Genomic DNA, 72,089 nt, shown 5'->3' on the forward strand with positions numbered 1-72,089 from the left:
GCTGTGCAGAAGCTTTTTATCTTGATGAAGTCCCAAAAGTTCATTTTTGCTTTTGTTTCACTAGCTTTTGGAGATGTATCTTGAAAGAAGTTGCTGTGGCTGATGTCAAAGAGGTTACTGCCTATGTTCTCCTCTGGGATTTTGATGGATTCCAGTCTCACATTGAGGTCTTTCACCCATTTTGAGTTTATCTTTGTGTATGGTGTTAGAGAATGGTCGAGTTTCATTCTTCTGCATGTGGCTGTCCAATTTTCCCAGCACCATTTATTGAAGAGACTGTCTTTTTTCCATTGCATGTTTTTTCCTGCTTTGCCAAAGATTATTTGACCATAGAGTTGAGGGTCCATATCTGGGTTCTCTATTCTGTTCCATTGGTCTCTATGTCTGTTTTTGTGCCAGTACCATGCTGTCTTGGTGATCACAGCTTTGTAATATAGCTTGAAATTGGGCAACGTGATGCCCCCAGCTTTGTTTTTCTTTTTCAACATTTCCTTGGCGATTCGGGGTCTTTTCTGATTCCATACAAATTTTAGGATTGTTTGTTCCAGCACTTTGAAAAATGTCATTGGAATTTTGATTGGGATGGCGTTGAAGGTATAGATTGCTCTGGGTAGCATAGACATTTTAACAATGTTTATTCTTCTGATCTATAGGCATGGAATATTTTTCCATCTTTTTGTGTCTTCTTCAATTTCTTTCATGCGTGTTCTGTAGTTCTTAGAGTATAGATCCTTTACCTCTTTGGTTAGGTTTATTCTGAGGTATCTTATAGTTTTTGGTGCTATTGTAAATGGAATCGTTTCTCTAATTTCTCTTTCTACAGTTGCGTTGTTAGTGTATAAGAAAGAAACTGATTTCTGTGCATTGATTTTGTATCCTGCCACATTACTGAATTGCTGGATGAGTTCTAGTAATTTGGGGGTGGAGTCTTTTGGGTTTTCCACATAAAGTATCATGTCATCTGCAAAAAGAGAGAGTTTGACTTCTTCTTTGCCAATTTGAATACCTTTTATTTCTTTTTGTTGTCTGATTGCTGTTGCTAGGACTTCTAGTACTATGTTGAACAGTAGTGGCGAGAGTGGGCATCCTTGACGTGTTCCTGATCTTAAGGGAAAGGCTCTCAGCTTTTCCCCATTGAGGATGATAGTCGCTGTGGGTTTTTCATAGATGGATTTTATGAACTTGAGGAATGTTCCCTCTATCCCCATACTCCGAAGAGTTTTAATCGGGAAAAGATGTTGTATTTTGTCAAATGCTTTTTCTGCATCAATTGAGAGGACCATATGGTTCTTCTCACTCCTCTCATTAATGTGATCTATCACATTGATTGATTTTCGAATGTTGAACCACCCTTGCATCCCGGGGATAAATCCCACTTGGTCGTGGTAGATGATCCTTCTAATGTATTGTTGGATCCTATTAGCTAGGATTTTTTTGAGGATTCTGGAATCCATATTCATCAGGGATATCAGTCTGAAATTCTCCTGTTTGATGGGGTCTTTGCCTGGTTTGGGGATTAAGGTAATGCTGGCCTCATAGAATGAGTTTGGGAGTTTTCCTTCTGTTTCTATTTTTTGAAACAGCTTCAGCAGAATAGGTATTATTTCTTCTTTGAATGTTTGGTAGAATCCATCAAGCGCTGGACTCTTGTTTTTTGGCAGGTTTTTGATCACTGCTTCAATTTCGTTACTGGTTATTGGCTTATTCAGGTTGTCAATTTCTTCCTGTTTCAGTCTTGGCAGCTTATAGGTTTCCAGGAAGGCATCCATTTCATCCTGGTTGCTCAGTTTATTGGCATATAGTTGTTGATAATAATTTCCAATAATTGTTTCTATTTCCTTGGTGTTAGTCGTGATCTCTCCCCTTTCATTCATAATTTTATTAATTTGGGTCCTTTCTCTTTTCTTTTGGATAAGTCTGGCCAGTGGTTTATCGATCTTATGAATTCTTTCAAAGAACCAACTTCTAGTTTCGTTGATCTGATCTACTGTGTTTCTGGTTTCTAATTCATTGATCTCTGCTCTAATCTTAATTATTTCTCTTCTAATGTGTGGCTTAGGCATCATTTGTTGCTTTTTCTCTAGTTCTTTAAGGTGTAGAGTTAGTTGGTGAATTCGGGATTTTTCTATTTTTTTGAGTGAGGCATGGATGGCTATGTATTTCCCCCTCAGGACCACCTTTGCAGTATCCCATAGGTTTTGGACAGATGTGCTTTCTTTCTCATTGATTTCCATGAATTGTTTAAGTTCTTCTTTGATTTCCTGGTTGACCCAAACATTCTTGAGCTGAGTGGTCTTTAGCTTCCAAGTGTTTGAATTTCTGCCAAATTTTTTCTTGTGATTGAGTTCCAGTTTTAAAGCATTGTGGTCTGAGACTAGGCAGGGAACAATCTGCTGAGACTTTTTGTTCTTTTTTCATTTGTTTCAAACATGTTTATGTTCACTAATTGAAACCTTTTTATCATGATACTTTAAAATCTTTGTCAGAGAATTCCAACATCTGTGCTATCTTGGTATTCTTGTCTGTTGATTCTCATTTCTTTTTCAAGTTGACATTTGCCTGGTACATAGAAGATGGATTTTTATTGTATTCAAGACTTTAGGACTTTATGTTATGCAATTTTGCATCTCATTTAAGTTGTATGTTTTAGCAAATCTTCTGTGATACCATTCCAATGGAGGAAGGAGGTTGTCATCTCATAACAGCCAGGTAGGGATGCAAGTTTAGGTTCCCTATGTGGTCTCTGATATCACCCCAGAGGTTGGGGAGGGGTGCCTGGTCAGTCAGGTGAGTGTGGAATCCATGCTCCCCACTCAGACTTTGCTGGCCTGGTGGGAGTGGAGCTGCGTTTTCCTCTGCGGTATTTGGCTGTAGTAGGATAGTTATGATCTAAAAGGTTTCTTTTTTTCCTTTTTTTTGAATTATGTTCAGTTATCCATCATATAGTACATCATTAGGTTTTGATGTAGTGTTCAACGATTCATCAGTTGCATATAACACCCAGTGCTCATCACAACACGTGTCCTCCTTAATACCCATCACCCGGCTAGCCCACCCCCCAACCCCTCCCTTCTGTAACCCTCAGTTTGTTTCCCAGAGTCCAGAGACTCTCATGGTTTATCTCCCTCTCTGATTTCTTCCCATTCAGTTTTCCCTCCCTTCCCCTATGGTCCTCCGTGCTACTCCTTGTGTTCCACATATGAGTAAAACCATATGATAACTTTCTTTCTCTGCTTGACCTACTTCACTTAGCATAATCCCCTGGAGTTCCATTGATGTCGATGCAAATGGTGGGTATTCATCCTTTCTGATGGCTGAGTAATATTCCATTGCATATATGGGAACCACACCTTCTTTATGCATTCATCTGTTGAAGGACATCTCAGCCCCTTCCACAGTTTGGCTATTGTGGACATTGCTGCTATGAACTTTGGGGTGCATGTGCCCCTTCTTTTCACTACATCTGTACCTTTGGGGTAAATACCCAGTAGTGCAATTGCTGGGTCATAGGGTGGCTCTATTTTTAACTTCTTGAGGAACCTGCATATGTTTTCCAGAGGGGCTGTACCAGCTTGCATTCCCACCAACAGGGTTAGAGGGTTCCCCATTCTCCACATCCTCGCCAACATTTGTTGTTTCCTGTCTTGTTAATTTTAGCCATTGTAACTGGTGTAAGGTGGTATCTCATTGTGGTTTTGATTTGTATTTCCCTGATGGCAGGTGATGTGGAGCACTTTTTCATGTGTGGTTGGCCATTTGTATGTTTTCTTTGGAGAAGTGTTTGTTCATGTCTTCTGCCCATTTCTTGACTGGATTATTTGTTTTTTTGGGTGTTGAGTTTGAGAAGTTGTTTATAGATCTTGGATACCAACCCTTTATCTGTAATGTCATTGGCAAATATCTTCTTCCATTCCGTGGGTTGCCTCTTAGTTTTGTTGACTGTTTCCTTTGCAGTGCAGAAGCTTTATATCCTGATAAAGTCCCAAAAGGTCATTTTTGGTTTTGTTTCCCTTGCCTTTAGAGACGTGTCTTGCAAGAAGTTGCTCTGAGGTCAAAGAGGTTGCTGCCTGCATTCTCCTCTAGGATTTTGATGGATTCCTGTCTCACATTTAGTTCTTTCATCCATTTTTTCTTTGTGTATGGTGTAAGAGAATGGTCCGGTTTCATTCTTCTGCATGTGGCTGTCCAATTGTCCCAGGGCCATTTATTGAAGAGACTGTCTTTTGTCCACTGGATAATCTTTCCTGCTTTGTCGAAGATTAGTTGGCCATAGGGTTGAGGGTCCATTTCTGGGCTCTCTATTCTGTTCCATTGATCTATGTGCCTGTTTTTGTGCCAGTACTACGCTGTCTTGATAATCACAGCTTTGCAATATAACTTGAAGTCAGGCATTGTGATGCCCCCCAGCTTTGGTTTACTGTTTCAACATTCCCCTGGCGATTCAGGGTCTTTTCTGGTTCCATACAAATTTTAGGATTGTTTGTTCCAGTTCTGTAAAAAATGTCGATGGTAATTTGATAAGGATTGCATTGAATGTATAGATTGCTCTGGGCCTCATAGACATTTTAACAATGTTTATTCTTCCAATCCAAGAGCATGGAATGTTTTTCTATCTCTTTGTGTCTTCCTCAATTACTTTCATAAGTATTCTGTAGTTTCTAGAGTACAGATCTTTTACCTCTTTGGTTAGGATTATTCCTAGGTACCTTATGGTTTTTGGTGCAATTGTAAGTGGAGTCGATTCCTTAATTTCTCTTTCTTCAGTCACATCGTTAGTGTACAGAAATGCAACTGATTTCTGTGTATTGATTTTGTATCCTGCCATGTTGCTGAATTGCTGTATGAGTTCTAGCAATTTTGGGGAGGAGTCTTCTGGGTTTTCCACATAAAGTATCATGTCATCTGCGAAGAGTGAGAGTTTGACTTCTTCTTTGCCAATTTGAATGCCTTTTATTTCCTTTTGTTGCTTGATTGCTGTGTTTGACTGCTCAAGCTAGGACTTCTAGTACTATGTTGAACAATAGTGGTGAAAGTGGGCATCCCTGTCGTGTTCCTGACCTTAAGGGGAAAGGTCTCAGTTTTTTCTCCATTGAGAATGATATTCGCTGTGGGCTTTTCGTAGATGGCTTGTATGATATTGAGGTATGTTCCCTCTACCCTATACTTTGAAGAGTTTCAATCAAGAAAGGATGCTGAATTTTGTCAAATGCTTTTTCTGCATCAATTGAGAAGATCAAATGGTTCTTGCCTTTTCTTTTATTAATGTGTTCTATCACGTTGATTGATTTCCAAATGTTGAACCACCCTTACATCCCAAGAATAAATGCCATCTGTTCATGGTGAGTAATCCTTTTAATGTACTGTGGGATCCTATTGGTTAGTATTTGGTGAGTATTTTGGCATCCATGTTCATCAGGGATATTGGTCTGTAATTCCCCTTTTTGATGGGGTCTTAGGTTTGGGGATCAAGGTAATGCTGGCTTCATAGAATGAGCTTGGAAGTTTTCCTTCTATTTCTATTTTTTGAAACAGCTTCAGTAGAATAGGTATTATTTCTTCTTTAAATGTTTGGTAGAATTCCCCTGGGAAGCCATCCAGCCCTGGACTCTTGTTTTTTGGGGGGAGGTTTTTGATTACTTCTACAGTTTCCTCTGATTATTGGTCTGTTCAGATTTCCTACCTCGTCTTGTTTCAGTCTTCGGTAGTTTATAAGTTTCCAGGAATGCATCCATTTCTTCCAGATTGCCTAATTTGTTGGCATATAGTTGTTCATAATATGTTCTAACAATTGTCTGTATTTCCTTGGTATTGGTCGTGATCTCTCCCCTCTCATTCATGATTTTATTAATTTGGGTCCTTTCTCTTTTCTTCTGGATACGTCTGGCCAGAGGCTTATCTATCTTATTAATTCTTTCAAAGAATCAGCTTCTGGTTTCCTTGTTCTGTTCCACCATTCTTCGGGTTTCTAGTTCATTGATTTCTTCTCTAATCTTTATTATTTCTCTTCTCCTGCTTGGTTTAGATCTTCCATTGCCGTGAGTGGGATGTTAAAGTCCCCTACTATTAATGTATTATTATCGATATATTTCTTTACTTTGGTTAGTAATTGGTTTATATAATTGGCTGCTCCCATGTTGGAGGCATAGATATTTACAACTGTTAGATCTTCTTTTTGGATAGAACCTTTAAGTATGATATAGTGTCCCTCTACATGTCTTACTATATATAGTCTTTGGTTTAAAATCTAATTTGTCTGATAGGAGGATTGCTACCCCAGCTTTCTTTTGAGGTCCATTAGTGTGGTAAATCATTCTTACCCCCTCACTTCCAATCTGGAGGTGTCTTTAGGTCTAAAATGAGTCTCTTGTAGACAGCATATGGATGGTTCTTGCTTTTTTACCCAGTCTGATACCCTGTGTCTTTTGGTTGGAGCATTTAGCCCATTTACGTTCAGAGTAACTATTGAAAGATATGAATTTAGTGTCATGGTATTGCCTGTAAAGTCCCTGTGTCTGTAGATTGTCTCTCTTACTTTCTGGTCTGTGTTACTCTTGGGGTCTCCCTTCATTTACAGAATCCCCCTTAATATTTCTTGCAGGGCTGGCTTGGTGGTCACATATTCCTTCAGTTTCTGTCTGTCCTAGAAGCTCTTGATCTCTCCTTCCATTTTGAATGACAGCCTTGCTGGATAAAGTATTCTTGGCTGCATGTTCTTCTCATTTCATAACCTGAATATATCTTGCCAGCCCTTTCTGGCCTGCCCGGTTTCTGTGGATAGTTCTGATGTTATTCTCATGTTCTTCCCTCCGTACTTAAGGAACCTCTTCTCCTTAACTGCTCTCAGGATAGCTTCTTTGGCTCTAAGATTTGCAAGCTTCACTATCATATGTCGGGGTGTTGATCTATTTTTATTGATTTTGGGAGGGGTCGTCTCTGCCTCTTGGACATGAATGCTTTTCCCTTCCCCAGATTAGGGAAGTTCTCAGCCATGATTTCCTCAAATATACCTTCTAGCCCTCTCTCTCTCTCCACCCCCTCTGTGATCCCGATAATTCTGACATTGGTTTGTTTCAAGGCATCATTAAATTCTCGAAGCCTTTCTTCGTGGGCTATTGGTTGTCTTTCTCTCTTTTCCTCAACTTCCTTCCTTTCCATTAGCCTGTCCTCTAGATCACTTATTCTCTCTTCTGCCTCACTGACCCTAGGTGTTGGGACATCCAATTTGGACAGCATCTCATTCATAGCATTTTAAAGTTCGGCCTGATTGATCTCATTTCCACCCTTAGGGATTCTGTATTGTCATTTATGCTTTTTTTCAAGCCTAACTATTAACTTTATACTAGCTATCCTGAATTCCATCCCTGACATCTTACCTATATCCATATCGATTAGCTCTGTGGCAGAGAATAATGCCTCTGGTTCTTTCCTTTGTTGTGAATTCCTCCTTCTAGTCATTCTGCCCAGGGAAGGATGGGTGAGTGAATGAACAGAGTCCAAAATATCAACCACAACCTAGAAAAAATCCAAAGTTGTCAGAAGCCATCACAGAAAAGCAAACAAAGCCAAAATGAAACAAAACAATAAGAAAAAGTGGGGCGGGGAGAGAGAGAGACTATAATCCCACGAGGTGGACAAAGCAGGGTGATCCACTTGTTCCTGATTGAATTTTGGTCTTTGTGTTAGAAGACACTACATCCCAAAATTGTAAAGAAAGCAAAACTTCACACACACACACACACACACACACACACATAATTGACTAGAATGAAAAAAGGACTAGAATGAGGCCTAAATCTATAAAATGTAGATGTGAAAAAAATAAAAGTTAAAAAGGGACTTAAAAACATAAGTTGGTAAAATAAGAATCTGGATGAAATGGAAAAAAGGTTAGGAAAAAAAAAAAAGAGAAATGGAAAATTTTAGGCTGAAGGATAAACAAGTTGTGAGGAAACACCTGGAGCTCAATATACTATTTTCCCCTGGCCCTGGAGTTTTACAGTCTCATGGGATCCATAAACTTGTCATTCACCTATTTTCCAGTCTGTCTTCTCGGGGAGGGGCCTGCTGTTCTGCTTCTCAGGTGTCTTTGCCTGGGCTGAGTTGCCCCACCCCTTGTCAGGGGGATGAGTTCAATGTGAGCTGGTCGTCTGAGTGGCTTTTGTTCCCTGGCGTCTTTCTGCACCTCTTCAGAGGGTCAGAGTAAAAATGACCATGCCCGGATCTCTGGCCCAGAGCCGCAAGATTGCGGTCCCCCCTCATCAATAATCCCACGGGTCAACTGCCTCCACTTCTCTGTGCGCCAAACTCCACAGACTCCTGCGGTTCGTGCCCACTGCAGTTCTCCCGGGGGGGAGTCTCAGGGACCCGGAAGCGTCACTGCGCTTCTTGCCTTTGCGACTGTGTGTGGTTGTGGGCTCGCGTGTGCACCCTCTTCTGCTACTCCCAGGTCACGGCTGGGTGCCGCCCTACCATCCTTCCCAGAGCCACCACTGCCCTGAGAGCTGTTGCCCAGTCGTGGGTGCAGCCGTTTCGTCCCTCCCAGGGGATGGTAAACGGCCCACACATTCCAGTCCTTTTCAGGGCGCTCAGGCAAAGAGTGGTCTCCCTACCGGACCGGCTCGCGGTTTGTGGTGACCAGAGCTGTGAGTCCCTCCTGGGCTCCCTGACCATAACCAGTTTCCCTGCTCCACTGCTTGGGTGCTCCATAGGTTCAGACACCCCCGTTCTTTCTATGTCTGCTGGGATCCTGAGACCACAGTGACCCACCTAGAATTCTGCCCTTTTCATCCCCTAAGCCCCTTTCAGAAAGGGATGTCTCTCACTGGAGCAGATTTCTAAGCGTTCCGATTTTGCGTTCCAGTGTTATATCACTTTCTGGTAGCCAGCTTATGGAGGCTCCCTGCCCCCTCCATTTATCTTCCCATATTTCCCCACAGATTCACAACTCCACACCTCCTACCTTGTAAAAAGCAGTCGTTTTTCTGCTTGTAGAGTTCCAGATTATTTCCCTACATCTCAGGCTGAATTCGTGGGTGTTCAGAATGGTTTGATAGGTATCCAACTAAATTCGAGGGACCAGATGAAACAAGGTCCCCTACTCTTCCACCATCTTGCCTCCCTCCCCTCTGGGTCTTGTTTTTTTTAACCATTCTGACACCCTATGTCTTTTGATGGGAGCATTAATCCATCTACAATCAAAGTAATTATTGATAGATAGATATTTAGTGCCATTTTTTACTTGTTTTGTCATTGTTTCTGGAGATTCTCTCTGATCCTTTCTTGTCTTTGTCACTTTTGGTCTCTCCTTTCCACCCAAAGAGTCCCCTTTAATATTTCTTGCAGGGCCGGTTTAGTGGTCAGGAACTCCTTTAGTTTCTGTTTATCTGGGAAATGCTTTATCTCTCCTTCTATTCTGAATGATAGCCTTGCTGGATAGTGTGTTCTTGGCTGCAGATTTTTCCCATTCAGCACTTTGAATATATCATGCCACTCTCTTCTGGCTTGACAAGTTTTCTGTTGGGAAATCTCCACCTAGGCTTGTGGGTTTTTCCCTTGTAAGTTAAGGTCTTCTTTTGTCTTTCTGGTTTTAAGATTTTTTTCCTTATCACTACGTTTTGGAAATTTAATTACAGTATGTCTTGGTCATGGCTGAAGAGGGAAATCCCCCCATTCCACTGAATGTTTCCCAGTCCTTAAGATACTACCTTCTCACACACTGTTTCAGTCCCTGCATACCGCACATCCTTCTTTCTCCTCAGCAGGGACAATGGTTCTATTTCCTTGATTCAATCCCTAGAGGCCCCTGCAATAGCCCAGTACTAGTGGTTTACATTAGGGAAGAAGGTTGGGGCTGTTTCAGAACTGCAGAAGGAGTGGTCTTCTAGAGCTGTGGGTCTCCAACATTCCCGACACATTCAAAGATGCATTCAGCTCTATCCTGACAGCCACCTACTTCCTACAGCCCCCGAGTTCCAAAGGGGGCACCAGGCAGTAATAATAAGAAACCGCCATTCTCCGTGCTTAAAAAATGTCAATAACATCATAATTTAAAAGTAGTACAGGTCACTAAGCCACAGGAATAAAAGGCACAGCATAGGGAATATAGTCAGTGGTATTGTAAGAGTGTTGTATGGTGACAGATGGTAGCTACACGTGTCGTGAACATAGCATAAGGTATAGAGTTGTTGAATCATTATGTCTTACACCTGAAACTAATGTAACATTGTGTGTCAAGTAGACTCAAATTAAAAAAAAAAAAAAAAAAAAAAGTACTACAGGTCACTATAAAAAAAAAAAAAAATTAACCATTGGCTTGGGAAGCGTTAAACGTCAGTGCCAAAATAAAGTTAGGGCAACTGGAGCCCTGGAGGCTTCAGGACACAGTGAGGAAATTAGAGTAACTCGAGGTTTCATGACCGAGCAGACATTCACGTAGCAGTTTCTCCAATTTCTTTAACCTCTCTTAACTTCCTATACCCTGACCTAATGTATGGATCGAATAATAGTTTACTTGAATAAAAGTTTGGATGAAAGGAGATATAATTTTGAGTACTATTTGCTTACATTAGCTTTGCCAATTTGATTTTCCCACCTTCCAGATCATCTTTCCTGGAGGAAATTCCTGTTCCTCTGACCTCTCCCTGTCTGTCTACTGCCTTAAAAAACAGTCAGTTCGCATGCTTCCCATTCCAGGGTCTCTTGGCCCCAGGGGCAGAATTTCACTTGGACCACCATTATTGTCGTCATCATCATCATCATCATCACCTCCAAGAGTGGTTGTTGAGTGAGCACCCATGGGGGAATGTAAAATGACCAGTCATAAATCCCTGGTGGCCCATCATCTACATAAGAGATTGCTGGGTATATGAAATATTCCTGACCCTTCTTTCATTTCGCCCCCTCTCCCCCACAGAGGGTTTTTAGACTTTTTCCCTTATCAATCTCTTTTTCCTTAGAACATGAAATTTTAGTACCACAGCTGAAATGTTAAGTGTTTATGTACTGTGGTCCTTTGTACTGCCACAAACCATTGTAATGTAAAGGTTACCAACTCCCTACCCTTAAGAACTCATTTTTAGCCCATTTGGGAGTAATGTCTGTTAAGAATGCATTGAATATTGTGATGAGCACAAAAGCTGGAACCCGATTATATGGTGTATGATATGTGGAATTCTTCTTTAGGCTCTGCTGGCTTACCCTTGGTCATCTGTAAAAGGGGACCCAGGACGCCTTCCTTACAGAACTGTAGGGAGGGGTAAATGGGAAACCCAGTACAGAGCACACAGCACATAGGAAGACTTCAAGAAATGTGAGTCCTGGCCCATCTTTCTCCTCCTTCCCAGAGAGTGACGACTGTTACCTAAAACCAAACAGCATAACTGCCGCAGAGACCACCCGGAAACGTGGCAGTAAGAAGTAGCCCCTACTCACATAATGAATGAAGCTTTGGGGCCACTTCTGTGTTGCAGGATGGCTTTGCTGAGGGATTTGGGGTGGGAAAAGAGGATCCTCAAGCCGTGTCCTTTAATTCCTTGTCCTGTCCTGTTTCTTTATCTTCTAGATCGATATTGGAAAAGCAGTTTGCCATTGAGCCCCCAAATGAAGAGACAGTGCAGATAAAGAGGAGGCAGGAACCACAGGCCCTTGACCCTGACACCAGACCCCATTACCCACTCCAGGACCATGCACGGGAATTTCATCTGTACCATCAGCTTCTTCAAAGAGAAGGGTTGGGGAGCTTCTTCAAAGAGAAGGGCTGGGGAGCTGTGTACCCACGTGGGCACAATACTAGAAATGTGTAAAACTGCAAGTTTTTAAGTCCTAGAAGGTTGTCATCTATCAAGGAGACCTTTGGTTGTCCTTTGGGGAGTGTAAGAGGTACAATGCCATTCCTGTTCCTGCCTAGATGACTCTGGAAGATGGATTTTTTCCATTGTGGTGAGTCTGAGTTTGTCATCTGTCAAATGGGTATAATGATGCCATCCTCACAGAGATGCTGTGAGGGAGAATACTGCACATATATAATTGTGTGCATGTTTCAGCTATAAACATGTAAGTGATCTCATAGTGTAAGGGCCCCTTGACAACCTCTTTTCTCTGAAAACAGTGTTTCAGAGATTTCTCTAAGAAGGTGACTGTGGGGCTGTTTTGATATGACCATGTTGCCATGACCATTCTTACACGTGCTTCCTGGGGCACAGGTTCCGAAGTTCTCTGCAGGCCAAAAATAAGAGTGGGGCCGCTGACAGGAGCCCACTTTCCTCTCTGATGGATGTTGCCTAATGTCTCTGCAAAGAGGTTGTACCAAATTAGTTCTTCTCCAGCAGCATGTGGAGTTCTCATTGCCCCATCCCAACCAATTTCCATTTAAACAGGATGCTGTCTGAACGCAAACGCACGGAGCAGATTTGCTTTTCAAACCCTAGAATTACTGTAGGACATATTGTGAGGCACACAATGGGACCATTAGCTAACCATTTAGAAATGTGTGTGGAAAATATGTCATTAAGAGAGAAACGAGATGGGGAAAAATGAAAAGCATCCTAACATTCTAACGAGGTGGTATTACATTAGGGATTAATATTGATAATGTTGTCATATCCATTCTTTGCAGAGGTCTGCAGAAAGAAGCGTAACCTCTTTGCCATGTGTGTCTCTGCTCAGGAGCATGTGCTTTGGAGTCACACACACCCACAAAGAGAGGATAGCCATATCTCACTACCAGGGTTATCCTGAGATTCAATCCAGCCACTGAATGAAAAAACCGGAATTGGACCCCCTTGTAAGCATTTTCCTTCATAAAGAGTAGCTGTCTTTCCTACCTGGAGCTGGTAACTCCTGTGGCAACTTGTCCTGCCCCTTCAGCCAGGGCCCCTTAACTTGGATACTTCAGAATCACTTTGCTGATTCTTTTCTTAACCCTTGTCTGAGACTCCCTAAAAGGTGGAAATAGGACTTTTGTATGGAAGGCCATTCAGGTTATAAGCCATAACCTGATGGGCTCCAGAGGACAAATAAAGCACCATTTGGCACCAACAGTGTATAGGAGTGCCCTTTTCCCTTCATTCCAGCAACACCAGGTATTACCCAGCTTTTGTCTTTACTGCGCATCCGATCTGCTCATATTCCCTAGATGTGCCTCATGGGAGAGTCCTCTGAGATGGTCATTAAACTTACAGATTCACAGCTCTTGTTCCTCTGCAGTATCTCCAAGAGCTCAAAGAGAAAATATGTTTCTTTGATGTTAACCGACAGGTAAAATGAGAGGACACAAAATACCTTACTTAAGTGAAAATGGGGTGTTGATTTTAGTCCATGATCCCAAACTTCACGGATCAGGAGAAGAGATGGCAAATGACTGATGATGCCCTACTTGTAAAGAGATGCCATCAACTGGGGATGGTGACTCCCGCGTGGGCCCCAGGGGCTGCCTCTACTTCTCCCACTCCCCGAGTTGTTTTGTGTGGATGAAGATGTGTTCTGTGAGGCTCTGAGGGCATGTGCTTCTGGGCAGTAGGGAGAGGGAGGTGTCAGCTAGGGAGGTGTCAGCTGTTAGGGAAGCCCTGACCATAGGGCATGCTGATGTAAGAAATGAGTGAAAATCAGGGCCCTAAATCAGGTTGGCCAGCTATGAATGTGATGCCTAAATAATAAGGGTGGCTCATGCCCCTTTCTCAGAGGCATGGGAAATCCCTGTGTGGGGATGACACTTCCGTCTTTGTGTGACTTGGAACCTGATTCTGACGGCAGTTCTTGGTATGTCCTCACATGGCTCGGTAGGGGCGTCATTTGGGAGGTGGACTCCTCTGAAGGACACAGATGGTCAGAGCTATTTTTGAGACCCCACTGCCTGTGGACCGGACAGCCTCTTCCAGCTGAGAGAAGGACAGGAGAGAAAGCTAGGTGGGCATAGGTGTCTCTCTCCCTCCCTCCCTCCCTCTCTCTCTCTCTCTTTCTCTTTTCCCTCAGGGCAACTAATGTTTATTGCTCATCTCTTTCTAATTAGACTTCCATATTCATGTAGTTATACCCCTGAACACATTAATCTAATCTGGGCATCTCCTATACACTAATAAAAAGAAAAGAAAAATCTAATACATAATTCTGGTAAGAGACCAAAGTCACACAATTAATTTCAGAGATATGATAATGACAGGATAATATCCTACTCCTATTCCTAGTTTATAAAACAAAATATAGCTTAATAAAATACTGCTTTAGTATGGCTGTAGGAGTATTTGTATTGTTTGGCAGGTGTCTCTTAAAGAAAGGGGCAACCGCTGGTAAAATGAGAACCAGGATCATCAACTCTGGCTGCATGAGGTGTTGGCCTGAGGATTTTTGAGCACTTTTACATGTTTCATAAACTTGAACTAGAGCTCAGGTTTGCTGATTCCCAGCTCTGTGCTCTCCTCATGAAGTACTGCTAAGAGCTGCCCTTCAAAGGACAGGCAAGATTTCCAAGACTTCCTTCTTTTCTTAAGGCTGAATAGTATTCCACTGTGTGTGTGTGTGTGTGTGTGTGTGTGTGTGTGTGTGTTGTGTACACACACATATACATATACACATACAAATACACATATACACTCACTTATATGTAGAAACTTTTTGAAAAGGTCAAACTCTTAGTAACAGAGAGTAGAGTGGTGATTACCAGGGTCTGGAAATGGGAGGAAAGGGGAGATACTGATCAAAGGGTACAGACTTTCAGTTCTAAGATGAATACGTTCTGGAGGTCTAATGTACAGCATAGCAACTATAATTAACAATATGTATTGTATACTTGAAATTTGCTAAGAGAGTAGATCTCAAGTGTCATCACCAAACACACAGAAAAAGTGGTAAATATGGGAGTAGATGGATAGGTTAACTAGTTTTATTGTGGTAAATCGTTTCACAGTGCATGCATGTACCCAAAGATCAGGTTTCACACCCTAAATACATATAGTTTTTAATGTGTCAAGTACAATGAAAAAAAAAAAAAAAGATATAAAGGCCAGTCCTGGTTCTTACTGGTTTGAAGACACAGTTTCCTCACCAAAAAGGGGTGATTGACACCACTCCCTTACTGGGTGGTTCTGAAGAGGGAACGCCATCCTGTGTGTGCAGAAAACAAGGCCTGTGCAAATATAACCCCTTCCTGTTGATGAGACACCAGGGTGACTGGAACATAGAGGGATTAGCCAATGGTGCAGTTTGCCCAGGGCACAGAAGGCTTGGCACACAGGGCTAGAAATACAGGCTGGATCCATAGGATGTGGGGCCTTGGCAGGAAGAGGAGGTGGGCTGCCTTTGAGGGTGTTTTGGAGGAATGATTGTCTTTATCCACTTTCCCAATAGCACCAGCATTAAGAGGCACTGCTATTCCTTCCAGGGGATATATTTGGCTCTCAGCCTCTGCTGCTATGCAGCAGTCTGCCTCTGAGATCACAGCAGGACTCGGGGACACTGCTCTGGTCAGCTGTGTCCATAGCGTCCTGGAGAGGGGAAGACGGGGAGGGGGTGAGGGTAAGTCTGGGAAGCCTTTCCAGGGGTGGGGTCCTCGGCTCTGGAGCAGCCTGCTCTCTCAGAGGGGCCCACTCCACAGTGTGGACACATCAGGTAACACCAATGAGGGAAGACAGTGAGTAAAAGGGATGGATCAATGAGCCAAATACAGATATGGGGTCAACGCCAAATAAAGCTTATGTTTAGTCTTTCCGCATACACAGGACTTCTCCAAAAGGAATTGGTGACACACTCTCCATACTGTTTCATGAATTATTCTAACGAATAACACACGTTTTTTCATTTCAGAAATCAGGAATTTTGATATTAAAGAAAGTAGAAAAGCACAGTGGGGATAGATGCCCCTTTGCTGGTCACATGGAGAATTGCAGTTCTAAAAATCTTGGATGGGGACACAGCCAGAGTGGTAGGAAGGAGGAAGAAAAGGACCTGGGCTTCATGGGACCAGAAAGAGCCTTCTGGAAGTTTCGACCCACTGGCAGAAGTCCCTCTGCATCCAGCACTTTTTGGCATCTGTAAGTCCCAAAACAGAAAGCCCACCCCTCTCTGAGAGGGAGAGAAAGCTGCACTTTGAGCGCGTATATGGAATGATAGAGCTTGAGACATAAAAGCACAGACACGCAGAATGTTGTGTTTCAGCCATAGAAACACACACACACACACACACACACACACATCTACCATGTCTAGGCAATTAGTTTTGAACTTGCTTCTCCCCCCGCGAGCAGTCTATTTCGTACATATTTCAAAAATAGTAAGTATATGCGTCCGTTTTTGTCAATCCACTTACAAATTCCTTCTCTCCAAATTATTACCTTGATGATTTTCCTGATGTAACATTTCAAGCAATAAGTGAATGTGGATTTATAAAATAACGTTACTTGTGTATTTATAAAATAACATCATTTTCTGATCCTCATCCTCTGAACCAAAGGGGCCTCTGTCAATAGATTGGTGCATCTTCTCCAGATGCGGTTGTCTATAGGTAGAGAATTAACTTGTATTTACAGACAAACAAATATATGTATTCCCATTCACATGTTTTTCAAAATCATAATTACATTATACATACACATCTTTAGCTTGCTTTCCCATTTGGTGTTATTCATATCAGTTATTATATGTATTTCACTGGTTGTTGCCCTTCTGGCATTTAAAAATGTTTTTGTGTGTGTACACTTTTTCAGTGAGCTCTCTGTAGCAGTCTTATATCCATCTCTTTGTTGGTTAATACGTGTGCTTCATATTGCAAGCTAGTCGCTTTCAGCTTTACTACATACTTACTAGGTGTTGCCATATTGCTCTCCAGAGTGGCTGTCCACTCACCAGTGGCACCTGTCAGTTCCCCTTGCCCAAATCATGCATCTAAAGGGGGAGGTTGTGTTCCTGGTTCTAAACAGGGACCTTGGAGTCAGACAAACAAGCCAGATGATACTGGCTCTATCTCTCAGTAGCTGTGTGAACCTAGAAAAATACTTAACCTCCTTGAGCCTCACCTTTGTGGTGTGTAAACGGAAATCCTGACTCCCACCTGAAGGGAACATTGTGAGGAGTTCAAGGGGGAAACCGCCCTAAGGATCCCAGCATGATATTTGGTGCATCATCCACAATGCCAGTGTTTGCTCCCTTCCCATCCCAACTGCTCCAGTCTTTGACAGGGAGGAGGTTTCTTACCTCAATAGCATCACCACGTTTTAGGGAGTATCTGCCGATGTAAGAAGAAGGGAAACACACATACTCATCCGTTTAACATAGGTATTTCAGTGCCATCTCTGTGACATGCGGTGTTATGGAGCTGCGCTGGGGCAAAGTCCTTATCCTTTCCATGGAACAATTCTGCTTTTCCTGTCCTCAGTTGGTACCCTCTATGTTCGCATCAGGACTGCACATAACCTGGGCATCTGGGAAGATCTTGACGCCCAGAAGAGGTGACTGGGGATCTACTGGGAGGAACACTGGAATACGGGTCAGGAGCTCTTCCTGGGACTCAATGCCTGAGCCATCCCAGGGTAAGTTCCTTTCCCTGCATGTCTTACACTGTCACATGGGTGTTCACTGAGCATCTGTCACTCTTCACACCTTCAGTGGCCCAGGGGCTGCAGAGGTCATGGTAATGGTTTCACAGGTCCAGGTCCTTGTGGAACTTATGGTAACCTCTGTAGAACCTCCTTAATGTATAAAGAGGAGGAAGGGCTCACTGGAGTCGTCAGAGACTCCCTGAAGATGAGCTGGGCCTGGCACAGTGGGCAGGACTAATGGAAGCTGGATGGGAGGGAAGAGATGGGGAGTCCAGCCCGACTGGTGAAGAGTGGGGGCTCCCAGGTGAGCAGACATGGCTCAGAGGTAACTGATTGGGCACTCCAGGGGGCTGAGACCATCCTAGGTTAGGAGCAATTGCAGGATTATTACATATTTGCTTCTTTGTGATATTACACAATCTTCTAGGAAGTCTGGGTGAGATCAAAGCTTTGCCTGACCTGGGAGATACTTGGTTAGAGGCATGTCCTCCTACCACTACCTCACCACCACCTTTTCTGACGCAGGCTAGGGTACTAAGAACAGCCAGGCATCACTTCTTCTCACTTTATTTTATTTTGGAGGGGTGGGGACAGTGTCTAACTTTGTCTGCTCCAGATCTGAGGTTCCTGCCTTTGGATATGGCCATTGAAGAGGTATAAAATGTTTGCATCCAACCACTGGCTCTCTTCAGCACAAGAGTGATAGGATGATGGTATGACAAGGGGCTGTGAACGGAGGGGGATTCTGGGATCATTAAAGGCATGATGTCACTCAAGGCTTATGAGAAGCCATGTGGGATCAATGGAATCCATGTTTAGGAAGATCAGCAGTTATGCCGTACTTTGGGGTTAAGGACCACAGGCAGGGATCCCAGGGTATCTGATCAGTCAGATATAAGTTCTGAAACAAAGTATTGGGAGTAGAGAGTAACACACAGGATCCGGAGGTATCCTGAGTGAAGGCACACAAACTAGTTGGAGATGAGGGATGGAAAGGAGCATCATCAGGCCACTCCCCCTGGAGTTCCTGCAGCTGCTTCTGGGCCTCCTTCCTCACAGAGGCTCCTGGGCCCTGATGGGGTTAGGGAGGGGTCCACCCCCCCACCCCCACCAGCAGCTTTTGTGAGAAGAACACCTCGTTGGAGGTTATCCAGGTACTTGATGCCTTTGTGCTTGATGGGAAGGAAGAGAAGCAGCATATGGGAAATAATCCTCTTTTATTGTTCCATGAGCTAAGCCCACATGGAATTCCACAGCCCCAGCCTCTCTGCCACCCTACCCTGAAGCAGAGTGTAGCAGGGCGTAGGGAAACGAACAGAGCAGCTGCCACTGGAACCTTCCTGTCCAGACTCCCATTTGCTACCCTCCGTCCTAAACAGTCTTCCCATCTCACACTCCATACCATATTACCGACAATCCACCTGTTCCTTGGTACAGGCCTCTACAGTGGACTCTGCCCCTCACAGATATTTGAGCAGCATGGAGACCAGATACTTTGGAAATAAGGAGTGACATAGGACATAAGAATATCTGCATCCTAAACATAAATTTAAAAACAATTCTATCTTAATAAAAGAAGATGTTGCTCGAGGGATGGTTTATACACTGTGTAGTTTCCTTTTTTAAGTAAGTTTTATTTTAATTCCAGGATAGTTAACATACAGTGTTCTGTTAGTTTCAGGTATATGATACAGTGATTCAAAAATTCCATACATCACCCAGTGCTCACCAGGACAAGTGCACTCCATGATCCCCATCACCTCTTTCACCCATCCCCCCGCCCACCTCCCCTCTGGTAACCATCTGTTTGTTCTCCACAGTTAAGAGTCTGATTCTTGGTTTCTCTCTCTCTCTCTTCCTTTGCTCGTTTGTTTTGTTTCTTAAATTTCACATATGAGTGAGATGATACGGTATTTGTCATTCTCTGACTGACTTATTTCACTTAGAACTATACTCTCTAGCTCCATCCGTGTCATTGCAAATAAGATTTCATTCTTTTTTGTGACTGAGTAATATTCCATTACACACACACACACACACACACACACACACACACACACACACACGTGTTCATATGTATATATAACACTTCTTCTTTATCCACTCATCTACTGATGGACACTTGGGCTGCTTCCATACTCTGGCTATTGTAAATAATACTGCTATAAACATAGGGGTTCACATATCCCTTTGAATTCGTGTTTTTGTATTTTTTGTGTAGATAGCCTGTAGTGCGATTACTGGATCGTAGGGTAGTTGTATTTTTGACTTTTTGAGGAACCTCTATACTGTTTTCCAGAGTGACTGGACCAGTTTACATTCCCATCAACAGTGCAAGAGGGTTCCCTTTTCTGCACATCCTCACCAACACTTGTTGTTTCTTATGTTTTTAGCCATTGTGACAGGTGTGAAGTGATATCTCATTGTGGTTTTGATTTGCATTTCCCTGATGGTTTCTTTTCTTTTCTTTTTTTAAATTTTATTTATTTATTTGACAGAGAGAGAGAGAGAGAGAGAGAGAGAGAGAGAGAGCACAAGCAGGGGGAGCAGCAGAGGGAGGAGGGAGAGGGAGAAGCAGGCTCCCCCCTGAGCAGGGAGACTGACATGAGGCTCAGTCCCAGGACCCTGGGATCATGACCTGAGCTGAAGGCAGATGCTTAACCGACTGAGCCACCCAGGCACCCCGAGCACCTTTTCATATACCTGTTGGTCATTTGTATATCACCTTTGGAATAATGTCTATTCAGGTCCTTTGACCATTTTTTGATCAGATTATTATTTTTATGTTATTGAGTTGTATGAGTTCCTTATCTATCTTGGACATTAGCCCCTTATCAGATATATGGTTTGCAAATATTTTCTTCCACTCCATAGGTTGCCTTTTAATTTTGTTCATTATTTCTTTTGCTGTGCAAAAGCTTTTTCATTTCATGTGGCCCCACTTACTGATTTTCGCTTTCATTGCTTTTGTGTCTTCGTGTCACATGCAAAAAATCACTGCCAAGAACATTGCCAAGGAGATTTCCCCTTATGTTTTCTTCTGGGAGTTTTATGGTTTCGGGACTTACATTTAAATCTTTGATCCATTTTGAGTAATTTTTTGTGAGTGGTGTAAGTTAGGGGGTCCAATTTCATTCTTTTGCATGTGAGTGTCCAGTTTTCCCAGCACCATTTCTTGAACCGACTATCCTTTCTCCATTGAATATTCTTGGCTCTCTTATGAAATATTAGTTGACCAGTTATGCATGGGTTTATTTCTGGGCTCTCTGTTCTGTTCCCCTGGTCCATGTGTATGTTTTTATGCCAGTACCATACTGTTTGATTATGATGGCTTTGTAATGTAGTTGAAAGTCAGGAGGTATGATGCCTCCAGCTTTGTTCTTCTTTCTCAAATTGTTTTGGCTATTCTGAGTCTTTTGTGGTTCCATATGAATTTAAAGCCTTTTTTGGTTCTGTTTGTGTGGAAAATGGCATTGGTATTTTGATAGGGATCGCATTGAATCTATAGATTATTTAGGGGTAGCATGGATATTTTAACAATATTAATTCTTTCCATCCATGAACATGGAGTATCATTCCATTTATTTGTGTCTTCTTCATCAGTTTCTCTCATCAATTCAGCATATAGATATTTCCCCTTCTTGATTAAATTGATTCTTAAGTATTTTACTGTTTTTGTTGTTAGTATAAATGGGATTATTTTCTTGGTATCTTTTTTCAGTGGCTCACTGTTAGTGTATAGACGTGTAGCTGATTTCTGTATGCTGAATGTGCGCCCTGCAACTTTACTGTATTCACTGTGATCTTGTTGTTGTTGTTGTTGTTTAATCTCATTTTATCATGGTCACAGAGTGACTTAATCTGATGTTGGTGTTCTGTGTGATGGCTGATGATCAACAGGAGAACAATATAAGCCAGCTGTGAGTGTCAGGTGATTTCGTGATGGAGAATGGTTGGGTAGACAGCAAGAAAAATTTGAGAGACCGTGCATATTCTCAATGAGAGTGACAGAGATTGCTGGTGTGGACAAAGCCAGGTGTAGATGGAACCACTGAGGACAAACAGACCGGTTATACAAAGGTAAAGGCTCTACATTTTTTTTTTTCCATCTGAGTGCATGGTGAGCAAACTTGGGCACCACTATCCTAGAAAGTAATGGATACGGGGCTCAAATCCAGATCTGCCTCACTCCTGTTCACAGGTCTGTAACCAGTGAGGTTTGGCACTACCCTCTCTTAAAGATGAGGCCAGCACCGGGAAAAAGACTGAATTTGTCCTGGGGGCCATCTTCACGTAAGGAAGTGAGGCAACAGGCAGATCCTAGGCTGTGGCAGCCAGTTGAGGGTGAGGTCCAGGTTGAAATAAGTGAGGTGTGGCTGTTTATGCTCATACAATGCACTATCACACGCCCCTGGGATTTCTACAGGGGACCGCTTGTCATGTTTGAGGTTTTCAACCATTCTATTCTCACGTTCAGTTTAGTGCTCAATATACTGTGTAATGTGTACATCGCACTTTTACCAGTAGAAAGTCAATTTCCTTTCCATTGTGGACATTCACCTCTACCCTTTAAACAAACACCCAGTGCTCATGCCTTCTGCCAAATAATTTCTTTTCCCAGCTCCTGAAAACAGATTGTCTCGATGGGAGGTCAAGGATTGCTTTGTATTGAGCCATATTTGTTTTGAGAAAGCGATGGATGGTACTTAAACCGGGTTTGGTGCACTGCCGTGTTAGTCAGGTTCAAGGGTTTTGTTCAAAGTGCCCATGAATATGTATGAAGGCATCTTCATCTTAACCTCAAATTCTGTAGTTTGTGTTACCTATTAGCAAACATGTTGTAATGCAGATTTTAATTGTAATGCTTAAAAATGAAACTCTTTAATTTTGAGAAAACGATTCCTTTTTGAGAAACACATATTCCTCCAGGGCTTGCCAGTGACATTCTTACAATTGTTAATTCATTTTCACTGAGAAAGGATATATAACTTTCCTTCTCTGTTAAAAGCAGTATCTGGGTAACAGATGTCTGGGGGATAAACAGTAGAAATAGAAACAAAGAATTGTCTCAAATAGTCACAGTAAATTGAAGCTAGAATTTTAAATAGTTTTCAGGTGTCAAGAATGGAACCCCAAAAGTTTACTATGTTTGTGAGTGTTTTGTGGCATTGCTAGTTATTTCCACTTTCCCCTCCATCCTTGGGTGTATTTTCCACACTGTCTAAACTGAGTGGGAATTCCCATTATGTTCATAAACAAAATCTATAAAAGTATATCCAATAATTAATGCAAGACCAGGTGAAGCAGTAGGAAGAGTAAAAGCTTTGGCTTCAGAAGATGTGGGTTCCATTTTGGGCTCAGCCAATGAATAGGAGCATGACATGTGACAGTGTGGGACATTAAGTCCCCAAGCACCAGCTTCCCTGTTCAGAGAGCGAGGATTCTCTTCTTCATAGGGTCTTTGCCAGAATTTATTGAAATCACAAGGCAGTGAAGGTCACACAGGTGCTTTAGCCTCAGCCATGCCTGGAATCTGAGGCTCAGTTTCCTCATCTGTAAAGAAGGAATCACCATGTGGACTTTGTGGTTACATCAAAGGGATTAAATGTTATTATGTAGATTAAAATATAAGTCAGTGTCATATTACATAACATAATTAGTGACAATATAAAGAAAGATGAGATCTCCTCAGGGGTTAATGGAAATGTTTGTTTCCTTCTTTAGTGCTTTTTTAAAATGATTTTTGAAATTCATTTAAATATTCTGAAATGTATTTAAGAGCATTCCACAAAGCAAATTATTTAAAAACTTCCAAACTTGTTGGCGAGGATGTGGAGAAAAAGGTGCACTGTTGGTGGGAATGCAAATTGGTGCAGCCACTGTGGAAAACAGTATGGAGCTTCCTCAGAAAATTAAAAATAGAATTACCATGTGATCCAGTAATTCCACTACTGAGTATATAGCCAAAGAAAATGAAAGCACTAATTCGAAAAGATATATGCACCCCTATGTTTATTGCATCATTATTTAAAATTACCAAGATACAGAAGCAACCCAAATGTCCATCCATAGGTGAATGGATAAAGGAGACGTGGTATATATATTATATATAAACACACACACACACACACACACATATTATATATAAACACACACGTATATATGGTGTGTGTATAAAATATATGGTGTATATATGGTATATATACCATGGTGTGTGGGTGTGTTTGTGTAATGGAATATCACTCAGCCATAGAAAAGAATGAGATCTTGCCATTTGCAACAAAATGGACGGACCTAGAGGTTATAATGCAAAGTGAAATAGTCAGAAAAAGACAAATATCATATTATTTCACTCATAGGTGGAATTTAAGAAACAAAACAAATGGCTAGAGGAAAAAAAGAGACAGACAGACGAAGAAAAAGAAAGAAAGAAAAAGAAAGAAAGAAGAAAGAAGAAAGAAAGAAAGAAAGAAAGAAAGAAAGAAAGAAAGAAAGAAAGAAAAGAATCAGACTCTTAAATAAAGAGGACAAATTGGTGGTTACGAGAGGAGATGGGTGGAGGGATAGGTGAAATGGATCAAGGGCATTAAGAGTTCACTTATCGTGATGAGAACTGAGTAATGTACAGAATGGTTGGATCATTATATCGTACACATGAATCTAATATAATGCTGTATTTTAATTATGCTTCAATTTGAAGCACCACCACCACCACCACCACCACGAACAATTTCCTAACTTACAATTCTTTTTTTTTTTTTAAGATTTTATTTATTTATTTGACAGAGAGAGACACAGCGAGAGAGGGAACACAAGCAGGGGGAGTGGGAGAGCGAAAAGCAGGCTTCCCGTGGAGCAAGGAGCCCGATGCGGGGCTCGATCCCAGGACGCTGGGATCATGACCTGAGCTGAAGGCAGACGCTTAACTGACTGAGCCACCCAGGCGCCCCTCTAACTTACAATTCTACCTCTGGAAGGTTCATTTGTTCTCTGTCATGAAAAACCACATCTCCTAAAAATCACAGACTGTCATTACAGTACTTTCATTGGATCTTTTAGAGAAGGAAGCATCAATCTGCAGCCTCAACAGCTTCTCTGAAGTACACGCCCTCATTGCTGTCTGTGGAACCACTCTACAGTTCAATTTCTGAACTGACCTGTGTCCTGGACATCCCCCTCAAAAGTAGAAGAGGCAAATCTGTGGCAAATCTTCAGGTAAAATATTTGAAAAACTTCAGAATCGTTAGTCCACCCTGTGGAGCCACAGCCCATGAGAACGTTTGAGCTCACAGTCTTTCGTCCCCTTTCACATGAACAGTGTATCTGGAGATGGGAAAGGTGATGGAGTGACTAGATGCCTAAAGGTAATCAAACCGGTAGGGTGTGTCTGAGACTTCTCACAGGAAGTGAATGCTTAAACTGAGATTGGAGGCTAAGGAGGCAAAGGAGGCATTAGCCTGCTGAATAGGAGAGGGTGGAGACTAACCAGACATAGCAGGAAGGAAATACCTTATAACCTGGCTCATCCCTTGGGAAACCCAGTGTGGAAATCCCTTACACAGCAGTTTGGCATGCTGAGAAAAACTTTGTAATACTTAACAAGACAACTGTAGAAAGTTCCTGAACCCTTTCTGCCCTCTCTGCTCCCACCTCAGGCCTATAATCTCCACCAGCCCTCTAAGAGGTGTGTGATGTTATTACTATGATTTCTCTCTGTGAAACCACAAAGAAGAAGAAACTCGTTAGGTAAAGCAGTTTGAGCATGATCTTAATTTACATGCCGTTTCACCACTCGCAGTGCAAAATTTAACTTTTAATGACTCTTCTCTCCTTTTCCCAGTTAATATTTTTCACTGGAGAAAATTCAGGAATTGGGGGTCCGTGCCATCTGATGAACATATCTAGAATGGCAGCTTAGACATCACTTAGCAGGGAACCCTGGAAGGAGGAAGGGAGTAAGGTCCCAATCAGAGGGAAACTTCTGGAAGATTTTGTGGAAAATGAAGCATTAAGGGTGAGTCAGAGCCCATGTACATGAAATCCAGTACCAAGAACTTTTCTTCAGCCCCTCCCTCCCAACTATAACAGGAAACCGATAGGTGTGTGATTGAGAGACAAAAATAATGTGGAAAGAATATATAGATTTAGATATATACAGTTAAGCTACACACAAACATATGATTTTTGTAATGAAATTTCCAACCAGGTATATACTACAATGCTATAAAATCTTATATCAGTTATTTTTTTGGATTTCAAGTTAATGTATTTATTTCAAAGTCAAATGCAGTGTAGGCATGTGTATTTATTAGAAAAAATATTTTTGTATGTATTTTTTATCTTGTTACACAGCAAGACGTATTTCCTTGGGAATTTTGTTTATATTCCCCAGATATACTTCCCTGTGCACAGTAATATATAAGTACATTTACACGAACACACATATTCTTCCAAATTTTGTTCACAATATGTATATACTATTCTCCATATGTTTTATATATACATATATGTTTATGTATATACATATATGGAAATATATGCACACACAAACATACATACATGTGTAATTGTTTTGTACATGTTTAATCTTATAAGTTTGTAATGTATAGTTCTTATTTGAATTATTTCAACGGACTTCAAACGACAATCTTTTATTAATCAGATTTATTTATCTAATAGAATATTAAACATTTGCCCTTAAAACACATTCCATGCATTTTCCCAATAATTTGCATCTCCTTATATGTAACATTTCTGTTTGGGATAGAGAAGGTTTTTGTTTTTTTTTTTCTTTAGCTTCCCTTTAATTTGTCCAATCAAATTTGTAAGAGAGTTAAAAGTTTTTCTTGGTTTTGATTGCCCCAGGTGTTCATGTCATGTTGACAGGCAGGGTACTCAAACAAACTTTTACCCAGTGTCTTTGTCTTGAAGATGATGGTGGAGATGAAATCCCATTCCTCAGGCCTGAAGGCCTAGATAGGGGGCCAATGGATAACCCTGTCCTGGGGATGGTGTGTGGGGCCCAACCAGAAGCAGAGGAAAAGTAACCTCCATGGAGGGAAGAAAATGATCATTTGCAGAATTATTTTAAGCCAGAGACACTTTACATTGTACCTTCAATAACCTTACAAGTATTCGGTTGTTTTCCCCACTTATTTACACATGTAGAATTAGGTGTGAAGCTTTTTTCCATTGTGCCAGGAAGCCTTCAGTGCTTTGAATTCTCACTGGGCTACTATTTGATGCAACCCTAAGTATTTCTTGTTTTGTTTTCTGTTGTAGCTGTATTGTTTTTAAATGAAGACAACCCATGAAAATTAAAGCAATTTCTGTACTATCAAAAGAAAAAAAAATAAAAGTTTGAAAAGATGGGAGTAACTATTTGCAAACAATATTACAGAATTTGTGCTACTGGGCTAGAAAATGAAGGACTTTTGTTTATCAGTGGAGAAAGGGACAAATGATAACAAATAATTTTATGTATGCTTTTTATATAAAAGCAAAATGCTTCTCCAGTACACATCTGGAAAGATGCCACACCGCATTAACTGAAGAAATGGCAATCTGGAGATGTTGTAATAAGTAAGTGAAAAAATCAATTTGCAGAAAATTATTTATGTGATTGCAAATTTTTAAAAGTGTGTATCTATAACCACATAACTACACAAATATTTTCAGGTAGGTGTACACATTACCTAAAGAGAAACACCTCTGGAAAATGTGCTCCAATCTATTTACATTGGATATCTTGGATATCTGCGAGTTGGGGTGAGGGGATCATACAGACGGAAGGTGCAGAATGATTTCATTTTCTAAGTATACGTTTTTAATGTTTAGCATTTTGCGATTAGGCAAATTTGTTGAGAGAAACACTTGAAAACATCTAATAGCCAATTCACAAGAAAAGTTCACCTATACTTACCATGTTATGAAAATGTTCACACGATACTGTTTAATTAGCAAATATAAACTTCAGCTTTCGACTTGACAGTTTATCTGTGTGTGTGTGTGTGTGTGTGTGTGTGTGTGTGTTTCTGTCTTACACTTCCCTTACCCCCAAATGTTCACACTCTCATGTGCAGAGTTTTCTTCACCTCTCTCAGGGACTGAATTTTCTCTCTCGGGGCATGGAGATCCAGGAAGGGATTGTGGCCAAAGAGTAGAAAATTCCAGAAAGTAGTGGAAAATTCCAGAAAGTTCTGGCTAATGCACTGGAGCCCAGGCGCCTCCCTCCTTCTTTCTGCCTTGCAAAGCCCTCTGGTCTGAAGCTTTCAGAGCTACAGTTCTGTCTCTGACCACTAAGGGGCATCTACCTATACTGACTACGTTTTTTGGTAAAGGAAAAGGCATGATTTGTTTCATTCTACTCTCATTACAGTGACCCACCAAACTCTGTTTGCTATTTCCTTTTTAGTTTCCAGGTCTGCTGTGTGTGTGTGTGTGCGTGTGTGTGTGTGTGTGTGTGTGTGTCTGTGTGTGTCTGTGTGTGTGTTTGTGTGTGTTGTTTATGTTTTATTTTTGTTTTTGTTTTTTTGGTGGGGGAGGGTTTGTTTGTTTGCTATTATCTCTCTGGAATGAGTTGGAGATAATGGCAGCCGTGTGATTATTTTCAGAACATTCTTTTATTTTGCTCTAACTTAAGAAAAAAAAAATCCGACATATTGCAGCAAGAATTTAGTTAGGCTACATATGCATGGACATGTCACCGCCATTCCATGGAACTCAGTTGCAGTCTCTGTTTCTCCAGGTATCATCTGAATGACTCCAAACAAGCTCCAGCACCTCGTTAAGCTGCAGCAAACTTGCAAAGCTGGTGACTGTGATATCAGAGCCCCCTTGTGAGGAATCCAGGACAGAGCAGATGCAATGTAGCAAATCCAAAGCCTGGCCTATAGCTGGCACTCAGAGTTCTCTGGGTTTGCAGAATGAGGGAACAAGATGTATTGCAGTGGATACAGAGCCTGGCATACAGAGTTCCTTGTGTTTGTGGCTGCAAGTACCTGGGTCCCACCCCTCGTGATTCTAATTGGCCTTGTCTGCAGGGCTGATTCAGTTGGAAACAATTCCCTGGTAGGCTGGTAACAAATTCAGGGGACAGGAATTATATGAAGTAAAGCCTCCTCTGGAGGCAGCCAAGGCTCTCTTCTCCATGCCTTTGAGGAAGGGATTTCCTGTAAGGATTCCGTCTTGTTTGTGTGACGCTGACAAAGTGGTTTGTGGCCTGCTCTCACCTTCCTCAGCAGCTGTCCCTGATCATCTCCAAACCTCCAGCTCCAGACCTCACGGATTCTCTTCACAAGCAACCTGCGAGGACACTGGTGACGGGCCACTGCCTTCGGTCCACACCATGCGTGAGTTGGTCAGCATGAGGCCTTGGTCTCAGATCCCCAGAGGGTATGAGGGGTTCTGGGTCCCTTCCCCCACCCCACCCCACCGGACACCCAGCCAACCCCCGTTTAGAGGAGGGGTGGAGAGGGCCCAGGCTGACTATTCTCCACTCTCTTGAGGAAATGGGCCAAGTGAGCCCTGACATTCCCATCCTGGTTCCACATGGAAAACCTCCTCTCCTATGGAAGTGGTCATGGCTGAGGTGAATTTCTTTTCACTGGTTGAGGGGATAGACCTGACTTATGTGGTCCTCACAGGTCCAGCCTTTGGAGAGTGGGGAGGGTCTCCTAGGTTGACGGGGGTGTGAGGCAAAGGGGAGGGGGGTTGGTTTAGATTAACATTCTTTGGATGCCTACTAGAGGTGGGGGAGGGGCAGAGAACCCACCATTACCCTTGACTCTGACATCAACTATTTAGGGTAGATTGTATTACCCCCAGGGACGATTCTTGAGGTTTGCCTTATAGCCCAGCATATGACCGATTCTGGAATGTTCCATGTGTAGTGTTTATGTGCACTGTTCCATGCCAATTAAGTAAATTTGTTAATTTACTTAATTCTCATTTTAAAATCTCCACCTAGTGGAATTTATGTCTGCCATTTTATGTGTCACTCAAGGAGGTGTGTTGCCACATTGTAATCGTGAATTTATCCATTTCTCCTTTTACTGTCATTGTTCGCTTTGCACATTTTGGCTCTGTGTTAAGACATGCACACCAATTTAGAATTTTGTATTAATGGCTTCTTTTTGCATTGAACCTTTTATCACAACGAAATCTCCTTTTCTCTAGTAATGTTATTTTTTTCTTGAAAGAATACCTTTCCCTTTAGTAATATGGGTATACCAGCTTTCAGTCGGTTAGTGTGTAAATGGTACACATTTTGCCAAGTTTTAATTTATTTTCAAATTTTCTAAATCATTAAATTTTGCATGTTTCTCCTTTAAGCAGCATTTGATGGAATGTTTTCTTTCCAGTCTCATAATATCTGTCTTTCTATGTGGAATAGCCAGTCTGAAACTTTTAATGTAAATATAGATATAACTTGGTTTCTGTATACCATATTAACTGCACATTTATTTCTGCCTGTTGTAAGGCCCTTTTCCTCTCCTTTCCTTGAAATGATTTAATATTTTCTTTTAGAGGGAGAGAGGGGTGGGGAGGGGCAGGGGGAGAGGGAGTGGGAGAGAGAGAGAGAGAATGGCTTGATCTCACACACCTGAGAACATGACCTGAGCCGAAAACAAGAGTCAGATCCTTGGGGTGCCTGGGTGGCTCAGTCAGTTAAGTGGCAACTCTTGATTTCGGCTCAGGTCGTGATCTCGGGGTCATGACTTCGGGATTGTGAGATAGAGCCCCGAGTTGGGCTCTTTGCTCAGCGTGGAGTCTGCTTGAGATTATCTCCCTCTCCCTCTGTCTCCCACTCTGCCCCTCCCTTCCCCCCTCCTCCGTGTCTCTCTCTCTCTCTCTCTCTCTCCCTCAAATAAATAGATATATAAAATCTTAAAAAAAAGTTTGGACACTTAACCGACTAAGTCACCCAGGCGCCCCTAATATATATATATTTTTTTAGTATTAGATTGTTACCTCATTTGGCTGGACAGTTAAACATTCTTTAGCCATTCTTGTAGCGTTTACCCTTAAGACTATAATGTACTTTTTTTTTTGCCTTTTCATGGTCTTATGTAAATTACTTCTTTAAAGCTCTTCAGACAGAGAAGGAACTTTGGAACACTTTGATTCCACTCACACCCTCCCAATGTATTGCCATGAATTTTAATTCTATGTATATTTAAACCCCTAGAAGACATTAGCATCCTGGTGCTATATAGTCAATACTCATTTAGACTGGCCTACATATTCACAAATGCCGTTAGTCTTTCTTTCCTGCATCTTTGTGCCTCCATCTGGGATCGTGTTTCTTCTGCCTGAAGAAGAACCTTTAATATTTCTTTTAGTTTGAGTCTTCTGGTCACAAATTTCCCCAGTTTTGCTACATTAACATCACTGTGAAATGTACATCTTTTCTTTAGGAATGTTTTTCCTTAAAGCATACTTTGTCTCCTATTAGTATTGTTATACTGACTTGATTATCCTGTTACTTTGGGAAAGTTCTCAAGCAAGATCGCTTCAAATGCCACTTCTCCACGTTTCCCTCTCCTTCATTCCGGGACTCAAATGGAGCATGTGTTAGATATGCTCACTACATCTCCCTTAATTCTCTCCCTCTCTCTTTTCGTATTCTCCATATTATGTCTCTCCAGGCTTTTCTGGATATTGTCATCAGACCTAACTTTCGCTTCTCTAATTCTTTCTTCAGGCGGGAACTCACCTTTGACCCTTGAACCATAACACCAAACTTTCAGGGTGGATTTTGTTATCCCCCTAGGGCAGAGGAGGGAACTGTGAGTTAGAGATGACAGGCAACTTGTCCCAGGTCACCCAGCCTGAAAAGGGCAGAGCAAGGGCTAACGTCACAGATTAAACCCTAGGCCCAAACCCTTTCCTCTGTGCTCGTTTTCTTCTTGGCTGCACGTGCTCCCCACCTCTCATCTCCCAGGAAATGCAACCACAGTGAAGTTTTTCAACCTTTTTGGCACTGTGCTCTATTTCATTTTAGATGATAAAGTCAGTGATATTTCTTCATTAGCCATGATATTTCCCCAGAACCGTTTGTGGTGTTGGGACCACTGACGCGTTGTTCTCAATTTCAGGGCATAATGATGTAGGTAAGCTCTTACAAAGAAGAACAAGATGCTGGGGTATTTACCGAAGGAGATATAGCAACTGGTCTGAACAAGTCAGTTCTGGCATTCAACCTTCATCCCACCAGCAACAAGATGGAGATCCGGCAACAAATGGCGCTCACATGAGCACCCAAGTGAGATAGTAAGTGACCAGTCAGCATAGCTGAAATGTACCAGCCAGTGGAATACATAGCCCTGTAGCTGAATGTGTCATTCTCTTCTCCAACCTGGAAGAGTGAAGAATGATAGAATCAGGTTAATGGTTGAGCAAACTTTATTGTACCCTGGTATCAGTGGGCAAACGTGTAATGGAAGACTTTCTGAGCACGTGTGGACTACTTCCTTCTCTCCACTTCCCCACAGTGCTCCCTATGCCGTTTCACCGTGTCATCGGAGAGGCAATTTTCAGAAACAAGACCAAACCCAAGCTAACATGGAGGGAGAGCAAAAGCCTCCAGAGAGAAGAATGCAGCGGGAGAGGCAGGATGAGACCGTGGGGAAATGGTTCAAGATCATTGTGAGTGCCCCTGCAAAATGGACCTAATAAGTAGAAGAAGGTGAACAGAGGGAATTGTGTTGGACTCATGTAGAGACGCTACGTACTTTTCTGGGGGCAGAGGAGTGGGTAATCGGTCTTTTTATTACTAGCATCATTACATTTGTAGCATTACATATGTTAACATCCTAGTTAACATCCTAGATCAAGTAAGGGCAGACTCAGAGGAGCAATATAAAGGGAACAGACTGACTACAGGGAGAATCAGGTAAGTTGTCTAAGAGCAGAGGAAACTACAGCCAAGGAGATGGAGCAACTCCACACTGGAAGGCTCAGTTTAGCTCTAGCTGAGTGTGGGAGGAGGTTGTGTCTCTGGGGTCCCTGTTGGAGAAGCAGGCTAAGGCATCCTGCCCTGAGCTAGTATCACTTGGAACTTTAAAAAAGGAAGTACGTGTTAAACATCTTAAGTCGATTATTTGAAAAAAAGTGTTTGAATTGAAGGAAAAGTTATTTAGTAAATCCATGTCTGGCACAAGAGTTTGCAATAATGGATAATGTCCTATCATAAGAAATTATTTTAAAGCCCCCCCCCCAAAAAAAAGGTATGAAAGGAAGACATGGTTGGGTCTTATCTTAACCTTGGAATCCATTGTGTCAATCTCTTCCCCCATCTCTGGCTCCTAGATTCCATTCGGCATCAAATATGATAAGAAGTGGCTACTGGATCTGATTCAGGGACAATGCAGTGTCCCCTTCACCCCAGTGGAGGTAAGAGAAAACAGCAAAGCAGATGAGAAGAAACAGGGCAGATGAGCAGTGGCTCGGGTCTCATATTCTCTTTCTCTTGCTATTCTCCCTATAGTTTCACTATGAGAGAATGCAGGCCCAGTTCTTTGTTGAGAATGCCAACGTTGCCTTTGCATTGAAGAGTGTCAACGGCAAGATCTGGGATGAGGCTAATGAAAGGGTGTGTGTCAAGGAAGTGACTGGGGCCAGTTAGGGGCAAGAGGGCAGGACAGGGGCAAGGTCTTGTGTCAGATTTCCTGGTACTTGACCCAGCCCCTCTTGTGTTCCCTACAGATCTCTATCTTTATCTACCCCTCTGATGCACCCCACTCTGTGCACAAAGAGCTGAAGTCAGAAAAGGTGGAGCAGACAAAGGTAATGCAGACTCAAGAGTAGCTGTGCATCCGCATCCAGGCCCACATTTCCTTCCCACACCTATTGCCCCCCCATCTCCACCTCAAACTCAGAGCCACTGACCCCATCTCTAACTCTGCTGCTGACCATGAACAAATGATATGTAGTCTCCCAGCAATCTCTTAACATCCAGAGGGTCCTCTTTGCCCCTGGTATGCCTACAGCAGTAATTCTGGGGCAGCTGAGGGCAGAGGGGCCTGTCTGGGAAGGAGACTTAGGGATGGTAACGTGGGGAGGGGTTGGTGCTGGGGCTCTGCCAGCCGGGCCTCTCGCAGCCTTCCGATTCCCTCCTCTCGGCTTCTCGGAGACTTGATCACCCATGATATTGAAATGGTACCAAATCCTAGGAACAGCATGGCTGCCTCCCTGCAGACCCATGAAAAGAGCATGCCCGAGGTGAGGACTCAGTCCCAGTGCTGAGACTGATGCTGAAGGTGGGAGAGATTAGGTAGAAGAGGCAGATTGGTCTCAGATATCCCCTGTTGCGGTCCTCACTCTAACTTTTTCTTCATCATAGCTTTTGCCCTCGAGCCCGAGCACCAAGACCCCCTGCCAGCTGGATGGCTTGTCCAACACTCTGCGGAATGCCGCCAGCATCGAGAGCTTGACCCTCTCCAACAGTGAGGTGAGGTGTGGTACCCAGATCCTGCTTTGAAAGGAAGTTGGGAGTGCTCACGGGATGGTGACAAGAGTCAGGGGAGTGGATTTGTTGGAGAAGGGAAGGACCGGGGCTGCAGGGTCATCCTGGCCATCTCTCTCTGCTCCACGTGTTTCCTCCCCATAATTATAGGTGAAGTCTGCAGGGGAGTCGGACGAGGGCAAAAGTCTGCAGCCAGAAGAGATGAGTGCCGATAGAAGCCCCCTGTGCACCACCTTCCCTGATAAATCAACCAACATAAGGTCAGTTGTACACTGTGTCACCCCGTGGGACTCTGAACTATGCCTGACGGTGCCTGTTTGGAGGAGGCAGCAGCTCTGTTCCTTTGGGGGGACCGGAGACCCTATGCTCTCTTCTCTGTGTCCCTCGCCTGTGCTTAGACATCTCCTTCCCTTCCTCTGACCTGCTCACCAGTTTGTCTGGTCTGAGGTCCGTTTGCAGGTTGTCTGCACCCAGCCTTCTCTAGCGTGCCAACCCCAAAGTGTGATCTACGAAGCAGGGCTCCCCTTCCTCACTAGGACCAGAGTGACCACCTTGAGCCTGGTGCTGGTGCCCTGGACTGAGAGGGGCCCTCCAGCCCAGGGCCTCATGCTGAGACGGGCCTTTCTGCCTCCCTGCCGAGACAGGGCTTCCCTCCCTTGTTCTGAGAGGGACCCTCTTTTCCTTGAACCAAATGTATCCCCCCTCCAGTTCCAGGCTGCCTTGGTGGCTTTCCTGCCCCATGCTGAGGGCCGAGGTCCTGGGGGACTGCCATCATGACATCCGTTCCTCTGACCCCCTGCCAGGAGCTGGGCCCTCCTTGGGAGAAACCAGGGTTCCCTGAGTCAGGGGGCCGGAAGTGGGTGACTGCCAGTGAGCAGAGGGCTTCCTGAGGCAGGAATGGAAGGCAGAGGGCAGAGGTGCTTGAGAGGACAGAAGGACAGGCCTCTCAGAGGCACTGCCCCCTCCCCTCCCTCCGCATGTCACATCATCCAGACTGGTCCTTCAGAGGAGCCCTGGGTAGCCCGACATGCGTATAATCCCTCAGGCAAGGAACCAACTGGGACAGGCACAGGTGCACTGGGGTCATCAGGAGGGAAGGTGGTGATCATAAGAGGGGACCACAGACCCCCAGCTCCATGCTGACCTGGGGCTTGACCCTCTACTCCCTCTGGGGTAGGTCTCCTGCCCCCGTGGCTGCTTCGTTCCCCATGCCTGGCTCAGACTGAGCTCACACAAGTGACAAAGTTTCAACCAGCGTGCAATGGGCCCCCAGCCCAACACCTGCATGTTTTCCATTCCTACGTCGGATGCCAGGGCCAGCCAGGGCAGATGAAGGAAGGGACTGCAGGCAGAGAGCCATTTCCCCTTTCTCCTCTCTTCCTCCCTGACCCCCACCACCATGGTAGAGCTTCTTTCCCTTCCCTTTGTTTTGCTTTCTCTCCCTCTTTTGTCTCTACTCCCCTCTCCCTTCCTACCTTCAACCCCTCTTCTGTCTTCATCCCCCTCCCTCTCCCCCCCTGCCTCCTGGTTCCTGCCTCACTCACCTCCTTGCCCCAGCATCCCGGGCCACCCCTGGGGGGTGTCATGGTCCTGCAGCATGCTGGACCCCTAGTGAGGTAGCAGAGCCCTGGGCTTCCACCTCATTCCCTCTTCTCTCTGGAGCCTTTGGTGGGGACCTGAAGGAAGGAAGGGAGGCAGGAAGGAGAAGGCAGCCCTGGAGCCTGGGCTCCAAATGTTGCTTCTGGTGGCACTGGACACGGGAGTCAGGACAGTCTAGGTGGGATCCACCCAGGGGGAAAGAGAGGGAAGAGGGGGTGGGGTGGAGGAATGGAATCAGAGAGAGGAGGGGGAAGAGAGTGTGTGCTTTCCCTCTAGGTCCATCCACAAGGGAGGTGCCAAGGGCCCTGGAAGCCTAGGACAGTGCAGTGTAGGTGGGACGTACTGGGCTGTGTGTCAGGTGTAAGTGTGCTTGCTCCCATGATGAAGGACACCTGCAAAGTTTCACTGACTTTTCTGTTTTGTCTGGATTTCTGCAGCTCCATCCTGGAATTGTTTCCCAAGTTACTAAGCCTGGTAGGTGTATTCCTCGATCATTGACTCCTCTGCTGGCGCTGATGCTGCCCCAAACCTGCCCTGAAGCCATTTAGGTCTTGCAGAAGTTACAATTTTCATGACCCTTCAATCTCATGGAGGTCCAGATCCATGTGGGAACCCAACAAGGGCTCCAGATCGCCTTCAACCACGTTCTCCAGGGGCATCAGGGACCCCAAGACAGTGATCCCAAATGTAGTCTTGCCCATGTAATTTCCAGGGCCCTTTTGCACCTGGCCTCTGACCCTCACCCTCTCCGGGGCCCATCCTTTCCCTGATTGTTCAGCACCAACTCCTGGTCCACACTGCCCACTCCCTCTTCCTTTCCCCAGGACAGCCAGGAGTCACCTTCACCAACCAGTATCGGTATTGCAGCCCACAAGAGGTTACCAACCTGCAAGGTGAGGAGGGCGGATCAAGCCGGGTTTTGGGTGGTGCGTGAGGAGGGGTTATCGGCCGTGGTGCTGAGGACTGTTGTGATTTCAGGGAAGCTTCTTTGGATCTGATGCACTGAAGAGTCTAGTCCTGCAATTCCTGCAGCAGTAAGTACTCCTGGGAATCTGGGGAAAGGGATGGCTAGGATGGGTGAGGTCACCCAAGCTCAGGACTGCTGACTGGGTCTCGAAATCTCATTTGGGATCCACACCACAGAGATAGACTGTCCTCATTGCTCTCCCACAGGTACTACTTGATCTACGACTCTGGAGACCGTCAGGGTCTCTTCGGTGCCTACCACAATGAGGCCTGCTTCTCCCTGGCCATTCCCTTCAACCCCGAGGAGTCAACCCCGTGAGTAGCAAAGCTCCGACTCTGCTCCTGGGCCCTGTGGCTCCCCAGTGGATACAGGGCAGCTCCTGGAAACACCCACACTGGCCAGACCACCACCTCCTGTTCCTCTTTCTCTCCTAGAAGCAGCTTGTGCGAATACTTCAAGGAAAGCAGGAATATGAAGAAGCTCAAGGACCCCTGTGCGTGTGTGATGGGGAAGACTGGGCAGGGAAAGAGGTGTGAAGTGGTAATTATAGGGCCTAGGGTGTGGCAACTGCTGACCTTTGCTTGTTTCTCCTCCCCCCATAGCCCTGCGTGTTCAGCTGCTGAAGCATACAAAATGTGACATCATGCGCTCCCTCTGTGTGCTGCCCAAAACTCAGCATGACCTCAACTCCTTCATGGTGGACGTGTGGTTCCAGACGGTGAGCACCGGCTTCCTCCCTCGGGCAGCCCCAGAAAGCCACGGGTGGGTAGGAAGTTTAGGTGACTTAGCACCTGGGCCCTTCCCTTTCAGGAGACGATGCTCTGCTTCTCTGTCAACGGGGTGTTCAAGGAAGGTGCGTGTGTGTAGAACCTCCTCCCCAGATGCTCCTCTGCTCTCTCCCTGCTGGCTGGGCTCCCTCTCAGAACTCTCCCAGCTTCCCTGGTGCCTTCCCTTCTCTTCCTATGCCCGTTATGTTCTCCCATTTCCACGCTCCCCTCAAATCATCCTGGTCTGAACTAGGTCTATGCCGGTCTGCCCCACATAGCTTGGGCATTAGGGACACAGTCTGTGGAGTTGGACAGCTCTCACCCTAGATCTTTACTCTGTGACCTTGGGCTCTTAACCTGTAAGTTTCTTCATTTGCTAATGGACCTAATGATGTCCATCTCTTGAGCAGCTGTGAAAAATGCATCAAATGCACTTCTGAAGTGGTTTCCACTGGTCCCAGCACATGGTAGTGTTCCTGTCACTGGGAACAGATTGCTTTCCCCATTCGGAACACCCTGACTCCCCACAGAAAAACTGTCCCCTTCAGCATGAATATCAAGTCAGACCCTGGCTGGGGAATGCTGTGTGAGTATGTAAAGCATGTGGAATGCTAAAGGGGTATTGTTGTTTGTTGCTCGTTGTTGAAGTGGAAGGCACGTCTCAGGATTCTGTTCGTGCCTTCACCCGGACATTCATCGCTACCCCTGTCAGCAGTTACAGGTGAGTGCTTTGTTATGGGTGGAACACCCAGTTCAGTATGAGTTCAGGGGTATGGGAATGGGGAGGTACAGGCTTCGGGGTGTTCTCAATATTGTGAAAAGCCAACAGGTACAACCAAGGAATCATGTCTCCTAGTGATTAAGAGCATCGGCTCTGGAATCAGATTATCGGTTCTTTCCCTGATCCCAACACTCACTAGTTTTGTGACCTTTGTCAAGTCACATGATCTCTTTGTGACCCAGTGACTTCCTCTGAAAACGGAGATTAGACTCTCCTCGGCAGTGTAAATATGGGTGTAAAATTGTCTGTGGTTTGGGGATAAACCTATAAATGTAGTGAAATTGGTTAGACAGTCTCTCCAAAGGTTGGCTCTGTGAAAGGTGAAGGAAAAGTAGAGGTACCAGCCAAGGAACCTGGGTGGCAGGCACAGTAAGGGTATGGAAAGAACCTGGTTGCTGAGTGGCAGTGGAAGCAGGATCGTTGTTGGGGTGTGGGGTTGTCTATCTGTCCAGTTTCTAAGGTCCCATTTTTTCCTTCAGTCTATGCATCGTGAATGATGATCTGTTTGTGAAGGACGCCAACCCCAAGGAGACCCAGAGCACATTCTCTATCCCAGTGTTCACACCCTCCTGCAGCTCCTGGCCCACCCTTTGCCAGAAGCAGCAGGGAATGGGGCAGACTTTCTCCACCCAGTCTGGGATGAATCTCCAGTGGTCTCAGAAGTGAGTGCTGGGGGTACATGGGGATAGGAGGGAGCTGGGAGTAACCAAGATTGAATCATGTCAACTTGCAGGTAACTTGTTTTGCTTATTTAGTTCACTCATCATCAACCCTGAACATTATCCTTTCATTACTTATAAGCTAAGCAGTTTATTTATTTATTTACTTACTTACTTACTTACTTACTTACTTATTTTTAGCTAGCTTGTTTTTTAAAACAGTTGTTCATTGCTTTCCTAAATCCATGGACCTGCACATTTATTGACAGACATTTTGGTTTCAGGAATTTTTCCCAGTACACACTGTGCCACAGGGCTCATTCCACTGCCTCAGTTGTGATAAATGTAGTGGCGTGTTTCTTTTGCACGGATTGGGAAATGGTACTGTGCAATCAGATTGTCTCCGGCTTTAGCTTTAATGGATGTCACCTGTGCTTTCTCCACCCTAGGTAACTTCACGACAGCCAATGGGACTACATTGGTTCTCACATGGCCCAAGGTGAGGTTCAGGAATTCAGGCCAAATGAGCCGAAACTGGGTGGCCTGGGGAGGAAACTCAGGGCTCCTGGCTCTGCTGATCTCCCAACTCCCTCTCTTCACTTCCTCCAGGCCAAGCACATGATTCCAGAGGAGACCCTCACCCAGACTCATCCAGGATCCTGAGAACACAGCCCTGACAAGAAACTGTTTTTTGTAGTCATCTTCATCATCTTTGCTGTCTATTTTCTCTAGCCTGAGTTAATCTCTGACTGAGCGGGAGGTTTGCTGGGAGCTGGGAAGCCAACGTTTAACTGACACTAATCTGCTCAAAGACCAACTGCGTATTTTCCCACCCGGGATCCCTGATTCTCTTCTTAATAAATAGTGGCATTGCGTGTTATGTTGAATCTCTGCAAAATCCATTCAAGGCCTGTATTTTGATCACTGGTCTACAGAGAAAGAAAAGGAGATCCAAAGAGGGTCAGTGACTCTTGGAGAACAGTAGGGTAGAGACTCAAATACTAGACCTCTCTTTAAAGCCCAGGCTCTGTGTGTGCCCCATGGCTGTGTGGCTACCAGGGTGGGGGATGTTCTCTTATTCTGTTATACCTGGGGATAGTGTTCTGTGCCCCTAGTGTATTAGTCAAGTATTTTTAGGCAGAGAACAGTATTCTTTCTTAGCCATACAAATCTATTCAAATTTAAAAGCAATCCATTTAGGGAAAAACAGCATTAAAGAGCCCAAGAGAACCTGGGAAGAATAAATTGCCATCATATATAACTTATATTGTATTAATATCCTTGACATATAAAGGAATCACTAGAAAGAGGGAAACAAGTATCAATCAAGAATTGTTATTAAAATCAATAGGAATACCCAAGATATGCATGAAATCCATCCAACCATAATAACCTACAAGAACACAACTGCAAATATTTAGACGTGGTACTAAATGAGAAAGTAAAGCTGACCTGGAGGCTGGTGTTCTCTGTCCCCAGTGTTCTAGTCAGATATTTTTATACATAGAATAGTATTACCTTCTTAGCCATATACATCTATTGAAAAGCAACCTGTTTGAAGAAAAGCAACATTAAAAAGCACATGAAAATCTTGGGATAAAAAATTGTCTTCATGTATAACTGATATAAATATCCTTGATATATTAAAAAAAATCAGTAGATCAGATACTGAGATCAACCTAAAATTCTTATTAAAAGTATATAATAATGCCCCAAAAGTCTATGAAAGTCTATCCAAACATAATAATAATAAAAACACATTTGCAAACTTTGAGATAAGATACTAAATGAGAAAAGAAAGCTAAAGACTTTTATTTCCAGGAAAAAAATATATATATTGTGTGTGTGGGTTTGTGTGTGTGTGTGTGTGCATACTGATACACTGTATAGGATGTGTAGAAAACTCATTAATTATAAAAGTGCATGTGTCAGGTAAAAATATTTGGAAAAGACATAACCTCTTAGAAGCAGGATTTTTTTTTTTCTTTAGGTCAGAGAAAACCCCCCCCCCCGCCCTCTGGTGTGTAAGGTACCTATTGGGGTCTGGAGGAGATGGAGAATTATTGATATGAGGAAGGCCCCTCAGAGTCAGTTCTGGAAGGCGTTCACAGGTGGACCCTCCCTTGAGGCCTAGGAGCATAGTGGAAGGAGGGGGTTCAAATGTAGGGGCAGACCTTGTGTGCCTTCATGAGCAGATAAGTAAACAGCCTTTCAGACCTACGCCTCCTGAGCAGCCTCTAGGTTGCTACTGTCTATGGTTGAGAACTAGGAATGCTTCCCTAATTACTTCCATGTCTATTGCAATCCTTATTCTCCATCCTGTTTATAAAACACATAACTACTCAATCAAAATCGGGCAGGTCTGAGGCCACAGGAAATTACTCAGAATAGGAAAGGCAAAAGCAATCCCAAGGTTCCCAGCCTGGTGTCTGCTGGGACACCTGCCACCTGCTAGGACACCTGCTGGATGGGAACCTGCCATCCTAGCTCTGATGTTTTTTGCCTTACAAGGGTCCTGCTCAGATGTTTATCTTCTATGCACCCAATGAAGCTTTGGGTTAAGGATCAAGATCATAACCCATTTCCTTTTGTTTCATGTGCTTTTGTGACCCTAGTTTTTTTAACTTTTTTGTCATCCATTCTCTCTGTATCAGCAGAAAGACTGCCCTCCTATGTCATCACTGGGTGTTCTGTAAGCCAAAGCTTAATTTTATATGTAATGGGGACTTATGAAGATTTCTGAATGGGTGTAGTGACAAAATCATCTTCCTTTTGAATGCCAGTGACAAATATATATTAACAATATAAATATTATAAATATGTATATGTATACATATATATTTCCATACCTAATCTTACCAATTAATAACTATCCTTTTTAAAAAAAATTACTAAAAGAGAAATTTCCGTAGTAATTTTAACAATGAGGGTGTTATGCTCAAATTTTTTGAAAACACACTTGCTTTTGAAAATGCAAATTTGTTCCAGTTCTATTGAGTTTATCTGAGAGAAACACTAGATAAAAGAGGATAATTAGACCCAACTGAACCAAGCCACAAACCTCAAATATCTACCAGCTCCCTCAGTCCACAGTAAGTGTTATCAGCCACACCCATCCACATTTGATGTTAGCATTTTCTGTGTGATTCAGTTAGCTTTCTTTCCACCACTTGATATCTCTTCTGTGTATGCTCTGATCAATGAACATGGTATGTCTCATCATGTATTTAGATTTCATCATTATTTTGTAGTTTTCAGCATACAAGTCCTATAAAGGTTTCTTAAAATTACACCTAAATATTTTTGAGTGATTGCAAATGACATGGTGCTTTTAGGTTCAAATTAGAATGTCTGTGTGTTCATTGCTACTTTATAGACATGCAATTGGTTTGTCCATTTATCTTGTATCTTATTACCTTGTTAAACTCACTTACTAGTTTTAAGAAGTGTGTGTGTGTGTGTGTGTGTGTGTGTGTGTTTTCCTTGGGATTTTCTACATAGACAATTATGTCATCTGCAAATAAGGAGATCTTTTTTTCTTCCTCTCAAATCTGTATGTCGTTTACTTCCACTTTTTAAATTTCTTTCTTTCTTCTTTCTTTCTTTCTTTCTTTCTTTCTTCTTTCTTTCTTTCTTTCTTTCTTTCTTTCTTTCTTTCTTTCTTTCTTTCTTTCTTCTTTCTTTCTTTCTTTCTTTCTTCTTTTCTTCTCTCTTTCTTTCCCTCTCTTTTGCCCATTGCCCCTGCTGGAACTTCCACACCATGTTCAATAGAAGCAGTGAGAGTGTACATTTTTCCTTTTTCTCCAGATATTATTAGGTAGGAAACCATTCAGTCTAGCATCATTAAATATAATTTTGCTGTAGGTTTTTTTGTAGATGCTCTTTATTAAGTTGAAGAAGTTTGCCTTTATTTCACAAAGAGAAAATCAATTAGAGCTAATAAGTGAATTTAGCAATGTTGCAGGCTACAATATCAAAATTTTAAAAAATGCATTTCTCTGCATCATCACAGAACAATCTGAAAATGAAATTAGGAAGATAATTTCAAATACAGTAGCATCAAAGAGAATAAAACACATGAATAAATTTAACTGGGAAAACGCAAAACTTATATTCTGAAAACCACAAAGCATCATTGAAAGAAATCAAGACCTACTTAAATGGAAAGATGGAGGAGGAGGCAAGATGGCGGAAGAATAGGGGACCTCCTTTCATCTGGTCCCTTGAATTTAGCTAGATAACTATCAAATCATTCTGAACACCCACGAATTCAACCTGAGATGTAAGAAAAAAAAAATCTGGAACTCTACAAGTAGAAAAGTGACCACTTTCTGCAAGGTAGGAGGTGCAGAGGAGTGAATCTGAGGGGATATATCAGAAGATAAACAGTGGGGGGAGGGAGCCTCAGTAAGCTGGCTACCAGAAAGTGACATAGCCCAAGAGGGCAAAATCAGAACCCTTAGAAATCTGCTCCAGTGAGAGACATCCCTGACTGAAAGGAGCTCGGGTGGTGAAAAGGGGCAAATTTCTAGATGGGACTGTGTGGTCTCAGGATCCCTGGAGTCACAGAAATAACCGGGGTGCCTGGGCCAGTAGAGTTCCCAAGCATTGGAACAGGGAAAGTGGTTAGGGTCAGTGAGCCCAGGAGGGGGCTCTCAGCTCGGTTTGCCATAAACTGCGAGCAGAGGCTCGATAGGGTGACTGCTCTCCGTGTGGGGACCGTGCAAATGACAGGAACTCAGAGCGCCTGCGCCTTCCCATGGGAGGGGCAGAGTGGGTGCGTGCAGACTCCAGGGACGGCTCTCAGTGCCTGAACCCTGCAATAAGCAGGAATGCGGTGGCCGTCCGCCCCCCCGCCAGGGGCTGAGTGGGTGCATGCATGGCGGGGCAACAGCTCTCAGGGTGAGAACCTTGTAAAGGACAGTAGTGGACAACCCTCTGCTCACCCCCTGGAGGGACAGAGCGGGTGTGCGCAGGATTCGGAGTCCGCTCTCTGTTGCCAGGGCCCTACAATGTGCAGGACCCTCCTCCTTTCCCCCAGGAGGATCAGTGTGGATGCACACTGTAGGAGTCTGCAGAGTTTGGCACACACAAAAGTGAAGACCATTTATCCCTGAGGGTTTACTGAAGAGAGGGGATAGGGATCTTTCGGCTCTGGGGCTGGAGATGAGGCATGGCCATTTTTATTTTGATCCTCTAAAGAAGCCCGGAGAGCCTTCCAAGAACAAAAGCCACACAGAGGACCAGCTTACACTGAGCCTGGCCCCCTGGCAAGGGGTGGAGCAACTCCACCCAAGCAAAGACACCTGAGAAGCAGCGTGACAGGCCCCTCCCCCAGAAGACCAACTGGAGGAATAGGTGCACAGCAAGTTTATGGACCACACAAGACTGTAAAACTCCAGCGCTGGGGGAAAATAGTATAAACCCCTAGTCAGACTCATGGAAAAGAAAAGAGAAAGGACCCAAATTAATAAAATCATGAATGAAAGGGGAGAGATCATGACCAACACCAAGGAAATACAAACAATTTTAAGAACATATTATGAGCAACTATATGCCAAGAAATTAGGCAATCTGGAAGAAATGGATGCATTCCTAGAGACCTATAAACTACCAAAACGGAAACAGGAAGGAACAGAAGATCTTAACAGACCCATAACCAGCAAGTAAATTGAAGCATTAATCAAAAACCTCCCCAAAAACAAGAGTCCAGGGCCAGATGGCTTCCCAGGGGGAATTCTAACAAACATTTAAAGAAGAAATAATACCTATTCTACTGAAGCTGTTTCAAAAAATAGAAATGGAAGGGAAACCTTCCAAACTCGCTCTATGAGGCCAGCATTATCTTGTTCCCCAAACCAGACAAAGGTCCCACCAAAAAGGAGAATTACAGACCAATATCCCTGATGAACATGGATGCCAAAATACTCACCAAGATACTAGCCAATAGGATCCAACAGTACATTAAAAGGATTATTCACCAGGACCAAGTGGGATTTATTCCTGGACTGCAAGGGCGGTTCAACATCCACAAATCAATCAACGTGATACATCCCATTAATAAACGAAAGGACAAGAATCATATGATCCTCTCAACAGATGCAGAAAAAGCATTTGACAAAATACAACATCCTTTCTTGATTAAAACTCTCCACAGTGTAGGGATAGAGGGAACATACCTCAATATCATAAAAACCATTAACAGAAAGCCCACGGCGAATGTCGTTCTCAATGGGGAAAAACTGAGAGCTTTTCCCCTAAGGTCAAGAGCACAAGGATGCCCACTCTCACCACTGTTGTTGAACATAGTACTAGAAGTCCTAGCCTCAGCAATCAAACAACAAAAGGAAATAAAAGGCATTCAAACTGGCAAAGAAGAAGTCAAACTCTCACTCTTCACAGATGATATGATACTTTATGTGGAAAATCCAAAAGACTCTACCCCAAAATTGCTAGAACTCAAACAGCAATTCAGCAAGGTGGCAAGATACAAAATCAATGCACAGATCAGTTGCATTTCTATACACTGACAATGTGACTGAAGAAAGAGAAATTAAGGAATCGATGCCATTTAAAATTGCACCAAAAGCCATAAAATACCTAGGAATAAACCTAACCAGAGAGGTAAAAGATCTGTACTCTAAAAACTACAGGACACTTATGAAAGAAATTGAGGAAGACACAAAAAGATGGAAAAATATTCCATGCTCTTGGATTGGAAGAATAAATATTTTTAAAATGTCTATGCTACCCAGAGCAATCTACACATTCAATGCAATCCCTATCAAAATACCATCGAAATTTTTCCCAGAGCTGGAACAAATAATCCTAAAGTTTGTACAGAACCAGAAAAGACCCCAAATAGTCAGAGGGATGTTGAAAAAGAAAGCCAATGCTGGCAGCATCACAATTCCTGACTTTAAAGTATATTACAAAGTTGTGATCGTCAAGACAGCATAGTACTGGCACAAAAACAGACACATAGATCAATGGAACAAAAAAGAGAATCCAGAAATGGACCCTCAACTCTATGGTCAACTAATCTTTGACAAAGCAAGAAAGACTATCCAATGGAAAAGAACAGTCTCTTGGATAAATGGTGCTGGGAAAATTGGACAGCCACATCAGAAGAATGAAACTGGACCATTCTTTTACGCCATACACAAAGATAAATTCAAAATGGATGAAAGACCTAAATGTGAGACAGGAATCCATCAAAATCCTAGAGGAGAAACACAGGCAGCAACCTCTTCAACCTGGGCCGCAGCAACTTCTTGCTAGACACGTCTCCAAACGCAAAGGAAGCAAAAGCAAAACCGAACTATTGGGACTTCATCAAGATAAAAAGCTTCTGCACAGCAAAGGAAGCAGTCAATAAAACTAAAAGGCAACCTGTGGAATGCGAGAAGATATTTGCAAATGACATGTCAGATAAAGGGCTAGTATCCAGAATCTATAAAGAACTTATCAAACTCAACACCCCAAAAAACAAATAATCCAGTCAAGAAATGGGCAGAAGACATGAACAAACAATTTCTCCAAAGAACACATACAAATGGCTAAGACACGTGAAAAAATGCTCAACATTACCTGGCATCAGGGAAATACAAATCAAAACCACAATGAGATTCCACCTCACACCAGTCAGAATGGCTAAAAATAACAAGACAGGAAAAAAGGAATGTTGGTGAGAATGTGGAGAAAGGGGAACCCTCTTACACTATTTATTGGTGGGAATGCAAGCTGATACAGCCACTCTGGAAAACAGTATGGAGGTTCCTCAAAAAGTTAAAAATAGAGCTACCCTACGACCCAGCAATTGCACTACTAGGTATTCACCCCAAAGATACAGATGTGGTGAAATGAAGGGGTACCTGCACCCCAGTGTTCATAGCAGCAATGTCCACAATAGCCAAACCATGGAAGGAGCCGAGATGTCCTTCAATAGATGAATGGATAAAGAAGATGTTATTTTATATATATATGTATCTCACTCCTTCTTAATCCACTCATTTATCCATGGACACTGGGGCTGCTTCCATAATCTGGCTACTGTAAATAATGCTGCAATAAAAATAGGAGTGCATGTATCCCTTTGAATTAGTGTTTTTGTATTCTTTGTGTAAATACCCAGTAGTGCGGTTGCTGAATCATAGGGTAGTTCTATTTTTAACTTTCTGAGGAACCTCCATATTGTTTTTTACCGTGGCTGCACCAGTTTGCACCCCCACCAGCAGTGCAGGAGGGTTCCTTTTTCTCCACATCCTCACCAACACTTGTCATTTCTTGTGCTTTTTATTTTAACCATTCCGACAGGTTTCAGGTGGTATCTCATTGTGGTTTTGATTTGCATTTCCCTGATGGTAAGTGGTGATGAGCATCTTCTCATGTGTCTGTTAGCCATCTGGATGTCTTCTTTGGAGAAATGTCTGTTCGTGTCTTCTGCCCATTTTTAATTGGGTTATTTGGGACTTTTTGGTGTTGAGTTGTATAAGTTCTTTATATATTTTGGATACCAAGCTTTGATCAGATATGTCATTTGCAAATATCTTCTCCCATTCAGTAGGCTGTCTTTTAGTTTTGTTGGTTGTTTCCTATGCTGTTCAGAAGCTTTTTATTTTGATGTAGTCCCAATAGTCAATTTTGCTTTTGTTTCCCTTGCCTCAGGAGACCTATCTAAGAAAGATGTTGTTATGGCCAATGTCAGAGAAATTATTACCTGTGCTCTCTTCTAGAAGTTTTATGGTTTCCAGTCTCACATTTAAATCCTTCATCCATTTTGAGTTTATTTTTGTGTATGGTGTACGAAAGGGGTCCAGTTTTCCCAACACCATTTGTTGAAGAGACTGTCTTTTTCCCACTGGGTATTTTTTCTTCCTTTGTCAAAGATTAATTGACCATATAATGGTGGGTTTATTTTTGGACTTTCTATTGTGTTCTATTGATCTATGCATCTATATTTGTGCCGGTACCATACTCTTTTGATTACTGCAGCTTATTAATATAACTTGAAGTCTGGAATTGTGATAGCCCCATTTTTTTTTTCTTTTTCAAGATTGCTTTTGCTATTCAGGGTCTTTTGTGATTTCATACAAATTCTAGGATTGTTTGTTCGATTTCTGTGAAAAATGCTGTTTGTATTTTGATAAGGATTACACTAAATGTGGATTGCTTTGGGTAGTATAGACATTTTAACAATATTTGTTCTTCCAATCCATGAGCATGGAATGCCTTTCCATTTGTTTGTGTTGTCTTCAATTCCTTTCATCAGTGTTTTATAGATTGCAGAGTACAGGTCTTTCACCTTTTTGGTTAAGTTTATTCCTATGCATTTTATTCTTTTTGGTGCAATTGTAAATGGGATTGTTTTCTTAATTTCTCTTTCTGCTGCTTCGTTATTAGTGTATGGAAATACAACAGATTTCTATATGTTGATTTTGTATCCTGTGAATTTACTTAATTCATTTATCAGTTTTAGTAGTTTTTCAGTGGACTCGGTAAGGTTTTCTATATACAGTATCACGTTATCTGCAAAGAGTGGAAGTTTGATTACTTCCTTGCTGTTTTGGACGCCTTGTTGATGTTGTTGTTGTTGTTGTTGTTGTTGTTGTTGTTGTCTGATTTTTGTGCCTAGGACTTCCAGAACTATGTTGAATAACAGCAGTAAGAGTGGACATCCTTGTCTTATTCCTGACCTTAGGGGAAAAGCTCTCAGTTTTTGCCCATTGAGGATGATATTAGCTGTAGGTTTTTCATATGCGGCCTTTATTATGTTCAGGTAGGTTCCCTCTAACAGTAGGCTGTCTTTTAGTTTTGTTGATTCTTTCCTTTGCTGTGCAGAAGCTTTTTATTTTGATGTAGTCCCAAGAGTTTATTTTCGCTTTTGTTTCCCTGCCTTAGGAGACATATCTAGAAGAATGTTGCTATGGCTGATGTCAGAGAAATTACTGCCTGTATTGTTGTGGAATTCTTAAGCCTTTATTTCTTCTCTGGTTCTTACAACCCCCCAGGCTGGTTGCCAAAACTCTCTTTTGTTTTCCATAAGGTGGCACTATAGTTCAAGTTTGTGTTTCCTCCTCTGCCCAGAGATCCTGGTCTGCTTTTTGGAAGCATTCTGTTTATTGGAGCTTTCTCTTACCACTGCACTTGGGAGTGCACACTGGGAGCCTGACCAACAGTAGGGGAGGTGTGGGTTTGGCCCTCAGGGTGTTGGGAGTGCCTGCAGGCCCACTGTGGGGGATCCTGTAGTGAAGTTCTCCCGGGGGCTTGTGGGCCAACTTCCTGCTAAAGTCCTGTGCGTAGTCAGCAAGTATCATGTCCCTTTAATGCCCCTTGATATTCTTATCTGCCTCTTCCCAGTATCTTCTGCCCCTACCCTCACTCAAGTCGTGGAAGTCCTGCCTTAGTACTCTGGTGCTGCTGGAGAGCAATGAGTTTGTCCAGCAGCATCCAAGAAAGCTGAGGTAGCCAAGCACTCATTCACTTTCTCCTTTTACTGCGTGAGAGGTCACTGCCAGCTAGTTCAGCATCATGCTGTTTTGCCTTGGATGGGCAGCACTGGCAAAGTTCCTCTTACCCTCTTCAGTGCATCCAGACTCATATTTTTTTGTTGTTGTTCCAACAGAGAGGTGGACTCTCTACTCAGGTACATGTATTTGTGGATGGATTTCTAATTAGTTGTCAAAAAGGGGGGACCAAAAGGAAGGACATCTTATGCTGCCATCATGCTGATGTTTGGTTCTACAAGTATTCATTCTTTGAAAGTCCTGAAAACACATCTTTTGAAGTTATACTATAATTTATTGAATCAATCCCTAGTAGATATACTTTAATTTTTTCAAACCTTGTTTATTATCAACATTGCACCAATAACACCTTATGCATATAGTCTCCCATAAAACATGTGCCAATATATACTCCCACTTACACTGAATATATCACAATATTTGACTTATGCTCTGATGAACACAAGACATAATCATTTCTAAATACCTAAACATGCAGAAATGTAGATAGAAATACATAAGAGACACAAATGTACTCATCAACCGATTTATAACCTATTGGCATTTTATCATGTGTGATCTAGATTTTTTTATTAAATATTATGAATATGCCTCAATCCATCTTGCTTTTCTTTCATTCCATTCTCTCCCCAGAGGCAACTGCACTTTAAGCCTTATGTGCCCTTATGTATGTTTTTATACTTTTATAGATATTTTTATGGCCATAAGTAATATACAACATTACTTTTAGAGACTTAAGAACGGTTGAGAATGGTCCTATAAGAAATGTTTGCTTTTGAAACACACTTTTCTTACATGATATTATGCTTCGTTTTTCATACATATTGATATATGGAGTTACAGGCTTTTTATTTTATTTTTTATTAAAGGTTTATTTACTTACTTTAGAGAGACAGAGTGCATGAGCAGGGGGAGGGGCAGAGGGAGAGAGGGAGGGGAAGCAGACTCCCCACTGAGCGGGGAGCCCTAGAGGGGGCTTGATATCAGGACCCTGAGATCATGACCTGAGCCAAAACCGAGAGTCAGACACTTAACCAACTGAGCCACCCAGGTGCCCCTATAGGTCTTTTATTTTAACTGAAGCATTGTGTTCCATTGTATAAATGCACCACAATCTGTTTGTTTTCTTATAGATGGGAATGCAAGGGTTTTTTTTATGTCTGTTTGTTGTTATTATTTTTACCTTTATTTTTCATAATTATTTTTGTTTTGTACAGTATTAGAATGAATGGATATCATTGTTCCTAGTTCTTTCCCTCCCTGTGCCAACAAATGTTTCAATATTTTATCAATCCTGTCTGGCCAAGGTTTTCTCAAATCTGCCCTTACATAACAATCATTCAAGGTGTTTGCTAAACAAACAGAATCCCAGTTCCATGTCCTCAAATTTCTAATTCACCAGGTCAGTTAAGGGGTCTAGAAGCTTGTATTTTTCAGTAGTGCCTCAAGCATTTCCAAAGATCAGGCAAAGTCTGGGAAGCTCCTCTTTGATCAGTTAACAAGAAATCATCTCATTAAATTCTTAAGTGGCTTTTCTTTAATTTTTAGTTCAACTTCTGTTCTTTTATATCTCCATTGTCTTTAATGATTAGGTTAAAAATTTAAAAATACAGACATGCATAATGTAGCAAATTTGATAAACATCCCTATTCATTTTTACTATGCAAATACATACACAGAAGACAACTTTAATTACCCAAGGAGAAATACAATAATCATTTAGAATGGTAAATAACTTCTTCTTCTTCTTTTTTTTTTTTTTTTAAAGTAGCTCCATGCCCAGCGTGGAGCCCAATGGGAGGCTTGAACTTGCAACCCTGAGATCAAGACCTAAGCTGAGATCAAGAGTCTGACACACACCCAACTGAGCCACCCAGGCACCCCTGGAATGGTAAATCACTTCTAAGTAAAGTATCCCTTATACAAGAAACCATTCTTCCCTAACCACGTAACCCTTACGTGATAGATAAGAATTGTCCTAATGCTGAAAGTTTTATTGCTGTTCTTTTCATGGTCATTAAAGACTTTTTGTTGCATTTGTTTCAAATCAAAACATTTTTCAGTACGATAACACAAGTCACAGAACAATAGTGCTTGTGAAAATTACTGATGTTTTAAAATATGTAACTGTTAAAAAAGATATGTGACAGTTAATGTAACATATCCAGTTCAGAGCTTGATAAGATTTTTTTTTAAAAGAACTTTGTTCCTCCTCTACAAAAGCCAGTTCATCTTGATAATGTCAGAAATAATTATTTTTAAAAATTCCAGTTGAGACAGAAACCAACATGAGTGGGATAGTTTCCCTAAGTCTTAAATAAAACGCAAAAGATTGTCTGCTTTATTTATACCTCCATCACACAGAATCACACAGAAGTTATATGTATATATAGAAACATTTCATTCCTTTTACGGTCCATAAAATTCCAGTGTATTGGTGTACCAAAAGCTGTTAAACGACAAGTGTGGTTGATGCCTCACACAGAAGGTTGCTTCACCCACAAAGCACCAACATAGCTCCTGTTGAAAAACGCTGCAAATTTTGGATTCTTACCAAAATTTCACCATCACCAAATCACTTCCATGAAGCTCTGTGAATGTCACTCGCTCTCCAGAAAGACTGTGAAATTTAGATTCTCATATGTAGTGTATTATAAATAATGCCCGCACTTTCACTAACAGTTATTTAAAAATGCAATATGGCAAATATATATACATGTGCAATAAAGTACAAAGACTAATTTTACAGACACCAAAGTACTCATTACCTAAATTTACCACCTTCTGATATTTAGCATTCTTTCCTGGCAGTTCTCACACCACCTGCTTCAGAGCAACATACTAGAAGGGGGGGAAATCGGAGGGGGAGAAGAACCATGAGAGACGATGGACTCTGAAAAACAAACTGAGGGTTCTAGAGGGGAGGGGGGTGGGAGGATGGGTTAGCCTGGTGATGGGTATTGAGGAGGGCACGTTCTGCATGGAGCACTGGGTGTTATACACAAACAATGAATCATGGAACACTATATCTAAAACTAATGATGTAATGTATGGGGATTAACATAACAATAAAAAAATTAAAAAAAAAAGAAGGACAAGTGGCATGCTGTGGGTGAACAGAGCACGGGGTGGTACCTTCAAATGGTGAGATGGGATTGCCAGTGAAGCATCAAGAAGGAGGTGCCATTTGAGCTGAGAAAGGATAAATAGTCAAGGAAAGTTCTCCAAGGGGCCATTCCAGGTCTGATCCATGGTACAGATGAAAGAATGTGCAAAGGTATACTTGGTGGTTACATAGATAATCCAGTATTGCTTCAGTGTAAGACACTTGGATGGATAAATTGAGAAATTATGGAAAGATAGGGCCAGCCAAGTCTCTGAGAGCCTCAAACACTGTGGCCACAGAATCAGGATACTTCCCTATAGGTTGTTTGTTTCCAAACCTGACTGAGCATCAGAACTTCTGTATTTTTGTTTGCTTGTTTGTTGTTTAATTTTGGTGTTGGGGATAGGTAAGGGGGAACAAACATCAAGATCTGAGCTGGACTCCTCCAAGTTAACTTCTTAACCTACCATTAGGCCTGGACAATCAATGCTTGTAGTTTTTGTCTCGAGATGATTAACTCTGTCTTTCAAACTTAGGATCTAAATGTGAGAGGATCTACAAGTTTCACCTGAAATCTCCACAGATGTATGCTGAAGATGCACACCATTAACACAAGGAAGTTTCCACTCACTCTGTAAAATAAAAATCCTTAGCCAAACCCTTAATCTCAGAAACATAGGGTATCAGGGCTGTACAGGGCCTGAGTCCAACAGCATTAGTTTTCATAAACACCACCATATAACCACCACCCCAATCCAGACACAGAACATTATCAGTACCCCACAGGGCTCTTCCGTGTCCTCCTCCAAGCCATTACTACCACTGCCTCTATGCAAAGTTCACTACTATTCTGATTGCTAATGTCATAGATTAGCTTGCCTGTTTTTGATCTTTACAAAAAGGAAATCATACAGTATTGAACTCCTTTATGTCTGGCTTCTTTAGGTCTGTTAGACTTATTCAAATTATCACATTTTGCAATAGTTTATTTTCCTTGCTCTACAGTAGTCCATTCTTTGACTTTGCCAAATTAATTTACCCATTCTTGTTGGTGGGCATTAGGTTGTTTTCAGCCTTGGGTTATTATGAATGATGCTGCTATGAACATTTTTCTGCATATATTTTTGGTGCACAAAAATTATTTGTCATTGAAAATATACCTATGGGTGTAGTTGGTAGGCTATCAGATGTGTGCAAGTTCAGCCCTAGTAGATACTAACTGGTTAACGAAGTGCTTGTATCAGTTCATACCCTATCAGCAGTGTAGAGTTCCACCTACTTCGCATCCACATCAACAGTTGGTTTTGTTAGTTAGTTTTAATTTCAGCCATTGCTGAGGACATTGTATTACGGTTTTAGTTTGGATTTTCCCAATGAACAATGATGTTGAGCAGCATTTTTATATGCTAAGTAGCCATTTGGATAGAGTAAGATTATACCTTTTTTTCTCACAGCATACGCAGTATGATTCAATTTGGCCAAAAACTTATATGCAATTTATGTATGTGTGCATTTATATGCATATATATAAAGAATATGGACCTAACTCTTAGTAGTGGCAATATTGGTTGAGCACTTGCTCCATGCCAGACACACTTCTAAAGTGCCTCATTTATATAAACTCATTCAATCCTTACAAAAGCCTTATAGGGTCCATTTTTTTCAAGCCAATGAAGAAAGCAAAATGCAGAAATATTGATATCACACCTACTTATTATACTAGTTGTCAGTGGTTAGTGGGAATCCCTGATTATCGCACTTTCTTCTTTATACGTGATTGAAATATACACACTACCAGCATCCCCAGAAGACTCCTTCTACATGTAAAGGGGTGAATATGTTATCTTCCCGGTGGTTACTAAAATTCCTTTTATGACTGGGTCGTAAAGATGTCATCTGAGATGAGTGAAGAGATAAATGGTCCTGGGTCATTTGGTAAAGTATTTAGAAAAGAGCAAAGTTGTATACTAAAGCACCTGCAGTGTAGTTCCATTTAATTTTTTATCATATGTGTAATACATACATATGTGTATTTATTCACATATATAGAAAAATAATGCAACTGAATAATAGTCAAAGATAATGATAATAACTATTGAAGCATTTTCTCCTTGCCAATCACATACACACGTATATAATATTTAATGTAGTTATCTATATCTTTATATATTAATATATAGGCTTATATACTTGATATACATATGTTTATGCATTATTATTATTATTATATGCTTATGTTAAATATGTATGCTCACAACCATCCTATATGGCAGAAGATTTTTTTAAACAATAAAAGGACAGAAATATTAATATGACATATATATATTACAATGGTTGTCAGTGAGCGGTAGAATTATTATTTGCATTTGATTATTTATATCTGACTACCTTTTCTATATGTAAAAAGGTAAAAACATTTTATCTTAATTTCCAGCACTAAAATTCCTTTTAAGAAGGATGACCAAAAAATATGTCTGAGACTGGGGAGGGGGTGTTTGAAGACCCAGTTGGGTTTAGTTCTAAATACCACATGGCCAGCCTCCTGCTGGGGAAGGAGCCAGATAATTTTCCACTTTGGGGGGATGGATAGGGAGAATAGATGGTAACCTGGTCGAGGGCAGTTTCAGCAAGATGTTATTTACCAAGTTGAGAAAGTTTCCCTTTCTTCCACCCAGGCCAGTCATTCATGGGCCACAGGGCTGTCAGACTGTACCCTGCTCTTTCACATGGTGCCCTTTACAACCATCTTCCCCACAGATCCTCTGTGAGAGGGTGGTAAGGTGTCAGCATTTTCAGGGATAGGTACCTCTGTGTCCATCCTTGGAGGCATGCCCCACCCCAACACCTGTCCTCAGTCTTCATGAGAATAGTTCTGTCTCCTCTGAGCCCAAAACACACGAGGTGGTCTTACCTCGTTTTCAAGGAAATGTGACTGTGGTCCTTATCAAAGAGTGGTGAGACTAAATCCTTATATCCCCTTACCCCTGCCCTTCAAAGTCTGACTTGTTTGTCACATGACAATGTTCTCTCAAAGCATAGACACCCTTCCAGTCCTAAAGGTGAAGTGGATGAGGAACAAACACTATTTTTGTCTCCAGCAGGGCCTTCTATCTCCTATAGAAAAACCTACAGGGGGAAACGTTGCACAATGTTAACAGTAGCTGTCAGCAGGTGGTTGGGCTATTGGTTATCTGGTGCTTTCATTATATTTGTACATGTATACAATGTTCATAAATTATAAATGGGAGCCAAAGGGACAGAAATGAGGCAGGCTGTGCTCTGAGGTAATGTCGATTAGGACATTACTCAGACAACAGATGAGAGGTGCAGGGAGATTGAAAGTAAGCTTACCAGCAAGAATATACCTTTTATGTACAATTATATGGTTAAGAAGATGGATTTCACTGGAGGGAAAAACTATAGACTACTTTTTCCAGAACATTTTTGTGGTGTTTTAATAGATATCTGTTTTAGCATCTTTATGCTTAATGCTCCAGTTTTTGTCTTGTTTTGCTGTACATTTCTGCAGAGAGGGACAAATTTGGAGCACTGGGTGGGCGTATTTGTGTATATTAATTTTAATTAAATAAAGCAGATTGAATGACATTATGTATATTGTGACATCTCTTTAAAAATAATAATTACTACATAACGTGTACTAAAATATGTATAGACAAAATATAAAAACTACATTCGAACTTTAACAACAGTTGTCATAGGAAGAGTGGAATACCAAAGGATTTTACTTTCCATGCCCTGTATTTGTGCACCTATGTTTTTTTAATGAATTAAAAAATTTTTTTATTGTGGTAAAACACAAAGAACATAAAATTTACCATCATCATTTTTAAGTGTATGCTTCAGTGGTATTAAATACATTCATAATGTTGTACAACCATCACCACCGTCATCTCCAGAATTTTTTTCTTCTTGTATGACTGAAACCCTGTCACCATTAAATAATAACTTCCCATTTTCTCCTCACACCAGCCCCCAGCAACCACCATTCTACTTGTTGTCTGTATAATTTGACTACTCTAAGTGCTTCATATAAGTGCACTCATACAGTATTTGTCTTTTTGTGACTGGCTTATTTCACTTAGCATAATGTCCTCTGGATTATCTATGCTGTAGTATATATCAGAATTTCCTTCCTTTTTATCTTTTATTTTTTTTAAATATTTATTTATTTATTTATTTATTTATTTATTTATTTATTTTAGAGAGCGGGGAGGGGCAGAGGGAGAGGGAGAGAGAAAAACCTCAAGCAGACTTCCCACTGAGCACGGAGCCCCATGTGGGGCTCCATCTCACAACCCTGAGATCATGACCTGAGCCAGAATCAATCAGAGTTGGATGCTTAACTGATTGAACCACCCCTGCGTCCCAGAATTTCCTTCCTTTTTAAGGCTGAATAATATTCCATTGTATGTATATACCACACTTTGCTTATCCATTCATTTGTCAATGAACACTTAGGTTGCTTCCACATTTTAGCTATCGTGAATAATGCTGCTATAAATATAAGCTACAAATATCTCTTTGAGACCCTGCTTTATATTCTTTGGGTATATACCCAGAAATATAATTAATGAACATGGTAATTCTATTTTAAAATTTTTGTGGAACCACCATACTGCTTTCCACAGAGGTTGTACAATTTTACATTCCCATCAACAGTGCACAAGGGTCCACAACCTCACCAACGTGTGATGTTTTCTTTTGCTTTATTTTTCTGATAGTGACTATCCTAAAAGGTGAGAAGTGGTATCTCATAATAGTTTTAATTTGCACATCCTTAGTGAATAGTGATGTTGAGCACTTTTTATGAGCTTATTGGCCATTTGTATATCTTCTTTGGAGAAATGTCTATTCACTCAATTTTGGATCAAGTTGTTTGTTTTTTGTTGTTGAGTTTTAGGAGTCCTCTATATAACCTGGATATTAATCCTTTATTAAAAGTATGATTTGCAAATATTTTCTCTCATTCTGTGGGTTGCCTTTTTACTCTGCTGATAGTGTCTTTGATGTACAAATTTTTAAAATGTTTATGAAGTCCAATTTGTTTAATTTTGTTGTTGTTGTTGTCACCTGTGTCTTTGGTGTCATATCCAAGAAACCATTGCCAAATCGAATGTTGTGAAGCTTGTGTTTTCTTTTGAGAGTTTTATTGTTTTAGATCTCACATTTAGGTCTTTGATCCATTTTGAGCTTGTGCAATAGGCTGTGACCCTCAAAAGTGCTTCTCAGTTCTCCCTCCACGATTAGGTGAACCAGGAAGACTAGAGATGGATATTTTCATTTCTCTACCTCGTAGACTGGAGACAACTGGAGTGGAGCATTTCTCTTCCCCCTCATGGAAGTCTAGAGTAGCTGGAGTTGAGTATCTTCCTTCATCCAGTTTTGTTATGTTCTTCTGAGGGTAGCTCTTTTTAAAAAGAACAGGATGCTCTGGGTGTATTTTAAAATGGCTACATTTTCCCTCTTCTTGCTGGAAACAGGAGGATATTATACTCTGATCTTCATTGTGAGAAGCTGGTGGGGCTCTTGGAGGTAAAATCCATGAAAACGTGGAGTGCCTCTTAAGACTGGATTCACCTAGAAGTTTTAATTCTTGAGCTTGTCCACGATTAAGCCTCTAATAATTCATCAATTATAGTTTATTTTCCTATGATTGTACTGGCTTCAGCAGAGATTTGCTCCTGAACTTCTGCTCCAGTAAGCTGTGATTCTCTATATACACCAGTCTATCTCTCCAGTTTGTAAGGGTGGTAGTTGGCTCTGTGCCTTCAATTCTCCAGTGATCTAAGAATTGTTGATTTTTGGTTGGTCAGCTTTTTTTGTTGCCATGAGAATGGTCGTGATGACTTCCAAGCTCCTTACATACTGAACTGGAAACCCAAAGTTGAAATGTGTACTTTTAATCTGGAAAGACAAAAAACAACATCATCAACAATAAAACAATCTGCTTTTTTCATAATGGAAGATTTTGACACAGTTCATTTGACAAATGAACCTACTTTTGCTGGAAATATACACACACAGATGGAATAAAAAGAAAACTGTGGGAGGTTATACTTTAATGTTTTTCATGGGCTGGTGTATCCTAAAACAATTCATTCATTCATCCATTTACTGTGTATTTATGAAGCACCTACTGTGTATCAAATACTGGTAGCCCAAATCAATACCCCAACATTAGATCTTCTTGGAACTGAGTTCAGTCTTTTTGAGACACCCGGGAAATTGTCCTAAAACCTGATTTTTTTTTTTTTTTTTTTTTTTTTTTTTGGCTCAAGACAGTAATTTTCAAACTTTTTTCAACTCCTAGTTTCCCTGGTAGATTCCGTGACCCTCCCCCTCTCTCAGTCACACTGCTGATGAGTCAAGGGTCACATCACTGCTGTACTTGCCGTCCCCCGGATAGGAGAGGGAAGGAAAAATAAGAGTGTGAAGTGGAGGCAACCCTGAAATCGTTTAGGTTCTCTCTGTCGCCAACACCTCAAAGATACTCCATTCTAATGCTGCAATCCATCCAAGGTAAGTAGTTTCTTCCTTCATCATTCAATAGTGTCTTTGATTCCTCTTTTCATTTTATCATTTGGATAAAACAAATACTATTATGCCCTGGCAAAGAAAATTTGGTAATTTACCAGCAAAGAAATGGAGTAAAGACACATCATGTAGAAGTCCCTATGCCTCTGATGAATTAGTTGTCAAAGAGAGTTGTGAAAGGGGAAGAAAACATGAAAGATCATGGGAGGAGATAGAGCATAAGCAAGGGCACAAGGGTCTAGGGGTACAAGGCATGGACTTAGAGGAATTCACTGGAGACACACATGACAAGGACTAGAGGTGCCCCTTCCTTCAGGGGGAAGGTCTCAGGATCAGCAACTCAACCAGATTCCTGAGTCTACCCTAAAGCAGGTTGAATAGTAAAGTGGGAGCAAAACATATTCCCCAGGCTACTTTCTCATTCTCTTTTCGCAATAATTCACCTGCCTCATTTTTCATTTGTTCAAAAAGTATTAGATTGAAACTTATGAGGTTGCTGATATATTCCTGTTTTTTTTTAGAAAGACTATTTATTTATTTTTAGAGATAGGGAGAGCACTGGGGGAGGGGCAGAGGGAGAGGGAGAGTGAGTCTCAAGCAGACTCCACACTGCATGGAGCCTGATGTGGGGCTCGATCTCACCACCCGGAGATCACCGGAGCTGAAACCAAGAGTTAATACGCTCAACCAACTGAGCCACCCAGGCGCCCCAATATATGCCTGGTTTTAACCTTAAAAAGTGTCAGTTTAATAGAGTTCAACCTACTGTCTCTCGGGGCCTACTACATGTCGGGCACTGGGCTAGATGCTGGATATGTCCTGATGAGTAAGGTAGACATGGTCCCCCTGAGCATGAAATGTACATTCTAGTGACATTGACACATAAAGAAACAGAGAAAGGAAATTGATATTAAAATTGTTATTAAAAGCAATAGGAATACCCAAGAAATCTATGAAAAGCTCTGTGAGCATAATAATCTAGAAAACCACAACTGCCAATATTGTGATAAGGTAATAAGTGAGAAAAGAAAGTTAATGATTGTATTTTCAGAGAAATGGGTGTGTGTATGTGTGTGTGTGTGCATGGATGCGTGCCAGCATGCATGTTTCTCTATATTGATGTATTAGTTTCCTAAGACTGCTTAACATTATAGTAAAGTGGGTGGTTTAAAACAACAAAAATCATTCATCTCACCATTCTGCATGTCAGGAATCAAAACTAAGGTGCCAGAAGGGCCATGATCCTTTTGAAGGCTCTTGGGGGAATCTTTTCTCACCTCTTCCAGCTTCTGCATATTCCTGGTGTTTTTTTGGTTTGTGGCAACATAACTCATATTTCTGCCTCCATCTTAATATGGCCATACCTCAACTAAATATCAATTAAAAAGTCCCAAATCTCATCATCTAAATCAGATATGGGTGAGACTCTGGTTAGGTAAAATTTTTCTCCATCTGTGGACCTGTAAGATGAGAAAACAAGTTATCTCTTTCCAAAATAAAATGGTAGTAAAGGCATCTGATATACATTCTCATTCTGAAAGGGAGAACGGGAGAGGATTTAAAAAGTCACTAGTCCTAAGCAAGTTTGAAATCCAGCAAAGTAAATTCTGCTAGATTTCAACAACCCAGAATAATCTTCTGTGGCTTGAGTCTCTGTTCTCTGGGCCCGTAACAGTAGGCCTGCCCTCTCTGGACTCTGCCTCTGTATTCATGTCTTTGCCCTCATAGTAATTCTTTATTTTTCTTGAGGAATGACACATATTAGCAGCCAAGTAGCTCTATTATCCTGTTTCCTACCTTTAGAATCCCAAAAGTTTGACAACCTTCCTTCACTTTGTCCCTCTTTTGTTACCTTCCAGTCAAACTGGCTGTGTTTTGGATAGTATAATACTCTTTTTAAAAACCTTGTGGGTCTCCCATGTATGACTAAGGGATCTATGCCATTAGACAAGAGGGTTCTCCACAGATACTTGCTGGATAACTTCACCTCTATTTCTGGAATCTGCTGAGAATTTGATTGGATCCACTAGTCACACAGCTAATGTCTTCAGCAATAGTGTTCAACCATACTCAGCTCTTTTTCCAGAACACACTTAAAATCTTTTGCAACCTAAATAGGCTGAGATTTTTTTCAAATTATCAAGTAAAAACTTAATAATTCCTTCTTCAATTTTACTCTGTCTTCTCACTTTTTACTATAAACAGCGAGAAACACTGCTTAGAAATCTCCTCAGCAAAATATGCAAGTTCACTGCTTACGGATTCTGCTTTCCATCCAACAAAACCTAATTCATCCAATTTTCTCCCATCTTATAACAAAGATTGCCTTTCCTACATTTTCCAGTAATATGTTCCTCATTTCTGAGACCTCACCAGAAGCAACATATTTTCACGAACAGTCTCTTCAAGACCACCTAGGCTTTTTCTATCATGTCCTTCAAAATTCTTCCATTCTCCCCACCCATTTCCCAATTTCAAAGCTACTTCCACATTTTTAGGTATTGCCACAGCACTCCATTCCAGACTCTAAAACTGTATTAGTTTCCTAGGACTGCCATAACAAAGTACCACAAAGTGGATGTCTTAAAACAATAGAAATTAATTCTCACAGTGTGGAGGCCAAGAACCCAAAATCACAGTACCAGCAGTGCCATGCTCCATCTAAGGGCTCTAAGAGAGAGTCCCTCCTGTGTCTTCCAGTTTCTGGGGCTATGGTCTTGCCTTGGCTTGTGAGCATAACCCAAATCTTTGCTTCCATCTTCACATGGCTTTCTACTCTCTGACTCTGCTTCTCTTTTTCTATTTTTTATAAGGAGACTCGTTATTAGATTTAGAATCCACCCTAATTCAAGCTGCTGTCATTTGGAGATTCCTATCTTAATTACATCTGCAAAGACCCTTCAGATCACCACTTCCTGGGAAGCCTTCATGTTGTTGATATCTGCAGCCGAGAACCAGAAATCCTCTTGGGTAAGAATATCCAAAGGGTCACGAAGAGTTTAGTACAGGGCCTGACACCCACAGAAGGTCCAAATGCAATACTTTTGGCTTATTTCATGTGTATTCTCCCTTTTCATAATTTTCCACTGGGGTTCACTACCTTTAGGCAGCCAACGGAGGTCATCATCCTGTTGTCCTTTGTGCAAGGTAACTGTGTCTTTCACCAGCTGAAATGAAAGCACCTGTAATTTTTTGAGTAGCATTTACTGTTTTTATACCCACAGAGACAGTCCAAGAGATAGATTGTGTGGGTATTGAAATCTTGGTGAAAGAACCTCAGATACCAGCTATTTAGAGCCATAGTTGCCACACATTAACCATGCCAGGCTCCCCTAATGTCTCACACTTCCATTGATCCCTGCCTCTCCATCCAAAAATCACACACCCACTCAATCAAAAATTGGCCAGGTTTGAGGTCACAGGAAATGATTTAAAGCAGAACAGACAAAGGCACCCCTTATGGCCCAGTTAGTGTCTGCTTTCACCAGTTCCGATACCTTTTGTCTTAGGAAGGACATGACTTGGTGCTTTAGGTTGAGGATTAAAATCACAACCCCATTTCTTCTTGTTTCATGTGATTTTCTGACCCCAGTTTTTGTCATTTATGTTGTTCATCCCTTTTATACCAGCAAAAGGATCTTGCTTTAAGAGATACCAATTGCCCGTCTACATCTTCTTTGGCATGTTCTCTTGGCCAGCGTTATCCTCTAGGATAAAAACTGAAATAGTTGGATTATATTTTTAAATGCATTCTGCCAATCTATGTCTTTTGGTTGGGAGACTAACCCTTTTACATTTAAAGCAATTACTGATAGGGAAGAACTTACTGTTGCCATGTTGTTATTTGTTTTCTGTGTGTCTTACAGTTTTTTGTGTGCCTCATTTTCTCCATGTTTGCCTTCCTTTGTGTATAGTTGATTTTTTTTTTTGTAGTGATACATTTTGATTCTCTTATTTTCTTTTCTGAATATTCTATAGATATTTACTCTGGTTACCATAAACATGATATATAACATCCAAAGTTTTAACAATCTGTTTTAAACCAATAACTTCAATCACATACAAAACTACAACTTTCCAACTCTGCCCCCCCACTTTATGTTATTGATGTCACAAATTATGTCTTTAAATATTGTGTATCCATAATATAAATTTATGTTTTTCTTTTAAATCCTGTAAAAAAAATAAAAAGTAAATATTCAACCCAAAATTACAATCATGCTGTTTTTTATATTTTCACAGGTATTTTCCTTTTCTAACTTTCCAAACTCTTTCAATTTGTGTTTGTCTGGGAATGTCTTAATTTTTCCCTCATTTTTGAAGAACTCTTTTGTTGGACAAAGAGTTCTCATTTGATTTTTTTTCTTTCAATATTTTAAATATATCATCACACTGCCTTCTGGCCTGCAAGTTTCTACTGAGAAAGCCATTGATAATCTTTCTGAATAAAACTGATGATAGTGGAAATCTTTATTTTGGATCTTAGATATATAGCATTCAGTTTGGCACCATTATCTACAATGTTAACTGCGGGTTTTTTTTTTTTTTTAAACGTTGCCTCACTCTCCACACACACACAAAAGTGTTATTAGAGCTAATAAACAAGTTCAATAATGTTTCAGGATACAAGGTCAATATATGCAAATTATTATATTTCTATACATTATCAATGAACAATCTGAAAATGAATTTGAGAACACTATTTTATGTACAATAGCATCAAAAAGAATACAATATTTGGGAATAAATTTAACTAAGAAAATGCAAGACTTGAAATTTGAAAACTACAATACACTGTTGAAAGAAATCTAAAATACAAATAAATGAAAATATGTTTATGTTCATGAATTGGAAGACTTAATTTTTTAGATAAAAATATACTTCAGCAAATTCTTAATCTCAGGAAACAAACTGAGGATTGCTGGGGTGGTGAGGGGTGGGAGGGATGGGGTGGCTGGGTGATAGACATTGGGGAGGGTATGTGCTATGGTGAGGGCTGTGAATTGTGTAAGACTGTTGAATCACAGACCTGTACCTCTGAAACAAATAATACGTTATATGTTAAAAAAAAAAAAAAAAAGAAGAAGATAGCAGGAAGGGAAAAATGAAGGGGGGGACATCGGAGGGGGAAACGAACCATGAGAGACTATGGACTCTGAGAAACAAACTGAGGGTTCTAGAGGGGAGGTGGGTGGAGGGATGGGTTAGCCTGGTGATGGGTATTAAAGAGGGCACGTACTGCATGGAGCACTGGGTGTTATATGCAAACAATGAATCATGGAACACTACATCAAAAACTAATGATGTAATGTAGGGTGATTAACATAACATAAAAATAAATAAATAAATAAATAAAATATACTTCAGTGTGTTCTATAGATTTAGCACAATCTTTATCAAAATTTCAGTTGCCTTCTTTGCAAAAAATTGACAACCAGATCTTAAAATTCATGGTGAAATGCAAGAGACACACAGTAACTAAAACAATCTTAAACAATCAGCAGAAATTTATAGATCTTACACTTCTAAATTTCAAAATTCACTACAAAGCACTGGCAGTTAAGACAGTGTGGTACTGGAACAAAGATAGAGATCTATATCTATGGAATAGAACTGAGAGTCCAGAAATAAAACCATGTGACTGTTGCCAAAGAACAACCACAAAAGTCCTAGAAGTAAACATACAGGTTCAGTATTTGTGATCTTGAGTTAGGCAGAAGTTTCTTACATATGACAACAAAAAATGACCAACAGAGGAAAAAAGTAAATAATTTGGACTTGATAGAAATTAAAAAATTAAAAACTATTGTGTTTCAAATGGCACTATTTAAGAAAGTGATAAGATAACCCAATGAATGGGTTGAAATATTTGCAAATTATATATCTGATAAGGGGATTCTATCTAGAATATATACAAACTCTCACAACTCAAAAATAAAAAAGAAAAATAATTCAATTTAAAAATAGGAAAACAGGACAGCCACATGCAAAAGAATGAAACTTGACCACTATCTTACACCATGCACAAAAATTAACTTGAAATGGATTAAAGACTTGAATGTAGGACCTGAGGCCATAAAACACCTAGAAGAAAACAGGTGGTAAACTTTTTGATGTAGGTCTTTAGTTTTTTAAAATATCTGACACCAAAAGCAAGAGCAACAAAAGCAAAAATAAACAAGTGGAACTACATCAAACTAAAAAGCTTCTGCACATCAAAAGAAACCACAAACAAAATTAAAATACAACCTAACTGAATGGAAAAAAATATTTGCAAATTATGTATCTAATAAAATGCTAATATTCAAAATTTATTAAAAAAACTCATACAACTCAACAGTAAAACAATGAACACTATCAATTAAAATGAGCAGATCTAGGGGCGCCTGGGTGGCTCAGTCAGTTAAGCGTCTGCCTTCAGCTCAGGTCATGATCCCAGGATCCTGATCAAGCCCCATGTCAGGCTCCCTGGTCAGCGGGGACCCTGCTTCTCTCTTTCCCTCTGCCTGTTCTTCCCCCTGCTTGTGCTCTCTCTCTCTCATATAAATAAAATCTTTAAATAAAATAAAATAAAATAAAATGATCTGAATAGATATTTTTGCATAGAAGGCATGAATATGGCCAGTAGGTACATGAAAAGATGCTCAACATTATCAATCTTCAGGGGAATGCAAATCAAAACTACAATGAGATATCACCTCACACCTATTAGAACAGCTATTATCAGAAAGACAATAAATAATAAGTGTTGGTGAGGATATAGAGCAAACAGAACTATTGTGCACTGTTGATGGGAATGTAAATTGGTGCAGCCACTATAGGAAACAGTATAGAGGTTCCTCAAAAAATTAAAAATGGAACTACCCTATGATCTGGCAATTCTACTCCGGGTATTTATTTAAAGAAAATAAAAATACTAACTTGAAAAGATATATGCACTCCCATGTTCATTGCAGCATTATTTACAATAGCCAAAACATGGAAGCAACCTGCATCCATTGATGGATACATGTATAAATGTGTATGTGTGTATACACACATAGACACACAATGTAATATTATTCACTCATAAAAATGGGATCATGCTGTTTGCAACAACATGGATGGACCTTGAGGACATTAGGTAAAATAAATCAGAGAAAGAGAAATACTATATGATCTCTCTTATATGTGGACTCTTAAAAAAGAAGAAGAAAGCAAGCAAGGTTTTAGATTCAGAGAACAGATTGGTGGTTACCAGAGGCAGTGGGTGGAGGGTGGGAGAAATAGGCAAAGGGGGTCAAAAGATAAAAAGAAATAAAAAAGATGGAAGGGTGAAGCTGAATAGTGAGAAAAAAATTATGGAACATCCACACAGAGTATTATGCTGTAAATTGGATAGGTAATACTTCAATATATTATTATAGTAGATTGCTAGGAAATACTATTAAGTAAAATATGAAAATGGAGAAATGTATGTAAAGTATGTACCATTTATCTAAAACAAGGGCATACAAAAATATGTATACATATTTGCTTACATATTTTTATAAAAAAGAAATGGGAATGAGCAAAGGAAAAGAGTAGTATGGTATAGGGGACTGTTAAAAAAAAGAAGTCCCCAAATGGAATCACTTATGCTAAGCCGCATGTCCCCAAACCAAGACTTAAATTACAGGTTTTGTTTGTTTTTGTTTGTTTGTTTGTTCGTTTTAGAGAGGTAGAGAGGGGGGAAGGGCAGAGGGAAAGGGAGAGAGAAAATCTTAAGTAGGTTCCATATTCAGCACAGAGCCCAACGCAGGGTTCAATCTCACAACTGTGAGATCATGACCTGAACCGAAATCGAGTCAGATGCTTAACCAACTGAGCCACGCAGGTGCCCCTTAAATTAAAGTTTTTGATCTCCCAGAAATGTAATTTTAAGCCAGTCAATCAGAAATCACCTAATTAGCACTAGACAGGTGATCTGTCTGATAGACATTTGCCATGCTCTAAAGGGAAATGACCTTGCCACAACCAATCCCCTGTTTGTAAGTATGACTTCCTTGTTCCTGCTGCCTTATGCCTAAAAATGTATTTCATTTTATATAGCTCCTTGGAGCTCCTTTTTGTCTGCTGAATTAAATGCTGCTCAATGCATGAATTAATGAATAAAGCCAATAAGATCCTAAAATTTAATCAGTTGAATTTTGCTTTTTTAAAACAGTTTTGGTGGCAGCAATGGGATCTGAGGCAGACTTCTGAGACTTTGGGGACAATGAGAAATAGGCATTGAGACCTACAAACCCTTTTAGTTCTCTGTCTTTTCCATCATTTCCGAGGGCCATGGGTAAGTTCCTCTTGATTTTGAGATCCACTCACTTTGGCACTTAGCTCCTGATCTAATTGACATTTTGATTCAGAGCTAGGCAGGTCAGCTTGAGCTAGCAAATGCTTCCACCTAAAATCCAAGTCCCTAGCCCTTGGTTAGTCCACAGTTCCCATTTGTTCGGGGACTGCTGGTTCAGTTATTAGTTCCACTTGGGAACTGCTGGTGGTACACACTTAAGGCCTTCTCTTGGTCAATACTATCTCTATCTCTTTGGTTACTGCTGATGCCCACAGTCCTAGTTCCACAGGTACTGTTAGTTTCTGTTAATATACACATAAGATAAAGGAATAATAGATCTATTGTAAGTGGGAATCCTGGAAGCCAGGACCACAAAATTGGTGGGCATGGTTGAGCAATTAAAAGCTGTTCAAGCACTCATCACCTAAGTCTAAGACTTGTGTTAGAATACCTTGATCATGGAATGAGTTAGATTGACACTAGGTCACCTGCCAACCTCAAGAAAATTTCCATGTTGGGGGCCTGGGTGGCTCAGTCGTTAAGCAACTGCCTTCGGCTCAGGTCATGGTCCCAGGGTCCTGGGATCGAGTCCCACATCGGGCTCTCTGCTCCGCGGGAAGCCTGCTTCTCCCTCTCCAACCCCCCCTTGCTTGTGTTCCCTCTCTCACTGTGTCTCTCTCTGTCAAATAAATAAATAAAATCTTTAAAAAAAAAAAAAAAGAAAATTTCCATGCAATGAGATACACTTTTATAAACACAACCCCCAACCCAGCTGGACATCACTCTTAGGTAATAATTTGCCTCCAAGAGACCCAAGACTTAGCTAAAGAAATGGAATCCTTAAGTTCCAAAGAACTGACCACACCACTTTCCAGCATACCCGCTTTTATGTCTAAGAAATTTGGTCATTGAAACTGTGGATACTACAAAAAATGGCAAAATCTTTTTTTTTAAAATTTAAATTCAATTAGCCAACATATAGTACATCATTAGTTTCAGGTGTAGTGTTCAATAACTCATCAGTTGCATATAACACCCAGTGCTTATTACATCACGTGCCCTCTTTAATGCCCAACACCCAATTACTCCATCCCCCTATGCATCTCCCCTCCAGCAACCCTCTGTTTGTTTCCTATAGTTAAGAGTCTCTCATGGTTTTTCTCCCTCCTTGATGACTTCCCATTCAGTTTTCCTTCCCTTCCCCTATGATCCTCTGTGCTGTTTCTTATATTCCACATATGAACAAAACCATATGATAATTGTCTTTCTCTGACTTATTTCCCTCAGTATAATAACCTCCAGTTCCATCCATGCCAATGTAAATGGAAAGTATTCATCCTTTCTGATGGCTGAGTAATATTCCATTGTGTGTGTGTGTGTATGTGTGTGTGTGTGTATTATCTTCTTTATCCATTCATCTGTCAATGGACATCTGGGCTCTTTCTATATTTTGGCTATTGTGGACATTGCTGATATAAATATTGGGGTGCATGTGCCCCTTTGAATCACATTTGCATCTGAGGGATAAATACCTAGTAGTCCAATTGCTGGGTTGTAGGGAAGCTTTATTTTTAACTTCTTGAGGAAGCTCCATACTTTTTTCAGTGTTGCTGTAACAGCATTCATTCCCACCAACAGTGTAAGAGAGTCCCCCTTTCTCCACATTCTCGCCTACATTTGTTGTTTCTTGTCTTGTTAATTTTAGCCACTCTGACTGGTGTGAGGTGGTATCTCACTGTGCTTTTGATTTATATTTCCTGGAGCCAAGTGCTGTGGAGCATTTTTTCATGTGTCTGTTAGCCATTTTTATGTCCTTCGAGAAATCTCTGTTCATGTCTTCTGCCCATTTCCTGACTGGATTATTTGTTTTTTGGGTGTTGAGTTTGATAAATTCTTTATGGATCTTGGATACTAACCCTTTATCTGATATGTCATTTGTAAATATAGTCTCCATTCTGTAGGTTAGCTTTTAGTTTTGTTGACTGCTTCCTTTGCTGTGCAGAAGCTTTTTATCCTGATGAAGTCCTAAAAGTTCATTTTTGCCTTTGATTCCCTTGCCTTTGGAGACGTGTCTAGCCATAAGCTGCTGTGGCCAATGTCGAAGAGGTTGTTGCCTGTGTTCTCCTCTAAGATTTTGATGTATTTCTGTCTCACATTTAGGTCTTCTATCCATTTTGAGTTTATCTTTGTGTATGGTGTAAGAAAATGGTCCAGGTTTGGGGAGCCTGGGTGGCTCAGAAGGTTAAGCATCAGCCTTCAGCTCAGATCATGATCCCAGGGTCCTGGGATCAAGCCCCATGTCAGGCTCCTGGCTCAGCGGGGAGCCTGCTTCTCCCTCTCCCTCTGCCTTTCCCCCTGCTCATGCTCTCTCTCTCTCTGTATCTCTGTGTCTCAAATGAATAAATAAAATCTTTAAAAAAAAAAAAGAAAAAAAAAAGAAGATGGTCCAGTTTCATTCTTCTGCATGTGGCTGTCCAATTTTCCCAGCACCATTTATTGAAGAGACCATCATTTTTCCATTGGATATTCTCTCCTGCTTTGTTGAAGATTAGATGACCATGGAGATGAGGGTTCTTTTCTGGGATCTCTATTTTTATAAAGATTTTATTTATTTATTTATTTATTATTTATGAGAGAGCACAAGCAGGGGGAGCTACAGGCAGAGGGAGAAGCAGGCTCCCTGCTGAGCAAGAAGCCCATCGAGGGACTCAATCCCAGGACTCTGGGATAATGACCCAACCCGAAGGCAGATGCTTAATGGGCTGAGTCACCCAGGCATCCCTCTGGGATCTCTATTCTGTTCCATTGATCAATGTGTCTGTTTTTGTGCCAGTACATGCTGTCTTGATGATTGCAGCTTTGTAATAGAGCTTTTCTTTTTCAACACTCCTCTGACTATTCGGGGTCCTTCCTGGTTCCATACAAATTTTAGAATTGTTTGTTCCATCTCTGTGAAAAATGCTGGTGTTATTTTTTAAAAGATTTTATTTATTTATTCATTTGAGAGAGAGAGAGAGCACAAGCAGGGGGAGCAGCAGAGAGAGAGGGAGAAGTGGGGAGCCCGATGTGGGGCTCGATCCCAGGATCATGATCTGAGCTGAAAGCAGATGCTTAACTGACTGAGCCAACCAGGCACCCCAATGCTGGTGTTATTTTGAGAGATTGCATTGGATATGTAGATTGCTTTGGGTAGTATAGACATTTTAACAATATTTGTTCTTCCAATCCATGAGCATGAAATGTTTTTCCATCTCTTTGTGTGTTCCTCAATCTCTTTCATAGTGTTCTATCATTTTCAGAGTACAGATCTTTTGCCTCTTTGGTTAGGTTTATTCCTAGGTATCCTATGGTTTTTTTGTGCAATTGTAAATGGCATCGATTCCTCGAATTCTCTTTCTGCTGTCTCATTATTAGTGTATAGAAATGCAATAGACTTCTGTGTGTTGATTTTATATTCTGCAACATTGCTGAATTCCTTTGTCAGTTCTAGCAATTTTTTGGTAGAGTCTTTCGGGTTCTCTACATAGAGTATCATGACATCTGTGAAGAGTGAGAGTTTGAGCTGTTTACCAATTTGAAAACCTTTTATTTCTTTTTGTTGTTTGATTGCTGAGGCTAGGACTTCTAGTACTATGTTGAACAACAGTGGTGAGAGTGGGCATCCCTGTCGTGTTCTTGACCTTAGGGGAAAAGCTCTCAGTTATTCCCTAGTGAGAATGATATTCACTGTGGGCTTTTCATAGATGGCTTTTATGATATTGAGGTATGTTCCCTCTATCCCTACACTGTGGAGAGTTTTAATCAAGAAAGGATGTTGTACAATGTCCACAATAACCAAACTATGGAAAGAGCCAAGATGTCCATCAACAGATGAATGGATAAAGAAGATGTGGTATATACATATATATATAATGGAATATTATGCAGCCATCAAAAGGAATGAAATCTTGCCATTTGCAGCGACGTGGATGGAACTGGAGGGTATTATGCTGAGCGAAATAAGTCAATCAGAGAAAGACATGTATCATATGACCTCACTGATATGAGGAATTCTTAATCTCAGGAAACAAACTGAGGGTTGCTGGAGTTGTGGGGGGTGGGAGGGATGGGATGGCTGGGTGATAGACATTGGGGAGAGTATGTGCTATGATGAGTGCTGTGAATTGTGTAAGACTGTTGAATCACAAGACCTGTACCTCTGAAACAAATAATACATTATATGTTAAAAAAAAAAAAAGAAGAAGATAGCAGGAAGGGAAGAAAGAAGGGGGGGAAGTCGGAGAGGGAGACAAACCATGAGAGACTATGGACTCTGAGAAACAAACTGAGGGTTCTAGAGGGGAGAGCGGTGGGGGGATGGGTTAGCCTGGTGATGGGTATTAAAGAGGGCATGTACTGCATGGAGCACTGGGTGTTATATGCAAACAATGAATCATGGAACACTACATCAAAAACTAATGATGTAATGTATGGTGATTAACATAGCATAATAAAAAAAGAAAAAAAATTTAAAAAAGGAAAAAGAAAGGATGTTATATTTGTCAAATGCGTTTTCTGCATCAGTTGAGAGGATCATATGATTTTTGTCCTTTTGTTTATTAATGTGATGTACCACATTGATTTATTTGTGAATGTTGAACCAACCTTGCGGTCCAGGAATAAATCCCACGCAGTTGTAGTGAATAATTCTTCTAATGTACTGTTGGATCCTATTGGCCAGTATCTTGGTGAGAATTTTGGCATCCATGTTCATCAAAGATATTGGTCTGCAATTCTCCTTCTTGATGGGGTCTTTGTCTGGTTTGGGGATCAAGGTAATGTTGGCCTC

General features: G+C 41.4%; 1 protein-coding gene across 1 annotated transcript; it reads left to right on the top strand.

Moving 5' to 3' along the window:
- The first annotated feature begins 28,872 nt into the window (after positions 1 to 28,872).
- Positions 28,873 to 53,008, top strand: LOC118531554 (nuclear RNA export factor 3-like). The gene is given in 21 exon segments (XM_078064016.1): positions 28,873 to 28,876; positions 31,625 to 31,799; positions 32,021 to 32,174; positions 32,838 to 32,921; positions 33,016 to 33,120; positions 33,234 to 33,319; positions 33,441 to 33,505; positions 33,661 to 33,749; positions 33,871 to 33,978; positions 34,144 to 34,253; positions 36,030 to 36,066; positions 36,417 to 36,485; positions 36,571 to 36,626; positions 36,766 to 36,873; positions 36,994 to 37,052; positions 37,162 to 37,277; positions 37,370 to 37,412; positions 37,975 to 38,047; positions 38,587 to 38,769; positions 39,216 to 39,265; positions 52,935 to 53,008. Coding segments are annotated over 21 exon segments (1,848 nt in total).
- The last annotated feature ends 19,081 nt before the right edge of the window (positions 53,009 to 72,089 follow it).

This window comes from Halichoerus grypus, chromosome X, assembly GCF_964656455.1.
Source record: "Halichoerus grypus chromosome X, mHalGry1.hap1.1, whole genome shotgun sequence".
Taxonomy (NCBI): Eukaryota; Metazoa; Chordata; class Mammalia; order Carnivora; family Phocidae; genus Halichoerus; species Halichoerus grypus.